The 69,346-nt window shown below is 43.5% G+C and overlaps 4 protein-coding genes across 6 annotated transcripts; all 4 read left to right on the top strand.

Annotated features, from left to right (window-relative positions):
* The first annotated feature begins 1,151 nt into the window (after nt 1–1,151).
* On the top strand, nt 1,152–5,330 carry RPL26L1 (ribosomal protein L26 like 1). Its single transcript, XM_086470764.1, has 4 exons — nt 1,152–1,210; nt 2,237–2,409; nt 3,109–3,249; nt 5,159–5,330. Exons 2-4 carry the CDS (start codon nt 2,242–2,244, stop codon nt 5,285–5,287), a joined length of 438 nt encoding a protein of 145 aa, XP_086326890.1. The 5' UTR covers nt 1,152–1,210; nt 2,237–2,241; the 3' UTR covers nt 5,288–5,330.
* Nucleotides 5,331–6,672: 1,342 nt separating this feature from the next.
* Nucleotides 6,673–19,048, top strand: ATP6V0E1 (ATPase H+ transporting V0 subunit e1). Its single transcript, XM_086470864.1, has 4 exons — nt 6,673–6,824; nt 9,129–9,176; nt 14,487–14,614; nt 17,490–19,048. Exons 1-3 carry the CDS (start codon nt 6,721–6,723, stop codon nt 14,578–14,580), a joined length of 246 nt encoding a protein of 81 aa, XP_086326990.1. The 5' UTR covers nt 6,673–6,720; the 3' UTR covers nt 14,581–14,614; nt 17,490–19,048.
* Nucleotides 19,049–20,789: 1,741 nt separating this feature from the next.
* Nucleotides 20,790–47,645, top strand: CREBRF (CREB3 regulatory factor). 2 transcript variants are annotated; one of them, XM_086470865.1, is made up of 10 exons: nt 20,790–20,826; nt 29,919–30,100; nt 31,076–31,201; nt 32,071–33,154; nt 33,677–33,778; nt 37,437–37,631; nt 40,253–40,442; nt 40,876–40,949; nt 41,332–41,454; nt 41,675–47,645. In XM_086470865.1, exons 2-10 carry the CDS (start codon nt 30,092–30,094, stop codon nt 41,788–41,790), a joined length of 2,019 nt encoding a protein of 672 aa, XP_086326991.1. In that variant the 5' UTR covers nt 20,790–20,826; nt 29,919–30,091; the 3' UTR covers nt 41,791–47,645. The 2 variants fall into 2 exon arrangements, with proteins under 2 accessions (XP_086326991.1, XP_086326992.1); XM_086470866.1 differs by lacking the exon at nt 33,677–33,778.
* A 952-nt stretch (nt 47,646–48,597) lies between these two features.
* Nucleotides 48,598–53,749, top strand: BNIP1 (BCL2 interacting protein 1). 2 transcript variants are annotated; one of them, XM_086470920.1, is made up of 6 exons: nt 48,598–48,681; nt 48,819–48,911; nt 49,135–49,226; nt 49,697–49,798; nt 50,533–50,651; nt 52,778–53,749. In XM_086470920.1, exons 1-6 carry the CDS (start codon nt 48,598–48,600, stop codon nt 52,972–52,974), a joined length of 687 nt encoding a protein of 228 aa, XP_086327046.1. In that variant the 3' UTR covers nt 52,975–53,749. The 2 variants fall into 2 exon arrangements, with proteins under 2 accessions (XP_086327046.1, XP_086327047.1); XM_086470921.1 differs by lacking the exon at nt 49,697–49,798.
* Nucleotides 53,750–69,346: the final 15,597 nt, after the last annotated feature.

Here is a 69,346-nt window from a genome sequence, read left to right on the forward strand (position 1 = left end):
ACTGGTTTTGAACAGTACCCAGTGTCCTAACCTCCCTTTTTTTAATGAGAGGTGAGTGGGCTGTGCTTGGAAGTTGCTGGGTTTGGCTTTAGTCACTGTGCCACTTGGTATATAAAATAATCCGGTTTTTGTTTCCCCCCTCCTTTAATTTCCTTTTAGCCTTGCTTCACTAAGTATTTAGAAACAAGTGTCTGAGGCAATTACTAAAGATTAAATAGTAAAGGGTTACAACACAGTGAATAGGGGCACTATATATCTGCACCATATTAAGAAACCAATTCCTTTTAAGTTCTGGTATTGTGTGCTTACGTTGATGTCTGGTGCACAACATCTTCATGAGGGAAGAGATCGTACCCACTTCCAAAGAACCTCAAGTACAGACTGGAACTCAGATTTCCAGAAGTGACAGGATGGTGCTGAAGGTTCCTTACTCTGCGTAAAAGATGAGCAAACGCACTGGGAAAGGCGTTTGTCCAACTCTGAGCCCGCTGCAACTCAACAGCCTGGAAACTTTTCCAGCCTGCCTTTATGAACCAAAACCCAATCAAGTGCCTGATTCTCACCCAATTGATTGGTTTGTCTCTACGAGCAACACTTTCTGCCATAGGTATTTTTCCCTGAGAATAAATTAGCCTGTGTCCGGAAAAGATGTAGTAGCACCAAATCTACCTGAAATGCAGGTAAGTTAGTTTATGGAGGCAGGTATGGGGGTGACGGTACACACAGGCCCAGGAGCAGGGTCTGGGCTGAGGAACTTAAAGTTGGTAGAAGCCCCAGGAAACGTCTCCCTTTTGACTGAGCGACGTGGCCTTTCTGAGCTGGGCTGGAGAGGAGGAAGCCAGTTGGGGGTTTCTCTGTGTTCATCCACGTTCGGGGGGCAGCTGGATTTGGAGAGAAGTAGCTGCCTCTAAATAGCTCTGGCTTCGGGCATGGTGAAGGGAAGGGGTGCGGGAACAGACTCGGGAACAGACTCGGGAACGATGTCCGAGTGGCTGCCAGGGGGCTGATACCCGATGGGTGCCGGGGGGGTGGTGCCCGGTGGGTACCAGGCGCGCCCCCGCCCCGATGCACCTGTGGCCGCCGGCCGCCAGGGGGCGCGGGTGGCCGCAGCTCATCGCGCAAGATCTCGCGAGATCCCGGTGGCCGCTTGGGGAAGCGGAAGCACGTCCAGCTCCTCTTTCCGGGCGACCGTCGCGGCGGCAGCACCGGGGTAAGGGAGGCACGGCCGGGCCTGTCGCCATCCGCCGCCATCCTGCGCGGGACGGACCCGCGGCGGGACCTGTTGGGGCAAGCGGGAGGGGGGCGGGAAGGGGCTCGCTCGCCTCGGGCCCTGCTGGCGCCGCCGCTCTCGGAGCGCTGAGGCGGCGCGGTCTAGGCCCTGTTCGCGCGGGAGGGGCCTGGTTGCTGCCTGGGGAGGGGCCCGGGGCTGGCTCGGGCAGAGGCGGCGGGTAAGCTGGTGCGGGAGCCCGGGCCGAGAGTGTGGCTGCAGCGGTGTCTGGCGGGGCAGGCCTGCCCCAGAGCTGCGCTCGGCTGTGCGGGACTCCGGAGAGAGCTCGGGCTCCTTTGGTCTGTTCTTTGGTGATGGATCACTGGGTTAACGCGGCTCAGGCAGCCTGCGGTGTGCTGACTTGCACCGTGACCCGACTTGCCATACAGCCCCGGCCGGCATGCACAGGGGGTGCAAGTGCGTGGTGCCTGGAAGTTGAGTTGAGTGACAGCATCGTTTAATGGACCTTTGTCAGTCGGGTTGAATGGTGCCGTGACACAGCTGCAGTGAGGCTGTTAAGATTTAGGGAAGGCCAGAGGTATCTTGAGTTTATGAATCTGTTACATGTTCCTGAGTCAGGTGTTGTGCTTCGCTGGAGGGGCCGGAGCAGCATGAGCTTCCTGTTCTGTGAGTCCAGAACACGCGTTCGCTCTGTAAAGGGAAGCGGCGTGCGCTGCAGTGCAAGACTAGGACAGGTCAGCCAGGTGTCCTGACCTCTAAGAGCGGTGAGCTTTGGGTTGGAAAGATTGGTCTGATGCACACGTGTAGCAGATCTGTCAATTGTAGGGTCATTGTCAGTCAGGGAAGAGGCTCAAACCTTATTTGAAGTCCAGTTTGTAAAAGAACAGGGGGTGGGATTAAAAATAGTTAAAATTACTTTTTTATGCCCTAGCTTACTTTGTGTGGGTAGATGATAGGGAGCAGGGTGTGTGAGTTACAAGCATCTCTCAAATTATTGTTTTTCTTAAGCCAAAATGAAGTTCAATCCGTTTGTGACCTCGGACCGCAGCAAGAACCGCAAACGACACTTCAATGCGCCTTCTCACATCCGAAGAAAAATAATGTCCTCCCCGCTCTCCAAGGAGCTGCGGCAGAAATACAACGTTCGCTCGATGCCCATTCGAAAGGATGATGAAGTCCAGGTAGCTGCGCTGTCACACGTGAACTTCTGTTGGTGTTTTGGTTTTCCTGTGTAGCCTGTGCGAAGGGGAAGGACCAGACAGGTTGAGATGGATGCTGGAGCTTTGCCGTGAGTTTTGCAGAAGTAATACAAGTTAGTGTAGTCGTAGGCTGGGCGTGCTGAGGGTTTCTGGGGGTCATATGAGTGAGAAGAAAAATACAGGGAGCACGGGCGTGCTGGCAGCTTCGCTGCACTTCAGTTATAGGCATTGATTATCGTGCTGGGTTAAAGTCTTCTCACAGCAAAGCACAAGACAAAGGATTGTTTCTTTTCTTTTTTGTAGACTGTTTGCTACCTGTGATGCTTGTAGGATCAGTTTAGAAATTAATCCAAATGGCTTTGTTTGATTTAAAATGCAACAAGAGGGAAAATGGTTGAAGTTGACCATTATCCCTTTGATCGGAAAGATAAAAAGTTCCTTCATTAGGGTTTACTGCAGCGAAAATGAGGGAGAAGTATGGTTCTGATCTCTTGTATTTCCCATTTTAGTGATTGCTGAAATTGTCCAGTAATTGATATCTCTGTAGCACGTGTATATAAAGAGCAGAGTTGGGATTTCAACCTGTACAGGTCCAGTTTTTTGTTGGAATAATTAGGTAATGTTTCTTAAGGTGAGGTGGTTGTTCAAGTATGGTTTGGTGCTGCTTGTGTTCATGTTTAGGTTGTCCGGGGCCACTACAAGGGGCAGCAGATCGGCAAGGTGGTCCAGGTGTACAGAAAAAAGTACGTCATCTACATCGAACGTGTTCAGCGTGAGAAGGCAAACGGCACAACTGTCCACGTGGGGATCCATCCCAGCAAGGTACGGTGCGGGAAGTGAGACCCAGAATGCACAAGGAGATCTTGTTGGCAGATGAAGACGCTGCTGCTGGCATGAGCAGAACTTTTTGCACATGGAATAATGGGTTGGAATACTGCATCACTGGGGGGTGATAAAGGAAATGTTACGGTGTCATGGTAGGAGAGATATAACAGTTGAACCTAAGAACTCCTTGGTGTTTCTAGGGCTTATTTGGTGGAGAAGCTGCTGGAGAACTTAGTCTTGCTAAAATACTCTTTTTGAAGAGCTTGGTGTTTTTCAAGCACAAACCAGATCGTTTAGAACAAGCCTTCATCTTCGTTGCATGGCGTTTGCACTGGTGAAGGAGGCGTTAGAGGTGTTTAGATAGATGCTCAGAGTCACGATTTGTTCTTGCGGGCTGTTGTGAACTAAGTTCTTCTGAGTCTGGTTTTAGCCTGAAGTGATTTACAGTGGTTAGAGTTCATAAAAACCAGGCAAAGCCTGTTTAGGTCATAATACAGAAACATTTCAAACTAAACAGAACAACTAGCCGAAACCTGGTTTGAAGCAGATGAAGTTAGTCTGCTTCAGCCTTGCTGTGTGGGCACACGCTGAAGTGTTGGTGGAAGAAATCCAGTTGTGACAGGTTTTCTGGTCTAAATGGTTGGTGTGTTCAGCAGAGGGAGAGCAGAATCATTCCAAAACAACATCATGACTTGTGTGCAGTAATAACATTCGATGGACAAGGTGACATTGCATTGGCGCCAGCGTACGTGCCACTTGTGTGGTAAATAGCAGCGAAAGAAACTGCATTTTGTGCTGGTCCTTTATTTCTGGACAGGTTTTCCCTCATGGGGAATCAGCCCTTGATCAAGCTTTACATAAAGGTTCTGGTTATTAACAGAAAGGAACGGAGCAGCGTTCTGTTTGTTGCAGACTTGCAGCAGGGTGGATGAACAGTTTCTGCCTCTCCTAGGTAGGAATTAATTACAATTAAGAGAGGCCTAAATGCACAGTGGAACTGAGGAGGAGTGTGCAGCCCTGCTGCGGCCTGTGTGGTTTTTCTAGGATTTGATTGTCAGTTGTGTTTTTCAAGTACTCCTTTCAGTAATACCAACGCATTTAGATGCAGATTCTATGATCGTTATTATTATATATCATAGATTGAGGATTTATTTCTTTGATGGGTTGAGGGGGCACAGCAGCACTGAAAGCTGCTTAGGAGCTGAAAGTCGGAGCTTCAGTTTGCTGCTGCTTTGTTAGAAATCTCCTTAAAGCTGAGGCAGAAAATGGTCTGTAACTTGCCTTTGGTGTGTCCGCGTTCGCAGCACTGGATAATTGCCCAGGTGCTTCGCAGCTGTTGGATAGCAGGTGTGTTCTTCAGAGTGTGTGTGTGAGCCGGGCGGTACCACGGCGGCGTGATAACGGCCAGCGGCAGCGGTGGTTTTCCAGCATTCTGAAATGCAGGAAACGTGGAGAAATTAAAATAATGATCCATTACATGCCATGGTGGTGGGAAGAAGGCTCAGCTGTATGCTGCCTTTTAGGTGGATGTAGTATCTATCGTGTTTGAGCAGCGTAATGGAAATCTGATTTGCCTCCAAGTAATTATTTTATTATGTAGATGATAGAAATCCGGCTGCTCTTCAGTTCGTGCAGGTGTTGTGGCTGCGCATGGGAAAAACCATCCATACGTTCCGATGCCTGAACATACCCCAAAAAATTAACATAGCTCAGTGTTCTGAAACGCAGAAGGCAATTCAGTGCCTCTGGTCTACTCGAACCAAATCAGGTAGTCTGTGGAAATGAAACGTGGGCGATGGGGCGCAGTCTGCCAGTGGGGATCTTCCTGCGCTGCGCTCTTCCCGCGGCTCTGTCGGGTTGCTGTGGGTCAGCACTGCAGAGACTAAATTCTTTGTCCTTTCTCCAGGTGGTGATCACTAGGCTAAAACTGGACAAAGATCGCAAAAAGATCCTGGAGCGTAAAGCCAAATCCCGCCAGGTTGGCAAGGAGAAGGGCAAATACAAGGAAGAAACAATCGAAAAGATGCAAGAATAGGTGGTTTTCTATTTGATGCCATTAAAGAACTGCTAAAACTAAACCCATCGTTGTGTCTTCTCCTTTGGAAGGTTATGGTACGGTGCGTCTGGTTAGTGTTTGAATATTAATTCTCCTGTTGGCTGTGTAAAAAATACTTCCACTAAATAAAAAAGCTTTTTATACCTTTTTTTTTTTTACTTTTAAGAAAACTAAAGGCTTTTTCCCCACAAAGCAATGTTTCAGCCAACGTTGGAGAGGAGCACATTCCTGAAAATGTGCACCTGAAGACCATTGTACTTCTGCCTCTTCCACTGACCTTCAGCACCTGCTTAGAGGTGTTCATGGTTTTAAACAAAGACGGTGCACAGAACCGCATTTACTATTTTACCAGACATTTGAAATAAGCTATTTCTGGCCGTGAATCTCTTTCGGTAATTTTTTTTCCTCCAACTGCCTTATGGATTTGGCAGTGAAGGGTGACAGGGTAGAAGTTCATGGGGCGTGTGGCGGCCGCGCTCGGGGCCTGACGCCTGGGGGTCTCGCGCTGACGCTGGAGCGTGGGGACGGGGCTTTACCCCACCGGCGTGGTGCGGTGGGGCTGTCTGGTTCGAGCAGAGCGGGAGAGGAGGCAGCCTCGCTTCTGCTCCTGCTGGCGCTTCGGGTGGGCTGTCCTGCCCGAGGAAGTGAGGGTTTTAGCGTGTTAGACCCAGAGGACTGAGCTGCTGCAGCGGGTTGAAACCAGCCCCGCAGCCAGGGCAGTTTGCTGCTTGGCGGGTGCCCTCTGGGTGCTGACGGAGAGGGGGAGAAATTGAGCTCCTGCCCGAGCTGCTCAGAACCGCGGGAAACGGGCGCTGCTGAAGCCATTTGCGGGCGCTGACGTGAGGCCGCTCTGAACGTCTCGGCTTTCACGTAGGTTCCGAGGTTTTACCCTGCCCCGTTCCTGCGGGCGCACGTAACGAGGGTTTTCCGCCCCCCGAGCCAAGGTACCGAGAAGGTCCTTGGGCTTCGCTTTCGCCATTTTCCGCTGCTGAGCCGGTGCGCGAGCACGGCACGCGCTCCCGCGGGAGCCGCCTCCATCGTCTCGCGTTTTGATGACCTCAGAGCCAGCCCTGCCCCCGGAAGGAGCTCCGCCCCGGTCCCGAACGCTTGGTTCTGCTCCCCGGTTTTACTCAGCGACGCCGGGCCCGGTCAGTGGGACGGGAGGCGGCCCCGGACCGGCCCCGGGTCTCCCGCCGGCCCTGCGGCGCGGGGGGCGGGGCCAAGCGCTCCCCTCCGTCGTGCTGCCAGGTGCGCCACCGCCCGCCGGGCTCTGGTGACGTATCGAGCGCTGATTGGCGGACGCGGCGGGGCGGGGCGCTGCGGCCGGCCGTGAGGCAGGGGAGGGGCGGGGAGGTGCCGTGCCGTGTCCGACCGAGCCGCTTCCCTCCGCCGCCGCCCCCGCTAGCCCGGCCATGGCGTACGGTGGCCTGGCGGTGCCCTTCATCGTCATGAGCGTTTTCTGGGGGGTGGTCGGCGGCGTCCTGCCGTGGCTCGTACCTAAGGGGCCCAACCGCGGGTGAGTGACCGAGGGGCGGTGGGAGGCCGGGGCCGCTCTGAGGGGGCGGCGGGCCCCTTCCCCTCCCTTCCCCTCCTTCCCTTCGCTTCCCCTTAGGCGTGGGGAGGGGGGGCAGTGTGAGAAGGCCCCTGGCCCGGCACCCCGAGGCGGCGGCCTGGCGGTGGTGCGCCGTGCCCTTGCGGGCCTGCCGGGCAGCAGCGAGCGGCCTTGCGGCTCCGGCTCTCTGGAGTTGCCCTTTCCCCCACCGTCGAGGCCCGGCGGTCGCCGCAGTGCACTGCAGCGCCGTATGTGCCGTGCCCGCCGGCCCGCCAGGCCCGGGGCCGCCGCCTCCTGCCGCAGTAGTCCTGCGGGCTCCTCGTCGCCGTACTGGCGCAGCGCGGCGGGCGGGCGGGCCCAGGGCCCGGGCGCCTGTGCCAGCCGAGACCCGGCCAATGGCGGGAGGCCGGAGTAAGCGCCCGTGAGGCGTCCTGAGCGCGGGGCCGGAGCCAGGAGCGGTGTCTCCGTGCCTTAATAACCCGTCACGGGTTTGTTTCCTCCTCAAGCTCTATAAACGTCTACATACACAGCGTTCTGTGGCAAGGAGGGCTGTTAAGTTGGATGGCGTTTGAGCAATAACTTCCTTTTCCTTTTGTTACTTGATCTTTCCTAACTTACTCCATCATCTTCTAGTTTCACGCTGGATGAGACTGAAAAAAATTGCTGTAGTAGATCTCTGTTCTGTGCTTAAACGTATGCTAGTGGCCTTGTACCTGTGGTGGCCTGAGGACATACGTGGGCATCTAAGCAGAGACACTTTTCCTGCGGCGACTGTAGCTGCTCAGATTAAAAAGTAGACGAGGTTTTGTCTTTTTTTTTTTTTTTTTTTTTCCCTAGGAGATAATGACTTCTTAATCTCTCTTCCTCTCTGACATCCCCTCTACTCCACAGGTACCAACTGTCTTTTCTCTTGGTTGTATATGTGAACTTGGAGGAATCTTTCTCGAGTTCTGTTTGTCTCTCATATTTACTGCCTCAATTTCAAACTGAAGTGTATTTTATGCATGAAAATTTGCCTGTCTTCAGAAAGACCTTGGAAATAGATCTTTCAGGCATGTCCTTAAAGTATTTGGGAAGTGTGTGGGTCACCATGTTTTTCTCTCATTATTCCAAATGTGATTGTTTAATAGATATGAATAGAGCATTGCTGTGTCCTGATTCTATAGCATGTCTATAGTAACCTTGTGTAGTCTGTTAACTCCTCATCTTCTTAAAAAAATGAAACAACAAAAGCCTCTACCCAAGGCCTGTTTCTGAATAGGATTGTTCATTTTCTAACTAAAGAAGTCAGTGCAAACTCTAACTGAACTAAGAATCAGCATTGTGTAGGTTGTCCCGATGACTCTGCGACTCCCTGGAAAGGAGAGGTTCCTGAACTTGATTGAGGCTATGTTAGCATTTTTTGAAAGTTGACAAGATGAATGTGCATTGATAGATGAAAAATATTGAACGTTATCCATGTAACAAAAGAGTTGGGAGTTCATTAGTGTGAGTTTTTGTTACTCAGTGTGTGTGGGGGAATTACTTTTTACAAGTTTAAAAAAAAAAAAAAAGGGAGGGGGAACAACTTCACTTTACTGCTAAGTTCCATGATCTGCATAGATCACTCACTGTTAGAAAAATCTCATTTCCTTCCATTTCAAATTCATATGTGTGTATAGCTGCAGTTTTCCATTTTTGATTTCAAGAGCTGCTTGGTTCATGCTTCTTTTCAGCTTAACTATGGTTTCTATCACAGATTTCTTTCAGCAAGAAAGGAAAATCTTATCCTACAGATAATTTCAAGTGGCTTTGAAATTTTATTTTGTATTCAGTTTGCAAAACCCTCATTCATTGTATGAAACTAAAAGATATATTTTGATACTGAAATTTTCTCTAAGTGGAATTTTGCAGATGGAGAAAATGTTTACAGTTAGTATAGAACAGCCAGCTTCAGTAGTTTACTAACTTGCTGGTAGAAATGACTGTGAAATGGAGCAAGGACTCTGCGTAAGATTTTGCTCCTCTTCAGAGTGATTTTTGTTAAATACAGCCGTATACCTCTGTTTGCCAGAGCTGTGTCAGCTCTTTTGCAGAGCCTTAGCTGTGCCTCTGCAACTTACTCGGCTGGAAGAAGTTAGAACACTCATGTTGAGTCACCTTCCATATGATCAAAGTTGAACTCGTTCTTGTTTGCTGGGTTGTTGGTTTTGTTGTTTTTTCCAGTGTATCTTGTGGTCAGTCATAACATGACACCTAATCAGCTGCTTCTCTCCTTCCTTTTTGCAGTGTTATCAACACAATGCTGGTGACATGTGCTGTTTGCTGCTACCTGTTGTAAGTATAAATAATGTCTTACCTCTTAATCGAGGCACAGTTCTGATATGATCAAAAGCTCCTTTTTTCTATCTTCAAGACATTTAGGAAGAAGCTTTTCAAATGTGTCACAGAGATTTAGACACATGGTATTCTTTGGCAGCTCTTAGCATTCTTAGTTCTAAAGACCTGCAACCTGTTGGTGGATACTGAATTAGAACAAACCTGACTTCCTCTTGTCTTCTGACACATCACTGTTGAATAGGCTCTGTGTTGACTTGATGTTACTCCTTTTCAATTCACTGGCTTATTCACTCACAAGTATAATGGCAGTTTGTCAATTCTAGAATTTTTCTGATTCACAGTAGAGCAATGACTTTTTGCATTTTTCTGTTATACTCTTACATTTATTTTGAAGGTGATACTAATTTAAACCTACTGATGAGTTTTGCTTTACTTGGTTTGGTTGAATATAGTCTCAATCTTGTAGAGGAGTAGGTGGAAAACCTCATATGTGGAGTTTTTTGATATATGACAAATAATTTTTGTGACAAACTTGTGACGCTTAGATATATTAAGACTGTTTCTTTTGAAATGCACAGTGTATTTTAAGGCTGCCTTTGTTCTGTAAGAGAATTAGTAGAAATACCAAAATGACTTGTCGAGGAACTCCTCATGCCATGTTTGGTTTCTTATTTTTTATCAAGAGCTAAACCAGCTGTAGCTGGAGTCTGCAAGAGAAAGCATGGTTATTGTTTTCTCTGTCTCTCATTTTTTTCCCGTTTATCTTCTTTTTTTAAAAAAAAAGAGAAAAAATACTGTAAAGATGGATCTTGTCAAAGAAAGTGCTATGCAGAAGTAACTTTGAAAGGTGTTTGGGAAGAATTTGTTATGGAGAGTAAATCAGTAAAAGTCTGGTTAGATCTTTAGGGTTAACTGGTAATAAGATCACTGTTCAGAATTCCACTTGAACATGAGTTGTATTTGTACTTTCCTGAAGTATTTAGGCATTATTTATGCTACTCTAAGGAGCTTAACATGAATATTGAGTGAAACACATCTATAATCTCAAGAATCATTCTTAAGAACTGGCAGCCAAAGCCATATTATTGGTGTCGGCATGTTCCAGGAGGGGCCTGTTTGGTTCCATGTTGGGTTGGCCTGTGGCACAGGCTTATGCAGGATTGATCAAGTTTAATAACGTGATGTTCAGGTTTTATTCAGGTAAGGCCTATTTTTTTTTTGTTTTAGTCGGAGTATTCAACATGTGAAGTCTTAAGAAATCATTGTGGATAATTGTAAAAGTACAGCAAACTTGGTGCTGTGTTTTGTATCTATGACAGTTACTTAAATTAAAGTTTTGCTGAGCAGATGTAGAAACATAAGAAGAGCTTTGTAGTGCCACAACTTGAATTTGGGATTGAAATTTGGGAATTGCAGTACTATGAAGACCTCCTTGCCTGCACATAAAGTATGTAGCAGCCCAGTCTCATGATAGGTCCCAAATGTTTAGCTAAGAAGGCAACTAGATGCTCATTTTTACAAGGTTACAGTAAGTTGGGGGGGGTAGTGTTCTGGGTTTTCTTCTGTTTTGTTTTTTTTTTTTAAGTTTAAAGCTCTCACTTAAGTTCTTCCTACTGTGTATTTTGACAGAAGTAATGTCCTACTCTTCTAAAATCCTTGAAGTTTAGTGTTTGTTTTCTTTATTGTTTGAAGAAGGACAGTTTCCTTGAAGTTAAGGCTACATGGCATCTGCAGAATCCTCCACATTATGATGTGGAATGTATTTGTGGTAGAATTTTTTAACTTTGACTGAATGTGGTGAACTTTTCAATTGTACAGGGGTATTTCGCTTGTAAGTTTAGTGATTTTTTTTTTATTATTATTATTTTACTTTATTTTTGGTACTGAGACAGACCTATTATAAATGTAGTGTCATTGATGTGATTTATAGTCTGTTCTTGCGTGTCCAGTGAGGGTGGGTCTTTCGTAATTCTTGTGGGCTCTAGCTTGTTTTCTGTATTACCTTTGGTTTTCTCCGATTACACCTTGAAAAAAGATAAGCAGGAAAATCTTACTGTGCTTTAAACCATCAGTAATTATACCCAACCACCTAAGTTACATATATAGTGTCTGCTTGCCAGAATACAACAAAAAGCAGATTTTTCTCCTCATGTTCCAAGATACAACTTGCCTCATCACACAGTCTTTTTTTTAATAATCATCCCCCCCCGAATTCTGTGTAGAATCATAGAGTAGCCGTGGTTGGAAAGGACTTCAAAAGATCGTCTGGTCCAACCTTTCTTTCCTCTGTTTTATTCAAACATACGTAAGTTTGTTCTTGCCATATCATTTTTTTTTTTTTGCGGGAGGCATTGAAAACATTTCAGACCTTAATTTTAGTGACTAAAGAGACTAATTTTTCATACCAGTCTTGAAGGAAGCGCGAAGGAATGCTTTCTGAGGATTCTTTGTTGGATGTGTTAGGGTTAAAATAACTTGTGTTGTGCCAGGTGTGGTCTTCTGTGTTTTTGTATCCTTAGTAAGTGGCTGGTGCTGTTACCTACTTCTTTTTAGAGTAGTTTAGAACTCTGTTAGACCTAGTTTCATACTCTTGAGTTACCTTTCCAGTTGAAAATAGGGAAAAACAATTTCCTGTCTTCATTAAACACCACTTGAGTGACAAATTGATTTTCACCAGACTGAATTTGTGCTAACCAAATTTGAAGTGAGTTGCATGTCAACTTAAAGCTGTTTCTTCTGTGTTTAGATGTAGCAGTGATCGTTTTGAATAACCATATTGATCACATGGTGTTAATTTGGTTGTTCTATGGAAAATTTTTGCATGGGTGTGTAACTTGTGAACAGAAATTGCATTCTCCCTCAAAAGGCTGCTGAGTACACAAGCATCAGGAACCTGATAAAATACAAGGCAAAGTATATATGCTGCAGAAGTTATATGTTACCATGTTGTAAAGTACTGTCAATGTTTAAATCTATTTGTTTACAAAGCAGTTCTGAAACTGTACCATGATACTCTACTAACAGAGAACAGGGTCCTTGAAAAATGGTATTATTTGCTACTGATTCTAAAATGTGGTTGCTCAAATTGACATTTAAACAAGAGATAGCAGGACCTTAATTTGTAATATGCAGCATAGACAGATGGCAGTTATGGTAGAAAGACCTTTTAAAAAAATCTTTCTGTAGAACATAAGGGACTTTAATTTCCTTGTCTGAGCTGGGCAATTAACACTAACTGTTGTAAGTGGTATCTGGTAGAATTTGAGGACCCGTGGGTGGCTCGAATGCCGTACCTGATTTTAGCAGCTCTAGAACATTACATGTTGGATACAGAGGCTTGCTTTGTTTTACTTTAATGCAGTGTTTTGTTTTGCTTTGTCATGATAAGTTACTGTATAAAGCAGTGTCGCTTAAGCAAAATGTGGGGAAAGCTTCTTCATGACTTATCTTGAATGCATGGGAGTCCTAGAGTTCAGTGCCTAACTACTGCTTTAAATGACTAGGCCCTAGCAGAGCGGGGAGGAGGAATATACTGTTGACCTGTAATGCCACTATGGCTCGGGGCTTGGGTATCCCGCATGGTCCCAACAAATAGCTTTTGAAAACTGCACAGTGCTTGCCTAAAGCATGGTTATACTGCTGGGACACGTCAATATTTTGAATGTGCTTCCAGCTCATTTAATTCACAGCCATGCTGGGTCTCAACTCAGGAAGCATAGAGAGGTGAGATGTTTGTGCATAGAGTTCCTTCCTTCTGTACAGTGAGAAAGAGAATAATGTGCTTTAACAGACTTTTAGTGTTCCTACCCTCCTCCCACTTCTGTTAGTTCAGGATGCTAAAGGCAGATGGTGCAGTGCTCTGGCACCCCTTCTAGCTGTCTTTTGTATCTGAAAATTAATGCTTGCAAAATAAATTCCATGGTATTTTTAAGAGCTGTTTTTCCCTTAAGTAAATTTAACATAGTGATTAACATGGTTTCAAAATAAGTTCTTGTCATCGCTTCGGATAGCGAAGTAGAAACATGTCAACCTAAAGGTTATTGGCTCTTCTTGGTGATGTCTTGTTGATGTTTTAATTCCTTTGTAGATCCTGCTATGTATTTCCAGGCTTGCATGACTGATAGACTGCTGCAGGCTCAGTTTGCCTTTTTAACTAGAGTCCTACTTTGTGCAAAAGGGTGAAAGAGGCATTGAAAATAAATATTTGTAAATTTTAGGAGGATTGATGTGTTTTCTTTAAGTCTGGCCCACATCTTTTGCCGCTGGCTGTTCTAGCCATTTTACAGCAGACCTGCACTTCGTTGGCTGGTCAAAGCATCAAGGTTTGTGTGGAATTTTCCATGACTGCCTAAGCACTCTGATACATTTGTGGCAGCTCCCATTACAAAGCTGCTCTGCTTTTTCTCCTCCTTACAAAGCATTCTAGAAATAGCAGACAGATGAGCCAGTGTGTTCACTAAGTGTGTGTATGTAGTTAGTATTTAACACAGATTTAAAACCATGGAAGCATCCATCGCTTTTTCTAAATCTTGTAATATTTACAAAGCAAATATATCTTTTTAACAGTGGAATATTTATTTCTGTTTAGCTTTCCTGGATATTTTCCACAAACTACATTCCTCTTGTTCTTGCTTCTGGCTATGGCTTCTGCAGTGTTAGTTTGTGAACTGCTCTGATGACAAGGCTGCTGTCGCTGCTGATCTGGGGTTTGTTGTCATTGATTTTGCTGTCGTCGTATTTTTTAATTTCGTGTGTTCCTTTAGCATTATACCCTTTTGTTTCAGGTCCCTGTTTCTTGCCCTCTGTGCCAAGTTTAAATTCACTTTTGCTCAATCTCTGATGAAAAATATACTATGTCTGCAAGGGTAGGTTGTCATACACTGAACATAAGAGCAAATCAGAGAAAGTATGTTTCTCAGGCCTTTGTTTTAAAGGCACCGAGGAAAGGTGTCTCTCTCTTACCTTTCTATCTTCTGACCCCACAAATACCTGAGTTTCATATGCCTCAAAACACTTTCCTGTTAAAGGAAAAGTGTGAGAGAAATGCTGTCAGGTGGTTTTGTGTTGCTTTAAATTGAATGGGACAATTTATTGCTTCAGCTGGGGAATGATTTCGTACCAGATAATCATTGCTGGTATCTGGTCTTGTGTATGAGTTTGAGTAAAAATTTGATTTGATACTAGACCTTCCTGCAAATAGTCTTTTCTTCTGTGATAGTACTTGTGCTTCGGACAAGCCTTTCCATTATCATAAGCTTTGTAATTTGGCTGATGTTCTCTCTTTTGGGTTGGGGGGTTGTCTTGCAGTTGGCTGATTGCGATTCTGGCTCAACTCAACCCGCTCTTTGGGCCGCAGTTAAGCAATGAAACAATCTGGTATCTTAAATATGACTGGCCTTAAGGATATCTGTCCTCTGCTGCAATTTATTAACTAGGTGAGTATGATCAGATTTATTAGTATATTTGGTATGTTAAAGCTTCAGGAGAAACTGAATAGAAGCGTGAGCAGTGTGTTTAGAATTGCTGGCTGTTTTGCAGGAGAAATCTGTCTTTCTATAGGCTGCAACAAAACATATTTTGGATGTTAATCTTGACTGGATACCGTGAAAAGCTTGGACTGAATTCTTGTACAGGTATTTTTGTCCACTATCATGTTATGTGGTGCTGCGTTCAGTAAGCTGAGATCTGTAAGGAGAGCAGTACTTTTCTTCTTCCTACCAAAAAGTAGTTAGGCTGGGGTGCCTTTTAGCAGCTAGCATAAATGGATTTCCTAATCTTAAGAATTGTTAAACCTCTCTTCAAGCGTATTATCATTTTGTCCAAGACTTGTCCTCAGTTCCAAGGCAATATAGAGTTGCCCTCGTTCATCTGGGAAGTCAGAGTGAGAACTGCAGTTAGAACAGTTCTTTATCTGCTGTCAATGTATAGCACTAACACTGATCTTACAGATGAGTGTTGTGGGTTTTTTAATGATAGCCTCTGTGCAACTTCAATCATAGATGAGCCTGGTGGTTGCTATCTGGGTAGTGCTATTGGAATGCTGTTGTTGCAGTTATTGGGCATGCTTTCTGACATGACCAGTAAAAATACAAAGTCTTGTACTGAAAGTACCATGATAACTTCAGGTTTCTCTAGAACAGCAGCATTTGAAGTTGAAGGTTCAAGTGAAGGATAGCTGTAGAAGGAAGTACTCATGATGGTAGTTTTTGTGCTGGCAACTGAATGATTAGATACACTTAACTTTTTACCTGTGGGATTTTTTTTGTCCTTTTAGGTTTAGCTGCCTACCCTCTTGCTGTTATGACTTTAGCTTCTGTTTACAGAAGTCCAATAGCAGCAGACAGATGACAGTTGATGCTACAGCTCAGTTAAATGCTGTCTGTAAAGCATCCTGAACATTTACCCTGAAGCAAAGCTCCACTGCTTCAAAGTAGGCTTCATCTGAACTGTGGTGTTCTCAGACTGTGGCATTTATATATATCTGTAGCTTCTCTTTTAAGCAGCAAGCAGAAGCTAAAGGTAGATTTGGCCCTGCTTCAAGTAGAGGCCTGTAATTAGCTAAGTCAGTCAAGCTGAATTTCCTAGGTGCATTGTCACTGCTCATGTGTTAACACATAATTAGTTAGCTAAAACAGAGACCAGTGTATTCTAGTAGTGAGCATACAGATCCCTGAATCCTGTAGGATAGTTCAGTTGCCTGGGATCTGAAATTGAAACGTAGTTTTCTGGACAAGTGGATGCCTTGGATATAAAAATTTGGCTTCCTTCTGATTCATAAATGGTCTGTGTGTTGCAACCAGCAAGGCCAAACTGGATGTGAGATACAACTCTTGGACTCAAGGTGCCTGCTAAAAGAGTTGGGGCTTTCCCCCTCCCTTTCAGTGAAGGACTTTCCAGAGAACTGGAGGTAGACTTGTACTAAGGGAGGGAGGGACCTGATGCATTCTAGGATGGCCAGAAAGTTGATGTGAGGCACTGTCATTTTTAAATTTACTGATGGAGAATTTGAGACCTATATAAGTGCGTGCTTGTTGTGTTACATGAAGCAGTTTGTTTCAACCTTTGATATATGTGATTTCATTGGCTTAATTTTGGAATAAAATTACGGTTCTTGTCTTTATGAAAAAGGATGCTTTAAAAAAAGTAAAAGCATATAATAATCTTCAAATATCATAGGTAAATAGTATGTTCGTTCTTGCTAGAAATGTGCTATTAGAGGACATACTGTTCTCCACAATCTTGTTTGAATTACTGTTGTAGTGTTGAGTGAGCTGAGTGTCAAGGAGGTGGCTACCTTGATCAGGCTGCGGTGTCCTGTCTTTTGCTGTTGTGTGCCTCTGCACTCGGAGCTTCCTGTTCAGTTTCTCACTAGACAGGAGCTGTGAATTAGTTTCTGTCTGAAAGAGTTGGGATATATCTCTGACACTGCACAGAATTCTATAAATATAGGTACTGTTTCTTGTTTCACCAGTTACTTTTGGCTTTTGAGATGTGCTTTTCCAGCACTCAAGGTGTGTCTACTATACTTTCTTCTGCCTCCCATTTCTCTCGGTTGAGGTTTGGATGGATTAGAACGGACAACGTGAAGAGTTAAAGAGAATGAAATGCTAACTACCAGAGTGGAGAGGTCTTATTTAAAAATGAGGATCGTTTAAGGAAACCCATTTTACTTGACCAATGCAGCAGGCTGAAAATGCACGCAGAAGGCTACTGCGTTCTAATGAGGGGCTTCTACAGATGCTGACTTGATCTATGCCAAACTACAGAAGTTTGGTCTTTCTGTCAGTGTCCCTCAAATTCAAGTGATGATGATGTATCAGATGACTTGTCTGTATAATCGAGTTAATGGCTTGGATGGCAGTACGTAAGGATGTGCAACCTGTAGCTGTGGTGAAGATGGGCTGTAGCCTCTTTTAAGCAGTGTGATCTAACGCCGCCTCTTCTCCATAGGTTTGTCAATTCACAGTCGGTGTTCTCAGACCAGGAACTTCCTTCATGCAAGTGCAAGAAGGGCTGTCATCCAGATGACTGGGTGCTGTTACAGCATTGAAAACTTTCTAGTGAATAGTTGTTCTAGCAGCTTACAATGTAACTGAAACTACTTGCAGGAGCTTCAGAAATGAAACTGCTAAGAAAGGAAGAAAGTGGAAACTATTCTTGAAGCTCCATATAGACGAGTTATCTACAGTTCCTGACAATATCTCAGTGCATTTGTGGAATGGAAATAGTTGTGGTTAACAACCGGGTGGGTCTTCAATTAGTAAATTGTCTCCATGGAAAGGAATAATTAAGTTGCCTCTTGCTTTGCAGGTAAAGAAGAGATTTCCTTCAGATGAAAAACTCCACTGACCCAAAGATGCCCTTAACGTAGTTGGTTGGATACCAAGCCTGCATTAATGCCTTAACCTTTCTAATGTGCTTCAAATGGCTTGTTCAAAGCCCTATATTTTTTCCTAATATACCATTTAACAGTGTGCCTAATGCGATTTATACTCCTCTTCAGTACTGTAAATTTTTGTCTGTTAACTTCAGGTGTGATGAAAATTTCTGAAGTTTTTATAGGTCATATGGTCAGCTCTCCTGTTCGTTTTATTCACTCTGTAGGGACTCTGTATATATCTGACAGGTCTTAGGTTGTCTCTTGCTGTGCTGTTCAACACTGTTCTGTTTGACTGCTCTTGAAAAAAATGCGTGCAATGAAACTGTATGAGGAGAAACAGTGGTGCCTCTTGTTGATGGCATTTATTTTTTAAAAGGAGTTGTATTCTTGGGAAATTTGGCCTTAAATTTCTCATGCCTGGAAATAAAACTAATCCTCTGCTTTATACAAAATGCTGTTGTGCCATGTTTAACTGTTACAATGTGCTTTTCTGTGGTTTTAATTGGACAATAGCTGGCCAGAGTTGAGCTGAGGAAACTAGATGGTGTGGATAAACTGTAATAAAGTCATATAGTGTGATGAGGTGAGTGTGCTTGCTTCCTGTATCAAGACCTCGTGGATAGTTCTAAAATAGGATTAAGTTTGCCATCTAAACTTGCTGAAAGGTCTGCGGGAAGAAGTTGATGCTTAGCTTGAGAGCCTCTTCCATGAACTTCCCATTGTCTGATGTTAGGGGGACTCAGCAGCAGGGATAACATGACTAGTTTGAAGGAAGCGTACATAGTAATTTTGATAGGAGCTTGAGTTACTCCCTGGCCTTCTTGTGGAGGATACATACAGTAACAAGCACTGAGAATTGAACAGAAAACGTAACAATAGTTTTATACTGACTTGACACTTGCCCGTGGAATTGCAGAGCTGATGAAGCACGTGACAATTGTAGGCCGAAGATGAAAGAGCACTGAGGCTCCTTGCTGTCACCTGAGTCTGGGGTTGGGAATGAATCTAGTAAGCCATTTGCTAAGGAATAGCTTCAAAGGATATAAGTACTGCTGCATGCATAGGAGTCTTCATGTATGCTTTCTTACCTGCTTATGTCATGTCCAGATAAGTCACAATTATTCCTTACTATGTTTTATTGTGCAAGGCCGTAATGGAGCAGTTCATTTTTCTCCTTTTTCTTTTTGGATAGCCCTGTTAACTTGTTCAGTGGGACAGTACTCGTTACTGTACAGGAATTTCCAAGATCCTGATGAAATGCTGTAATTTGCGGTCATCGAAACCTGGACAGCATGAATTGCAAAAGAAACAAGAATGTGTCCGCCATTACAAATAGGCATAGCGACTGTTGGGACTGGAATAGCGAATTTTTTTCAAGTTACGTGCTACTGAGAGCTGTATTTTAACGTGAGAAGTTGTACACCGCAAAGCTATATGGTCTGTGGCAAATAATTCCTAAGAAAGTTGCAACCCTGGTAATTTTACGAAAGCTTAGGTTGTTGTTTGTTCTGTTGGTGGTTTTTTTTTTTTTTAAAGGGTGTGTGGAGCATAAGATGTTGACATCGTATGGGGAGTGAAGGAGAAATGCTTCAAGTGTTCACAACTTTGGAAATGTTACAGTTTTTTAAAATATATTGATCTGCCTGTCATTTACCTTGAAGTGAGACATCAACAAAGAAGACATCCAGTGAGAAACTGTATTAGTATATCAGCATTATCACTTTCTGTTACAAGCTTTTTATTTCAGGTTCTAAGCTATCGCTCATTGTAGAAGATACAGGAGAAGTAAAATGGCGTTCACGTGGCGTGTGTCACTGTTGGTGAATTTAATGCGCAGAGCTATTCAAAGCCTGGACCAACAAGCCTTAGTTCAATTTCTGTTTAGGTGCTTTCCAGATAAAGAAATCCCCTTTATCTGGGTGGTTAATACTGTCTCTGAAACAGATGCCAGGTTGAAGAAGTTTCAAAAATAATGTTTTGTTTCTGTTCTGCTGAATGTTGTGTGACCTACTGTCTGCATCGTGATTGTGGAATGGTCTGCTCCATGTGTGCCAGGAATTAATACTGCTTCAGATAATTTCTTTTTTTGCATGACTGCAGGAAATTAGACCAGACAGATTCAGTCACTGGTGTTTAACAAACAATGCAGGTATCAAGCCTTTAACAGTTTCCTCTTGGTTTTGTGGCAACAGAAAACTAAATGGTAAAGTGTATGTGAAGGAAGCTTATGGGTGCTTGAAATGGGCAGAAAGCCTGGGTCTGCAGGAAACAGTCCAATATCTGTACCTGTATTTTGGGGGAAGGTAAAAAGTGAGAAAGATTAAAGAAACTGACTCCATAGTCAAGTCTTGAAGACTTCAAGTCATAAACATTGGCAACATGTAGAACAAGGGTTTAGGTTGGGGTCATTTCAAATGCTTTTAACCTCTTTTGTTCATATTGTTTAGGAAATTCAAGTATCTGTGCCCCTCACAGGAAATTGTTTTGAAGAGTTTATGAAAGCTTACTTTTCCTCTACTGGAAATCATGGAAGAATTTTACTCATGCAAAGGTCTCTAAGTTAGTTGTTAGAGGTGGGTGGCTGGTCCCTTCTTTCCAGAATCATGTTACGAATTATGTTTTCTTCTTTGTGTTGTCAGGCATGATGGGTTTTAGGTACAGCAGAAAGAAGTTTTGTTACCCCAGAGGGGTGAAATGCAAACAGGAGGCTAAACAGTAGGAAAAAATAATCTTTACATGGAGTAAGATAACGGCTGGGTCTGGTCTTGTCTCAGTAATTTCTCCAGTTGTGTCTTAACCGGTGGAGGCCAGTGCCCCTCCCTCTGAAAGGGGCTGGGCGTAGCTGTAGACAGCAGCGAAAACAGCAGGCTGCCGGTGGCGGAGGAGTGGCTGGACGCCGTAAGTACGTGCCCGGGGCCGCGGCGGAGCCTCCCCCCGCCGCTGCGGGCAGGAGCAGCCCCGGGCGCTGCCTTGTGCCGCGCCCGCCGCCCTCCCTTAAATACCCCTCTTTGCCATCACGTGACGGGGGAGGCCCCGCCGGGGCGGCGCCCCATTGGCCGGCAGGGCTGCGGCCGGCGATTGGCTGGCGCTGCCTTCCCCCCCCCCGCCCCAACCTTCCCGCCCGCCCTCCCCACGTGAGGGGGGCGAGTCACGCGATTTCCGGGAACCCGTCAGGAAGGGACATAAACAAAACAAACCCCGAAGCCGCATGGAGGGTCCGGGCCGGAGCGCGCGGGGCGGCGCCCCCTGCTGAGCCTCGGCCGCCCGGTGAGTGCGGGCTGCGGGGGGGGGCCGCGGCCGCGAGGTGCGCCCCGGGAAGGCGGGAGGGCAGCGCGAGGGGCTGAGGGGCGCCCCGGGGCCGCCCGCGGGGCCGCGGCTGCCGGCGCGCTGGAGGGGCGGTGGCGGGCGGAGGGCTTCCCGGCGGGGAGGAGGCGGTGTTCGCCTGTGCGCGCCGGACAGGGGGCTGCGGGGCGCGGGAAGGGGTGTGTCTGCCCGGCTGCTGGGCGCCGGGGAGAAGAGGACGGGGATGGTGCCCAGCGGAGCGGTGGGAGCCCGCCGCCCCCTCCGCTCCCCTCGCTCCGCCGGGGGGGTGTGGCTGCCGGTGCTGCGGGCGAGCAGCTGTGCGTGCGGGGGGGGGGGGGGGGGGTGTCCGGCTCCCAGAGCTGAGGTTTCGGGCCCGGTGGCTAGAGGGGGGCGGGCAGCACCGATGTGGCTTGAGGGCGCGGTGAGAGGGGCTGCGGAGGGACGCGGCAGGCTGCGCAGGGGACGGAACGCGGGCTTAGCAGCGAGTTGTCAAGAGCGGCCGGTGCCTTTACAAGGAAAGCGAGTCTCGCAGCGAGCGCCGGGGAGACGAAAGCGTCGTTCTGCTGGGGGAGACCGGTCGTGCTGGTTGTGCGGCTGGAGGGACTGCTCGGCTGCCCGAGAAGGCGGCTGCCGCTCCGGGGCTCGTGTGCAGAAAGGCTCGGTAGTTCCTGCGCTCTGTTGCTTGTCACGCTCGTAGTCGGCTCCTCCGCTTTCGACCTGTTTGAATGCTCGGGACGGCCAGGGGTTGATCCATGGGTGTGTGGGGTTTCTCTGCCTGGGGCGTGCTGGTGTCCAGGGGGGCGGCTGTAGTCCGGCCGCGGGGCCGAAGGAAGCGGAGACGGGTCCCGGGCCGGTGTGCGAGTGGCGGGGCAGGGTGACGAGAGGGACTCTCCCCGCTCTGGCACGGCATTTTATGTAACTGACTGGGACGAGGGGGCACGGAGGTTCGGGGGGTGAAGGGTGAGCGGCAGCCCCGTTCGCTTGGGAAGGGGCTTCCCCCGGGCAGCGAGGGATGCGCCCGGGGGAGGCCGCGGGGGCCGCAGGGCGGGGGCTGCCTCCCGCGGGGCAGGGGAGCCCTCCGCGCTCTTCCCGCCACGCCGGGGCCGCGGGAAGGCCAGCGCGGGATCCCAGTGCCCCGCGGGCCGACGGGTGCGGCTCGGCTGCTCTCGGGGCGGCCTGGGGGGCCCGGGGCCGCGGCCGGTCCCCTCCGGAGCGGCGGAAGGGGGTTTGTTTACATGTCGCTTCACCCTAGCTTGAAAGGGCCGCTGGGCGGGTGAGCGGCGTGGGCGGCGACGAATGGCAGCGCGCGTGGCTGAGGAGCGAGCCAGTGAGAGGGCTGGGAGGGCGGGGCGGGGTGGTGGCGGCCGGGCTAGGCTGCGCTCCGCGCTGCCTGGCGGGGCGGCCATGTTGGCTGGGAGGTGTGTTAGTGGGTCAGGGGCGGGGGCGCGGTGTGGGCCGGGGCCGCTGGGTCCGGGTGAGAGCTGACCTGCCGAGAGCTTCCCTGCCGCTGCCCGCGGGAGGGACGGGGGCTGGAGCGGCGCCGCTGGCTGAGGAGGGCGCCCGCGGCCCCGTCCCTCCGGAGCGCTTTGCCTCAGGGCGTCTCTGGCTCCTGGGGGTCGGGCCACCGGGGTCCGCAGGCGCGGCCCAGACCGGCCGGCAGCCGGGGCGCAGGCCGGGGGGCCGGGGGCGTGGGTAGGCGGTGCCCGTACAGCGGTGGTCGCGTTCCCCGCCTCGGAGGGGAGGACGGGGCGCGTTCCCGCCTCCTGCTGTGAGCCCGTTCCCACAGACTTGACTTATGAAATATCGATAACTTCCCCGGGCCGCCGCAGGAGCTGCCTCCGGGTGTGTGTCTGGCTTTCGGCATCTCCCCACATGGGTCTTCGCCACCTCTCCGGGTCTGGATTAGGTTCACGCAGGCTTTGAGGCGGGGGCAGGTTGCCGAAAGCCCCTCGTGTCACCAAGGACCGAAGCCTGACCTTTGTTTCCCCTCCGTCCTGAAGGTCCACAGCCTGGGCTTTATTTTGTGTAGTGATGCCCGCGGTATCGCTGGCATGCCCTAATCTCATCCTGTGAGCTGGCAGTGGTTTAACACAACCGTGCAGCGTGGCGAGGCCAGCCCACGGTGCTTCTCAGGGCATCGTCTGCTATAACTGATCAGATATCAAAGATAATTGAATGACCAGAATTCACTGTGTCACGCTCCAGTGTGAAACACGGGCTCTTCTTCAGGCTTCTCTATGCAACAGGCTGAACGGTTTCAATCATTCAGCTGTGCCAGCTGAAATGTTAACTTCTCATTTAAAGTGAGCGTAATCTTTATGTTGTTGCCATTTGAGGGTAACTTGTGGAAATCATGCAATGCATAACCTGCAAAGCAGAATCAGATTCTGATATTGTCTTCCAAACGCTTTAAAATGTTTTTGAAATGATGATAAAAAGGCCTTTGTCCTAAGGTGGCTTAACCAAGTGCTTTTAAGTATCCTTGTGGGGAGGGTTAATTATTATTGTTACACATATGTTTTTGTAGTAAGAGTTATAGAGGGGTGGGCACAGGTGCCTTAGAAACTTGGTCAATTTTTATTGGTGGCAACTTAAATGAGAATTTCTATGAGAAATATATTGGGTGATTGCTTTAGCAGGAAAGGTTTCCTGTAGAAATGTCAATGCTCAGTGATGGTACTTCTTAGAGGTGTGAATAATAACTCACAGACCTCATACAGTGCTTCGTAGCTAGTAGTTTACCTGAGCAAAGAAAGAATTGTTCTGCCATTGAACAGCCTTGCCATGTTTTCTTTAAATATTGAGTGTGGCAAAGAGCTTTTTGAAGGACAAAGGCTTGACGAACCTTTGGTGTTAGCAGGAGTTAATTGGGAATAAATAGACACTTCTGTCCGACTAATAGACTGATAGCGTATAGATAAGGGAGCTCACTGATTTAGGTTCACATGACTTGCATGTCCATGCTGTGTGGTTTGTGAAGCCTAATTAAATGGTGTTTTAAAATAAAAGTTTGATAAGGATATTTGGCACTTCATAAGAAGCGCTTCAAAGTTGGTGCTGGCTTGAAAGTCTAGCCAAAAGTTTTCTGAAAATCATAGATTTTAAGGTTTAGACATCGCTATAATAATTTCCCTCATTATTATATATATTAAAAATCCTCCTTCTGTTTTTTGAACCCTTATGTTGTGGGGGTTTTTTTACTTTTTTGACTGTTTTGACTGATGCATTTTTCTGATTTGTTGCTGGCTTTGAAGTATGCTGTACTGACAACTCATTTCAAACAAAGGTATAACAAAACATAATTGTACAGAATGAAGAGTAGACTAGATTGTACCATTCCCTTCATCATGAGAGGCGGGTTTTTTTCTGGGAACTGTAGAATTAATTTTTTCTTGCCCTGAAAGACTTTGCCCTGTCAGGGGAAAAAAAACAAAAAAAAAACCAAAAAAAAACAAAAAACCCACCCAAAAAAACCCCAACCAAACAAACAAACTCCACCAAACAACAAGAACACCAGCCATCATGTAGGAATGTGGAATATTGCTGAAGATTGTAAGCTAAATTTGTTGTTTAAGTTTTGCTTTTGTTTTCTGTCTCTGCTTTGGATGCAGTTTGCTTCAGGGGAAATCTCTGGCTCAAAAAAAAAAAAATTGAATGTTAATCTTGCTGCTAATTCTCTTGTGCAAACAACTCTCCTAACTCTACAGTGGTATTTTAATAAAGGTTTATGCAATTAATATTTTAAATATAACTTAAAAAAAATAATTGAAGTGTGTTTATATAGTTCTAATAAGTTTAACATGCTACACATCCTACTCTTGGCACTAAAATAATAAAATCTCAGTCTGTGTTCCAGAATGTACAGAAAAGCTAGCACTTCTACTAGGAATATATTATTCTAGGCATAGTTGTTAGAAAATACACAGATGCAATACATTGCTTGCTGGTTTTTTTTTAAAAAAAAAGGTCACTTTTTTCCTCCTGCCTCTTATGTGATGATCAGTTATTGACATTTGCCTGTTTGCTTACACAGTTGTGCTGAAGTGGAATACCCCTCCAGAGTTGGGTAGCTGGCTTTGACGTGTAGGGGCATGAATTCAAACAAGGAATAGTGCTGTATTCTCTTTGGTAATTCGTCAGCTCTTTTGCCTGAGATGTTGCTTGTGTGATTGGAGACCAGAGCTTCTGTTTAGTGGTATCACTTCCACATCTTCAACTCTGCTGTGGGCAAGTAGGATTAGAAAAATAATATTGGGGGGAAGGGGCAGTCAGCAGAGTAAAAGGAACAGAGACAGTGAAATAGCAGTTTCCATCTCCCGAAGGGAAGAGACTTAAAAGATGTGAAACAATCTTTGTATCTTTAGTTCTTTCAAATCGCATCTTCTCCATCCAATTTAGGATCTGGCTTAGTTTAAGCAGATGTTGTTTGCTCTCCAGGTTAGAGAAAGCAACGGTCATAATGTCTTAGATGCTTTTGTTGGCATTTTAATAGAGGTACGTCACTGAGGAGGTAGACTTGGCTTCTTCAGATGAGCAGGTGAATGAGGCTATGGTGAGTGGGTGGAAGCAGAGGAAGACCTTTTACAAAACTGTCTTTGCTTACCTGCTGTGAATAAATGAAAACCACAAAAGAAAACTTAGGTGTCTTTGTAGTGTGGGAGAAAAGTAAAAGAATTTTTTGAAGTCTGACTAATAATTGAAGAATTATAGAAAGAAGAAAAAAACAAAACAAGAAGAACATTACACTTGAAACAAAACTAAGAAAAATACCTTCTGTGCTTGAAGACCACGCTGAGCAGAGTGTGTTCTGTAATGGGAAACAAATTGGCGCAAACTATGGAAGGAAGAAAGTTTTGAGAAGCGTAGGAGAACTTCTTGCATCTCTAACGGCAGTACTTCATAAAATGTCCAGATACAGCAAACGCTGCATAGTACATAATGGTTCTTTTAAAATAGGTGGCATAGTTTTTGTGCGTTCTCCGAAATGCAAAGTTCAGCATTTTGAATGTCTTGGTCTGAGTTTGTACGTTTAATACTGATCTGCATCAAAAATGTAACTTAGACTGTATGATACAGTTGCCATCATGAAAAGTGTGACTGTTCGTGGAATGTATTTATAACAGGCGTTTAGCTGCTGTGATAATAAGCACTGTACAGTCAACAAAATGGTATAGCGGCGCTCTGTGTGCTTTTCAAATTGTACAAGATACACATCTGAATTGAGACAGAAATAGCAACTTTAGTTATAGCTACAGTACAAATGATTCATACAGGTGACTGAGGAAGACTTCCAGAGTTGTCAAGCTGAAAGCTGGCACTTCAGGTTTTTCTCTTGTAGGGGCTTCTCGGGAAATAATGTTTTGTTGCAGAAGGGTGTTTTACTAGTCTAGGGAAGGGGCATGTGCATGGTCACTGCCATGTGTCTCCTTAATGCTTCATGTTTTGAGTTTAGGTCCTGCTATCTGCCAATTTAAATGTACTGCTGCATCAGTAATGTCATGTAATAGGCCTGCCATTAGATTGAATGAAGTTCAGTCTTCCCCAGGTGTCTTGGGACCACTATTAAACTATTCTAAATGTGCCTTTTCAAAAAGTAAATATAAATGCAGAGGATTTTTATTAGGATTTGTTGTTAGGTTAATGAATTATTAACTATACAAGAGGTTTTGGTTGCATATTGACAACCAATGGAGATTTTAACCAATGTATATATGCATGCCTCCATCAATACCCTAAATTCTTAAAAGTTAGATGAACGTAGCGGTTCCTGAGATGTCTTGCCCTTCCTCATGCCCAAGTGAATGAGAGCAAGCCCTCTCCCAGGAGCGGGGGTGCAGCTCTGCACTGATGTGACTCAAGAATCTGCAGACACAAAACCAACTCAGGGGCTGGTTCCTTAATCACCTTAACCTGATTTAACTGCAGGCTGCTGCCAGAAGCAGTGGTGGCACCCTGCCTGCTGCTCGGGCTCTGTATTCCACCTGCGGGCAGTTGCTGTGAAGCGGCTACAGGATTTCACCTCTGTATCTCTGCGTTTGGAAAGGGCTGTTGTAAGGCAGTAATGAAGATTGTCCTGAAGTAGAAATTCCTGCTATATTTATCTTCAGTAATTCTTACATTACTGTTCTTGAGCTCTGCCACAGATCTTTCAGTTCATTCAAATCTGTATTCGTTATAGATGACGTAACAACTGTACTATTCTGTTCTAACTCAGGCTTGGGCTGAGAGTATCAGTAATGATAAATTCTGTAAAAACGGGACTTCAGCTGCAGTCTACAAAGTTACTTTCCTTCACAACGAGTCAGATTTTACATCTGTGCTTCCATAGGTGTCATTGGCTTTTACTATACATCTTTATTTACCACTTCATGAAAAAATACTGGTAGTTAAGGGTGAACACCAGGAGTCTTTTAATGAAGATCATGAAGATTCTGGGAAATTTAGCCAGCAGTTGGAAGTAGGTCTGCTTTGTTGGGAGTGTGAAGCGTGCCTAGATTGTGCTGCTCCCAAGGCAGTGTCTGTCTTTTTATGGCCTCACCATGTTTCCCCCGTCCATAGAGTTACCAAGAAAAATCTTATGTTGTAGAATACTTGAATAGATCCTAATGGGATCAAGTCACATTTAAATATTAATATTATAAAATGTCAGGAATGAAATATAAAGATAATTACGGGAACAATCAGATTAGCTGATATACTGCTTTGACCCAGGAGGACATACACTGTGATTCTTAAATGATGCTGTAAGTTTATAGCTAAAACATCACTCCAGTCTTTGAAATGGTAAAAGTATTTTGAACGTTTAATGTCTGTTTTTTGAAGATTTGTAAATGATCCAGAAGCTCCCTGGTCCTGACACTTGGAAGTGTTGGTCAGTTGTTACTGGAATAGTGTCAGTACAGATTAAGTTTCACCCCCCTTTTCTAGTTGTGTATGAAATACAGTGGAACGGCTTGTGGTACGTGTTCTAACAAAAACCATAACAAAGAATAACTGGTAAAGAAGCAGCAAAAGTCTCCTTTCCTTCCCCTTTACATCATGCAGTGGCAGAACTCTGACAGTCTCCCATGCGAATGCAGATGGTGGTGTTCTGGTGTTGACGTCAAAGTGTTAATCTGATGTTCTGTTGAAAAAGACATCAATCTCTCCCACTCTGTATGGAAAGAAAGAAAGAAAGATACTACTTAAGTATAGATTGGTATTAAATATCCTTCTCGTCTCTTTGTTTGCGCATGAGAACATGGTTTACGTGTTTTAAAGAACAGACCCTTTCTTCTAGATCAGGCCAGGTTCAAAAGTGACTTCATCATTCATGCCACTTCTAACAGCGTAAGAAGGACTAGTTCTGCTGCGGTGAAGGGAAACAGGAGTTCTCGGGGCACATTGCCCTGGGACACAAACTTAACTTTAAATGCCACTTTAAGGTAAGTAAAAAGAGTTCCCCAGAAGTTTTAGAGCAGAAAGAAAATTTTCTAGGAAGGAACTGGCTCTTATTTGACACAGAGCCCTACGAGGAACGGCTTGCTTTGGCGGTGGTAGCGAGGTTTTACTGAGAACTTGTTTGTATCCAGACTTGTAATTGTAGTTCTTTATGTTCTAGCTGCTATTTGAAAAGCAGTATGTCTTGATAAGTAAAGACTTTCTTGCATGACGTCTGTCTTTACCACAGTCTGATGGTGTATATGTTGAATATAACAAAATAGCGGAGATAACTGTCTGAAAGTAGGAATAATCACGGGGATGCTGTGATGTGCTGGTAGGAGGAGGGTTCTGAGTGTAGATAGGCTGTAGGAGAACACTTTTCCTTTACTATTTGTTTTTCAAAACGAGAGAATAAACATAGCCTGAGCAGATTGCACTGAAGTCTGACTTAGGGGCAATGCTGAGTGAAGAACTGTGCTCAAAGAAATAAATATATTTTAACTGATAATGTTGAAAAACGGTACAAGTATGATGGTTCAGTTTTTTGTTATGCTCCTCTAATGCTGCTTTTTTGTTAAAGAGATTTTTTATGTAAGGGTGGGGATCTTGCAGGCAATCAAGACAGTAAGAAAGCAGCATCCTTGAAGACTATGCCAGTTGCATTAGATACTAAGGTTTGGTGCCGCGGATGATTTTTTTAATTATTGTTTTTGAGATTACATTTTTCTTTTTTACTTTCTGTTACTTATTTTCTGAGGTTTTTGTCATGCTTTTAGTTACTGATATAGTTACTGATGTCTGTGCTAAGGAGTTTGCTTTTCTACAGTTCAGTTTTTTCCTTACGTTATTAAAAAATGCAGGATATGAAGCTTGGAAAAGTCTTTAGATGTACGTATGAAGTAGCAGTGGGTCTATAGAAACTACTAAACTGGTAAAATTACTAATAGATAAATTGGACCAATTTCAACATGTGCCTTACTTGAAATTAATAGAGAAGATATTTTGTTAGGCATCTCTGAATTTGGCACAATTTTTAATGTGTTCTGTTGGGGTAGTCTATCTCTTCCAAGACTTCCTCTGCTGCTGGGCAGTGAGCATGCTTGCTGTAATCCCTCTGCCACTAGATGTTGCTATATGAGTGATATAATCTTATCTGATGCTGGATGGATTAATCTATTAAGAAAAGGAGGAGATACCGCTGAATCAGTATTACTGCCTATTCTGAAATCAGTTTTTTGAGGTATTTGCCTGAGATGTTTTAGAATTCATTTGCTCTGTTGTATTAGTCATAAGGGTTGTTTGTGTCTCGTATACCCAGCAGTAGGCTACTCATTATTTCCAATTAGCAGACTTTTCTTTTCATATGTCTATAGGGCTCGTGGTCTCAGTAGCGAGGGAAAAAGGCAACAAAATGTAACTCAGCCAAAAAGGTTTTTGCAGGAACTCTGTTCTGTAGCATCTGTGGCTTTTCATTTGATGCAAGATGGCAGGGGAAGAAAATTGCTAGGTGTTCCAGCATGAGGAATAATCACTTTTCAGGGGAAATTTTTGTCTTCACTTCAGCTGTTTTTTAAGCTCTACCTTTTTGGTGGAGGATTACTTACCTCCTTGCGCTTTTGCTGTGTTTATTCTAGACAGAAGTCTGCAAACAGAAGAGCTCCATCAGGGTGAACTGAAGTTATCCTAAGGAAAAATTTCATTGCATGGATTGTGTAAACTCGCTGAGACAGAAGTAAAGCTGGAAAGGAATCTACAAGTGAATAAAACAAGAAGTTTGGAATTGGATTTGGGGAATCTGGGCTTGGAAATGCCTCAGGTAAGTCTGTTAGGATTTTATTTGCTACTGTAAATAATTTTGCTTCCTTATTTAAAAAAAAAGTTTAAGAGCAAATTTGACTGACATTAGTAGGGAGAATTTGTAAGAGATTAAATGGTGTATATTTTTTAGTGTCCCAGTAGTGTCTGTGGTGGAAACTATGTTGCTGCTCTTGGTACTGTTACTTGTTCACACAGCAAGATTTCAGCAAAATTGTCTTGATGAGGGTGGACGACTGGAGAGCAGGCTTTTGTTACTGCAGTGATTCACATATCAGCACACTGAATGACTTTCAGCAGTACACTGTTTCTCCCTTCCCAACCCTCAGGGCGAGTGTGTCTAGAAGAGAAATAGAGGTCTGGAATTAAATGTAGCAGAAAGCCTTGCTGCCCATTCCCTGCATGCCCAGTCATCCTGTGTGATGTTTTTTTGCAAAGTTCCACTTTGTTCTCAAGAGATATAACGCTCTTGGTGTAGTTGTAATCAATTTTGCTTTTGTTACAACCTCAGGTGGAAGTTTGATTTCTAATGGTTCTAAAAACAGTCAACACTGCTTTCATACAGAATGGTTTGTGTTAGGGTGAAGGCCCTGCAAGCGTGTAGTGCCTGTTGATACTCACAGATCTTGCCAGTACTCACTCTCCTCTTCTACAAATGCTAACATATCCCTAAACTTGGCAAACACATGAGAATTGCAAACCAACAAAAAAGAATGAATGAGCAATGCTCTTGCAGCTATATGATGAATACAAATGTGTCCTTTGATTGAAGAGCTGCATGTTGTTAGGTGCTCTTAAAGCATTCTCTCGCTCTGAGAAATGACATGCATATCTGTGTAGGTAAAAGCCTTCCAGATGCAAGTGTACCAGAAGTTCAGAGACTTGGATGAAATGGCAATACTCTTTATGTTTTGTTGAAGAAAAGAATATGCTGTTGTATAGCGTGCTTCAAATGTCAGTATCATTTTTGTTGTAGCCCAGTGTGAGTGGAATGGACCCTCCTTTTGGGGATGCCTTTCGGAGCCATGTGTTTTCAGAGCAGACTCTGATGAGCACGGATCTCTTGGCAAGCAGTTCAGATCCAGACTTCATGTATGAACTGGTAGGTCATCTTTCTGTGTGTGTACATAACTTCCTCTCCTTGACTAATACCCCGAGTTCATGTAGTAATAAAGGGGTATTTGTTCAAGAATGCTAGAAGATTATTCATTACTGCTAGCTACTGATTAGGGAAGAGCCTAACTGCTTGTCCAGGAAATGTGATGCTTCCTCAAGAGACGCTTGTTGAAGCTGGCTATGAGGAGAGGCTTGATACACAAGTCTCAAATAGAGCTGTGTTGACATGTAATGGTGCTTGAGACTCTTCCTTACAATCTTTTCTGTAAGAGCAGCTGTATGCTACTTCACCCAAGCTGTGAATGCAGGGGAAGCAAAATAAAAGTTGACTCATGAGCTGCTTATATTAGCATTCTTTTTTTTTCTTTTTTTTTTTTTTTTTCCTGCATCAAAGGAGAAAAGTAGCTCACAGTCGTTAATTGATCGTATTAGAATGAGGTTTTCCAGGGACTGGTAGGCTTGAGCATATTCTGTTAAGCACACAACAAAGATTGACCTAGGTTAATAGAAACTAGAACAGCTTGCCTCTGATGTCTTTTGTATTTTAAATACGTGAATATTGGTATTAGTCTAGTTCCTGATGACCAGATGAACTTGCCATAGCAGAAAAAGAATCCAGTGGCATTTGACTTGTATCTTTAGCAATCTCCTCTGAAGGATCTGCTGCTGAAGCACAGAAGCTGTACTTCATTCTGACCCTCAAAAGAAGCTTTTAGTTGGAAGCTGAGGTATCTTCATATGTTATCACTGTCTTACACGTCACTGGAACTAAGCTCACCATACTAGATTAAGTAGAGGATAGAGATGATTGATACTTTTTTGGCATTAATTTTTAACTTGTCCTATTATGCACAGGACAGAGAAATGGACTATCAGCAAAGTTCCAGAGACAACTTACTTTCAATGGAGGACTGCAAAGACCTTGAGAACTTGGAGTCTTTTACGGACATCCTGGACAAAGAAGCTGCTCTCACCTCAAAGTGGGAGCAGTGGGACACCTACTGTGAAGACTTAACTAAGTACACTAAATTAACCAGCTGTGACATCTGGGGAACAAAAGAGGTGGATTACTTGGGCCTTGACGACTTTTCAAGCCCGTACCAAGATGAAGAGGTGATAAGCAAAACACCGACACTGGCTCAGCTTAATAGTGAGGACTCCCAACCTGTTTCTGATTCACTCTATTACCCTGATTTGCTCTTTAGTGTAAAACAAAACCCTTTAAATTCTTTGTTACCTGGCAAAAAAATTGCAACCAGAGCAGCAGCCCCAGTCTGTTCCTCCAAGAACGTTCAGGCTGAGGCACCTTTGTCGGACTGTGTTCAGAAGGCAAGCAAACCTGCGACTCAGCCTGCTTCCAGTACACAAATCATGGTGAAGACCAATGTGTACAACAATGAAAAGGTGAACATTCATGTTGAATGTAAAGACTATGTTAAAAAGGCAAAAGTAAAGATCAGTCCTTTACCACAGAGCAGACCAGTGTTGAGCCAGACACATGCTGATGCAGCAAAGGAAAACACCTGCTATTGTGGTGCTGTAGCAAAAAGACAAGAAAGAAAAGGAATAGAGTCCCCACTTAGTCACAGTACGCCTCCTGTTCTGCCTTTTAAAGAGACTCAAGAACTGCTCCTCAGTCCACCCCAGGAAACCCCAGGGCTTATTGTGGGGGAGAGCAGTCTTTCTGCCAGCACGTCTGTGTCGGATTCTTCACAGAAGAAAGAAGAGCACAACTATTCTCTTTTTGTAACAGACAGTTTGGGTGAACAGTCAGCCAAAGGAGACCCTGAGGAAGATGAGGATGATGAGGACGATATTGAAGATGAGGACCATGATGAAGGATTCGGCAGTGAGCACGAGCTGTCTGAAAACGATGATGAGGAAGAAGATTATGAGGATGATAAAGACGATGACATCAGCGATACTTTCTCAGAACCAGGTACCAGCAATGTTGGGCTTTGTTAACATGGAAGTTAACGAATTTGTCTGCCAAGTGGGAAAGAATGCTTTTGAATGCTTTATAGTTACAGATGAACAACTCTGATCTTAAATGATAAACTTTTGTCCCAGGTTTTCTAAGTGCTTTGCAAAATGTGATTAATGGAAACTATGCAAGGTGTCTATTGCCCTGTTTTGAGAAAAACTGCATGAACTGTGGTCATGCAACAAAAATAGTAACAGAGAATCAGGAAACAGCTTGTAGCCTAAGGTTGTAGAGCAACTACCTGCAATTGTCGTCTTCTTTTTTTGTGATGATGGGTTGTGCAGAGCTTTCTAGTGCTTCATTAGGTTGCTGCTTTCAATCTGTCCAGAGTTGTATCTCTTGCTAGCTGGTATGAAATCATAGCCTGAGTGAAATAGTTTCGTAATTACTTAGGTCCTACTGTAGGTACAGTTTTCCAAAGAATCCAAAGAATGTCTAACACTGAAACTAATAGAACCATTTCTTGGTGGTTTTCAGCAGTAACACTTAGTGGGTCTTCAAAGGATACTGAATTCCTCTCTTCTGCATGTAGAAATGGAGCCTTAACAACAGAAATAAGAACTAACCTTCACCTAGAAGGTAACAAAGCGGTAACGTTGTGTAAAAAATAAAATCCAAAGGGAAAGGGACAGGACTGTTACCAACTGTTAGTTTCATTGTAGAAAGTATTATTCGCATTTTGTAAATGCTTTGTAGTAGAGTATAAGAATTAAGGTATTCAGGCATTTGGCAAAATGTAACTTGGGGGGGGGGGGGGAAAGCAGCTGAAATCTTGCCTTTTTAAAAACAGCAGCTTGCCTAGAGCTTGTCAGTATTTGTCATAATGAGCTCTCAGATTAAATTATTTTCTAAGTAGATTTCCTGAGTTGGCATTAAACTTGTTAAGTATTATGGCCTTTATGTTACTTTTACATGTACATAATATGTTTTTATTAGCATTTTAAAACCTCTTCCTCCCTTCTTCTGAATTGAACTCCCTCTACTTTCTGGGTCTTTGAGTAGCTGTTCCAGCTCTGTAATGATTGCTGTACTACACAGCGCTTTGCAGCCCACGGAGGCATGTTACACAGAAAGCCTGGTAACCTTGAAAAAGAGATGATGTATTAAAATGCTGGGATTTCAGTTGGTGGAATTACATTGACTATTTGCCGTTTGTTCAGATTTTACTGACAAGCAGTCGCTCTTGCCTTCTAAATACGAGTACGTCGTGCAGTACAGTAATGAGGAGCTTGGCTTATACAAACTGGCTAGAACTTCTAAGTGAATTAAGCCATTCACCTCGAGAATGGTGATACTAAAAGTTTTACCATAGGTTTTGATTATATTAGAAGATAATGTCTCCAGTTACTTTAATTATGTCATTCTTGTACTTTGTGTTGCTTTTTTATCATTGGAGTAAAGGTAGATACTATGGATAAAGTTTCTAAAAAAAGGCATGGCACAGGAAGATTTAACCTTCAGTTGATAAATTTAAAGATGTAATTTACTGCAAGGACAAAAACTTATTATGTTATTGCTGACCCTCTGATGTATTTTATACACAGTTTGCTTTTATTTATTCTACTTCATGTATGTTTTTGGAGTGTGTGAAACACTTTCTTAAAGTGTTAGTGTTGTCTGAGGAAATACTTAGATGTAGTGAACATCAGGAACTTAAAGACATAACTTAAAAATGTGACTGGCTGTTGGCCAAGTTTGGGCAACGTTTTTATTATCACCATGATACAGATTTAGCAATTTTGTTCACCTGTAAAGGTAAATGGGAATTACCAGCCCAGGCCTTTTCTAGCACTTAAACTTTTTTTTTGCCATTACTAGTACGTTTTACCTAGCTCATTTAATAGAAATATTTGTAAATGACTGCTTCTCCCATCAAGTAGTCAAGAGATTCTAGAAATAGGAGATGCAACAAGTGATTCAGTTTTCAGTAGCACAGGAGAAGAAATAGCTGAAAGAGAAAAGTGCTTGTAGAGACACAGGTATTATTTAAGGAAGTTGCATTGCATCTATTCTGAGCACCTGGACCATCAGCTGGGGGAAAGACTCAGAAACGGTTTGACAGACATCAGCATCATTAAATGATAAAGAGAAGGGCTTTCCTGGTTCTGTTTTGGTGGGGCTATTTTTGCTTTTAATCTGGTGGGATGCAGAAGTCATGTCTATCCTGTTCTGTTTTACTGAATTTAACCGTGGTGAGTTTAAACCTAAAACCTCGGTCAGGAATGTCAACAAAGATTTTTAGGAGGGACTCACAAAGGGCTTGAAAAGTAGGTATAAGAACCATTTCGGATTTCTTAGAAGTCCGCCAAAGAAAATGAGACTGCTATATGGTGTTTGCTAAGAGGAGAATTCAAGGAAGATGAACACTGCAGAAAAGCTCAACAGATTGTTGCACTCCTCTATGTTACGGACTGGGTTAGGACCCTGTGCACTAGATTATTCTATGTAGCTTTAAAGTGATCGCAGGGCAGTGTTAGAGCTGCGAGGCAGGATGCATTAAGTCAATATAATTCAAGCTGCTAACTTAATTATAGTTCAAAAAAGCAAACAGGAAGTCTTGATTTTAACCTTATTGTACATTTGTATGCGTCAGCTCTTAGAGATTTGTTTTCATTGGTTGGCTTAATTCTGTGTTATCATGAAGATGGGCTGAATTTATACATATCTATATAAAGAGTTACACAGCTTGACATGTTTTTTCAAGGGGAAGGTAAGTGAGTTTTTGGAGAGTATTTTGATACTTAGATCAAACAGCATTTGGGTAAAATGTAAGTACAAATAAAAATATTTATGGTATTTGAAACGAATGTAAATTGTCATAATCATTTTCGCTATACCAAAAAAATGTTTTATCAAGCATGTTTCATTGTTTGGTTTGCCTTTAAAATACTGTCTTTTAAAAAAAACTAGAGAATCAAAGTAAATGAATTGATCAAATGATTAGAAACAGGACTTTAGAACTGATTTCATCCTTCTGTGCACCTTTTATTCATACTTTGTATTCTGAGGTGAGAGTCGGACCAAAACAAGAAAGTTTGTTTTTCCTCTTTCAAATGGTTTTTCAAGTGCAAACAGACTAATTGAATGGACTGTTTTAAAAAGAAGAAAGTGTTCTTTGTGCTGCTGTTAAAGGATGAAGCAGAGCTCAAGCATATGGGGTCAAGGCTTGTTAAGCTTACAGTCCGTTCAGTGGTTGGCTTTTCTTTAAGCTTCATCAGTGTAGGTGATATTTTGAAATGCATTCTTTTTTAAGTAAACTGCTATGTAGCATTTTAGTACAAAAGGCGATGCAGAGGTTTGGGTTTTTTCAACCTTAGTGTAGGTTGTCTTTATTTTCTAAAGCATACGCAGGATTTTAAAAACTCTGGTTTGTGTTTACATAGTTATGGTATAAATATTTATGCAATGTGGATAATGGCATTGGAGTTTCCATGTACTTCATGAACAGTTCATCGTATCAAGTGCATCATAATATACCTCTAAAATACTGTGTAGCTTTACTGTGGGTCATTCTCTTTATCCCACTAAAGAGGTGAGGAAGAGATTGAACAGCTTGTGTCCAGATCCCTTCAATTTAGATGGTCATTTCTTCTGGACTTTAGGTCACTGTCCTGATAAGAGAGTCCCCTTCCTCTAGTCTGATAGAGATGGATGGTTTGATTTATTTCCCAAAGGTATTAAGACTCAAGGAAGAGCAGGAGTTGGACTCGGTGATCCTAATGGATCCCTTCCAACTTAGAATATTCTATGATGGAGCAATTTTGCTTTCTTTATTAGTTTTCTGCTAATCCATCTTTATTATCTGCTTCTCTTTCCATGCTTTTTGCTTAGAGATTAATTAAAATGTGGAAGTGAGTTAGGATTTTGTTCCTGCAAATTCATGGAGAAAATTATAAGGGTGGAAGAACATTCCAGCTGCTGTTGTCTGTACTCTGCAGTGGTGGGATTGTGGGGGAGAAGAGCAGTAGAGCTTGAGGGGTCAGAGAACATAAAGGGGCTTTCAATGCATAAATAACTTCTCTCTTTTCAACTAATGAAGCACCATCACTGGCTCAATGTCTGTCCCTGGATTTAAGGCAAGTACTCAGTAGTAGTTGACACTGAAAACCAAGTCTATTAGATAATGTAAAACAGGCCTTGTCTGTGGTTTTGCTCTTAACTTGAATGCTGAGTCCACAGTTAAAGGGCTAGAAACAATTTTGTAACATTGTGTAAACAATGCAATGCATCCTTTTAGGGTATGAAAATGATTCTGTGGAGGATTTAAAAGAAATGACTGCAATATCTTCTCGGAAAAGAGGCAAGCGAAGATACTTCTGGGAGTACAGCGAGCAACTAACACCATCACAACAAGAAAGAATGCTGAGGCCATCTGAGTGGAATCGAGATACGTTACCAAGTAACATGTATCAGAAGAATGGTCTCCATCATGGTAAGAATAGAGTCCTAGGTACCAGGGAGTGTCTTTCATTCTGACACCTTCAGTAGCCAAACTCCCATACTTGCAAGTGCTGAGAAGTTGTGTTTTGGCCATGAAAATAAATCATTAAAACACTGTAAGTCTGTTGCTTAATTAGCAGAGGTCTGCGCAGTGTCCAAGGAAAGCACAGGGAACATACAGTAGTAATTTTCAGCGTGGTTTCTTCTGAGGAAGGTGGATGAATTGAGAATTGTAACTTCCAAGGGCTTTCAGTGGAAACCCCAAGAGTTTGAAATTTTCTCAGTGTGATACTGCAAACATATTGGATGGGTCACTTGACTGATGTTTGCTCCTCGTAGCTGTAGTTTCAGTCTTGCTTGTGTTAGAAGTAAGCTGGAAGTGATCCGAGATGCAAAGTTTGGGTTAACTGCAGTATGAACTAAAGGATAAGCAATAAGGCGTTAACTGTTTCTTTTTGCTCCTCCCTCTTGTTTTTTGTACCTATGTGAATGCAGCACAGTGAAGCAGTTACTCTTCTGTGAATAAAGTGTTTCTTTAAAACACCCTCTTAGAAACTTGACCAATTAGTCTAATAACTGTGTTTTATTCCTGTGACTTTTTGATGAGCAATTTGCTGTACCGCACACACGATTAACATCACCACTCTTAAGAGTAATGTTTGTTTTTTCTCACAGAACCTCTTTGGTAGGCTGCTCCATTTGATTGTGGCTTTGAAGGAGAAAAAAAAAACCAGCTTCCCTGATGTAATGTTAACGGTCCCTTACAGTTGAAAATTACTATCTTTACCGTTGCAGTTTACCTTCTGTTAAACTAAAACATTTTGTTGTTGTTGTTACTTGTAGATTTATTCAGGGGAGAAAACTTTTTTTTTTTAATTTCCTTAGCTTTTATATGCTTATGTATCTTGTAGTGAAATCCTAGTACCTATAGTCCCTATCACTGTTTCTTCTTATGAAGGCTTATATCTATACTTGTTACTAACCAACAAATAACCAAACATGCCTTGAGGACTCAGTGCCACCAGACACTTGGAGGAGCTAGTGACCTTTAAATCAGGTGCATATGCAAGGGATTTGTGGGATCAAACAGTACTTAACATGCAGAACCTACAGAATATAACACATGCAGGATTTTTTGTTTTCACATACAGACATGTACCAAGGTCATCTACTACCTCAGATCACACTAAATTATCAGCTCCCTAATAAATATTTCTGGAGCAGGTTTTGTTAGTTTTATTAACATTTTCATGCAAGTGTTTGTAATAACCAGCATTTTTAATAGAAATCTAGAAAAATATACATAGTAGTGGCAGAGAATCTTAAGGAATAAAGATTTTGTCTTGAATATGTGTATTTCCTTAGGAAAACCAGGCCTATGAGTCTATGATTCTATGATTAAATAGCTTCAAATACATATGAGAGAGGTTAACTAGCCTTTATGTGGATCATTTAAGCTCCCTATCACTGAAGTTCATTTCAGTACCAGGCCTTGACATTCCTCCTTAATACAGAACTTTAGCAATAAGATTGTAAGTCCCTGCAGAAAAGGACTTGGGGGTGCTGGTGGGTGAAATACTGCACATGACCCAGCAATGTGCACTCACAGCCCAGAAAGGCAATTGCATCCTGGGCTGCATCAAAAGCAGCGTGGCCAGCAGGTTGAGAGAGGGGATTCTGTCCCTCTGCTCTGCTCTGGTGAGACACCCCCTGCAGGGCTACATCCAGCTCCGGGGCCCCCAGCACAAGAAAGACATGGACCTGCTCGAGCCGGTCCAGAGGAGGGAGCACCTTCACTGTGAGGACGGGCTGAGAGAGTTGGGGTTGTTCAGCCTGGAGAAGAGAAGGCTCCGGGGAGACCTTGCAGCGGCCTTCCAGTGCTGAAAGGGGGCTGCAGGAGAGGTGGGGAGGGACTCTTGATCAGGGAGGGTAGTGATAGGATGAGGGGTAACAATTTCAAACTGAAAGAGGGGAGATTTAGATTAGATATTGGGAAGAAGTTCTTCACTGTGAGGGTGGTGAGGCACTGGCACAGGCTGCCCAGAGCAGCTGTGGCTGCCCCCTCCCTGGCAGTGCTCAAGGCCAGGCTGGATGGGGCTGGGAGCAACCTGGTCTGGTGGAAGGTGCCCCTGCCCATGGCAGGGGGGTTGGAACTAGATGGTCTTCAGCATCCCTTCCAACCCAAACTATTCTGTGATTCTGTGATTCTATGATTATTTAGGAATTTAATCAACTTGAGTGTGCAAGAGGATATATTGTCTGAATACGTGAGTTAGCAGGTTACAACTGGGACAAAACATTTGTGTTTGAGCTTGGGACATACACTTTTCAGCACAGTTGTGTGTATTCTGTCTATCACATCCAGTAGCCTGCCCAGCAGTATTTGCTCTTATCTGATCTGGATATAATATGAATTGTACAAAGCAGTTTGTCTGGAAATGCTCTTTCTATTGTGAAAGGCCATAGGGATCACATGATTCCAGCCCATTCTCTTATAATGAACAAAGGAACTTAAACTGCACCCAAAAAAATACATATTTAAGAATGTTTTTTCGCTGGTTTGTGTATCTATCGTGTCACTTCCCAAACCAATTTTCTGCATATTTAAAACAGGAAAATATGCAGCAAAGAAGTCGCGGAGGACTGATGTAGAAGACCTGACTCCCAACCCCAGGAAACTTCTGCAGATTGGTAATGAGCTGAGGAAGCTGAATAAGGTGATCAGTGACCTGACCCCAGTCAGTGAACTTCCCTTAACTGCTAGACCGAGGTCAAGAAAAGAAAAGAACAAGCTGGCTTCCAGGTATATATTAGATAATGCTATGTGGATGAGTACATTTGGATTACTACAACTGTACAGTTAAGATCTACCTAATTTTTGTCTCAAGAGATCTTGCTTCATCATGGCAGTTCCTGCAATGGGCTAATTACCAGTTTATTAGAAAGCAGGGCAACTAGTACTTTGGAGATGTAGTTTGCCTGTTCGGTCGATAAAGATGTATTTCCACTTAGCTGCAGGGCAAGTGACTCATGCAGTGATAAAATCTACAAGTGTGAAGCATAAGCAAGTACAGGTAGCAGCGTACTTTCAGTGAAGGTGAGGGAGTAGATAGATGATTTTGGACATCAGAGCTCTGGGACTATTGGCTAATAAGTTCGTGTGGCAAACAAACAGATGCTCTTGGGATTCTGGAATTTTTGTTAGTGTTCTAATTCTTCCCCTCTTCTTGCTATAGGGCTTGTAGACTAAAAAAGAAAGCCCAGTATGAAGCCAATAAAGTAAAACTCTGGGGTCTCAACACGGAATATGGTAAATACAACTCTTCACATCTTAATTTTTCTTTTGTTCAGACAGGTCTGTGTTTTGTGCCATCATGTAACCTGGGTCATACCTGGCAGTTTGTAGAGTAAACAGTTTTGTTGGTATAAACACAGTCCACTCCATAAAGTGTGTGTAGATTGGGTTACCGGCAGTGTTGAACTACTTTACAGATGTGAATTATGTAAATGTATGCATGTAATGTAAATATTTTTGCCGATGTGTTTACAGATATAAACTATTACATCTTAATTTTACAGTAAGTGTGATGTGACACCTTTGACACTTACAGATAACAGTGTGTGGACAACTGTGGATCTCTCTTGCTCCGGGGGAACGTGCTGTAAATCTAATCCAGGTTTTTTCTTTGCAGATAATTTACTGTTTGTGATCAACTCCATTAAACAAGAAATAGTTAACAGGGTACAGGTGCCTAAAGATGATAGAGGAGTCAACATGGAACAGAAGCTGAACGTACTTATTAAAGACACTCTTGGTAAGCAGTAAACTTAATGTATTTGCATGCACGTGAAGAGACGTGATAGATTGCAAACCATTTCTGGAATAGATAAGAAGTGGTTCCTCACTTCGGTTGTCTGTGCCTTTTGGTTGGCTACTAACCAAAGTGTTCATTGGCTTTGTATTACTTATAGCAATGTACAAGTACGTGCAATGAATAGCACCTTACAGCACGTTTTGTTACCCTCCCTTCTCAGGACTACCTGTAGCTGGCCAGACATCAGAATTCGTGAATCAAGTTTTGGAGAAGACTGCAGAAGGAGACCCCACCGGTGGCCTTGTAGGGCTACGAATACCAATGTCAAAAGTTTAAGACATGGCTTCAGCTGTTCTCATCGGTCAGATTCTACCTGTGTTGTCAAGTACTTTATTGTAAATTGCATTCTGGTCTGCATGTCAGTTTAGCATTATGTAAACACTTACAATTAGGTTCCATTGTTTTTAAATAACAATGTAGTAAAACAAATCAAAGCATGATACAAAATGCTTAACAGCATTTTTGGACCATAAACCGGATAGTTTCAAAGCTGCTTTAAGCTTAAATACAGAGATGAGGATTCTTTTTAAAATTATGTTATCTAGGACCAGAATATATCACTTTTGTTTTAGAAGCAAAACCATGTTTTTGCTAGTAAAAATTTTTAGTGTATGCCAGACATTGTGACAGGTTTATGCTCCAAGTAAAATAAGAGGAAGCATTTTTTTGGTAAAGCTGTCAATTTAGGGAGTTCTTTGTTCTTTTCTTTTTTTTAAAAAAAGAAAAATGGATTTTCTTTTGTTCTTAAAAACTAGTAAGCTTTTTTGCAACCATTAACTTGTACATAGCACACGTGGCATTAGAGCTAGTGTGCCATATAAGACTTTAATTTTCTGAGCTTAATATAGTATTTAAATGTCTGTGCAAGCAAGAGAAAAAAAGTATATTCTTTGTGCCTTGTATTTTGGGGGGAGAGCTATCAGTATAAGCTGGTAAAGTTTTGTATGAAGAAAACCCTGAGGGGAAAAACCGAGATGTATAGATGGTAAGATTATAGGTTTTAATGTATTTGTTCCAGCTTTTAAAATTTTTGAATGTATATAGGAATATGTTGAAAATGTAGATATATGCCACAGAGTCTATGTATTGTATAAAAGATGGCTCTAGAAAACTCAATTTCGGTACTTTGGCCGGAAGAAAACAAATACTTGCACATTAATGCGATTGTTTATTTTTGTACCAAAGACAAATGCAACTGATATGGCGAACTGCCAGTCTAAGTAAAGTTTTGCACAGCTTATATGATACTGTACTGAATGTAAAAACAAATGAAAAAAAAGAAAAAAATTAAAGGTCAGGGTTAGGGATCTTACTGAACTGTGAATTTTTTTGTTTGGGTCCAATTATCTACAGAAGGAGCATTCATACATAACAATATTATTTTGCTGTTCTTGTAGTTCGCTTCCATGGTAGATAAGTTGGTGGCCGTCTCGGAGTCTTTAAATCTTTTTTTTTTCTGCACTTACTGTAGGAGATTTTAATATATTTGGATTTTAGTAAGCTATTGGTAAAATAGTTTTCAACTTTGAGAATTTAAAAAAAATATATTTAGCTTGTTGTAGTATACTTCCACCAAACAACCAAAATAAAATTATTTTTATTGTAATGTGTATATATGTAAAGAGAAAAAAGAGCTACAAATATCTAATTCCTTAGTTGCCACTTTTCCAGTTGATGTATTATTATGCATGTGATGTTTCCAAGGATCAACACAGGCTTCAAACAAAACAAAACAAAACAATTTATAGACTTTTATATTTTTGTACAGGTATTTCAAAACTAGCTTCTTCAAACTTATATGTGACTTATTCTTGTTAATTCAATAGTTTCTATGATTGAGGAATATTAACACACAGTTCTTATTTGCTCTTCTGCTAATAAGAGTTGGCTTTGTAGTCAGTGTTAACGTACAGATTAAAAGCTTTAGCCTTTGATGAGAAAGTCCTTTATCTCAAGGCAAGATCATTCTCTGGTTTCATGGACCCCCCTCCTTTTTCCTCCTTGTTCTTTCTCTCCCTATTTAAAGATGACAAAACACTGTTTACTGAAAATAGAAAAACCAAATATTTTCAAATGTAGCTGCTGAAAAAAAAAAATGCAAAAGTCCATGAAGGCTTTCTCCCCACTCCCTTTGGGGAATTTCTCCACTTCATTTCTAGTTTGTCTAAGTTTGTTTGTACTGTGATTCCTTTTTGTTTATAAGTGGATTATTTTTATATCCAAGCTTGTACTATAAAAAAAGGTCTGAATCAGTAATAGTGCAGTAAGAGTGGCCGATGAAGGTGGCAGTCCTGCCACGTACTTGTGAGTGTGCACACAGCTTACTTTGTACCTGCATATTTTGGTAGACTCAAAAGGGGGGAGGAGGCCAAAATACCACTACTGAGCTGTACAGAAGGTCTTTCCTACAAGAGACCGAGCAAATACCCAGGGCAATTTAGGCAAAACTTTGTAAATCCACTTAAGACTTGCAAAATCTGAGTGGAATGTGGGTGGTTTTGTTTCAGGTGGTTTTGTTGGAGGTGGTGGTGTTAGGGTGAGGTGAGAGTTGGCTGCTGCTTTACACAGTGGGTCGGGTGTATTCCCGTTGTACTTACTGCCAGCATTGCAGTTACTCCGGCGATGCACACGGCCCATAAAACCCCGACAAAGAATGTCTCTTGTGAAGTTAAGGCCGTGTCTGTACCAAAATTTGAACACTGTCGTTCCTTTCTGATGAATGGTGTTAACGCACTGCTCAGATCCGAGAGGTCCTTATGCTATACCCAAAGCGTGTAGACAAGGCAGCATTTCTAAACATTGAGAGCAGTTTTGCAATTGGATAAAAACTTCTGTGACAAATTAAACTGACAAGGTATTAAAAAGCCCCTTTTTTGCTGCTCAGAGATACTGGGCAGGTATAACTTTATAGCTTTTTGTGTCTGAAAACCAGAATATGATTTTGGTCTAGCATTTCAAAGTAGACTTTGAATCTTTAGTGAATTCCATACCCTTGCATTTCAGTGTTTTCTATGTATTATTTTAAGTTAAAGCTTTTAAATAGTTGAGCTTTTTAATGTTGACACTTTATTTTGTAACTATTTATATGTATGTATATCTTAGAAAAGCACTTTGTTTAAAAAAAAAAAAGAAAAAAAAAGAAACTGTGTTTTATATGATTCCTGCCACTTGCTGCTAACTCTGGGCTGGTCAGAATGCTGCAGCGATACTTGATATAAATAAAACCTGGCAGTAAAATGTAGAGTAAAGATAAGACCTTTTGCTGGTTTAACTTTATCATAAAGGTGACATAGGCAAGCTGTGCAGCTTTACATTTTAACCAGGGGACTCTGTGGCATTTAAACCGTCTAGAAATGGTTGTACTTTAATGCCAGTAACAATCTGCTTCCTCTAGTGTCATTAAAATATATACATTTAGTGTATACTTATCACAAAAAAAAAAATCTTATAAGGGTATAAAAACCAACAAATGTACATGTTCTGTTTTTTGGCAATTGTAGCATGCATTTTTGGATGATCTTTAGAGAAGACCATTTTCTAAAGATTTTCAGTGTTCATACATGGTTTGTGGATCTTGATGAAGTCCTGGATTTTTTTTTGTTTGTTTTTGAGTGTAGGCATTGTGAATATTCACTTTTAATCCTATATCCAAAAACAATTATACATTTTTGATTTAATACAAACAAAAGCTCTTCCTTTTTCTGATACACTGGATTCTCTAGAATTTGTTTCCACATTAAAAGCATGCTGTCATAACTGCTCTTGTTGACATCTTGTCAGTCTGAACTTAGGTGCCACACTTTGAATTGATGGACTGCTTGTTCTGCTGTACCATGTATGATTCTCGTCCTTTCCTTCTTCCTTCATGACAGATGATGATGTGGCTTTATATTGTGCCTTACTTGTACATCTAGAACTAAATGGTTTTCATTCCCTCTGAACTCTTCAAACCTAACCCTTCTGAAATTGAATCAGAACTGATAAAAGCGTCCTGAAGAAAGTCTGGATAGATCTGATTTCAGTTTCTCTCAATAGTAGTCCTTTGTATTTATATGGAAGACCAGTTTTTGAATGGCCTTGCAAAACGTGGGGGTGCTCCTGAAGGGTGTGTTTTAGCCCTAAACCCCTTTTGCTAACGCTTCCTTTTATGGTTTATTGAACACATTTACTGATACTTGGTGAGTACTTTTTTTTGGATGAGAGAGACTTACTACTAAAGCTATGTTTACGTGTGGGTGGGCTGGATTTTCTTATCATACCAGTTGAAACATTGTGATTTAATGAAGTTGCATTGCTGTAAAGCTGATAAGAGTCAGGCTCAGCTGTGTTCAGTTCCTAATTCTTTATAGATAGACTTTTTTTCCATACTAAGAGGGCCAGGAAAAAGTTTTGGTGGTTTTTTTTTTTAAAAAAAAAAAAAAAACACCAAGCAACCAACAACAAAAAAATGGATGAAGGGTCTTCTAACTAACTAAAAGCAACCAGACACTTCTGAAATAGTGATGTCAGTTTTGATTTTTTTAAAAAGATCCCCCCCTAATATTTATCTGAAATTTGCCTTCTTTAACGGAACAATTAGCTTACAAAATACAAAGACTGGATGTGCTTTTCTTTTCCATTAATCATTTAAACATAGCTATTTTTTTTAAAGCTCTAAAAGGCTTTATCAGGAGAATTTCAAAGGGTTGTATACCAGATGCCTTCAGCAGAAATAGCAAATGCAATCCGTGCTAGTCTTCCTGAAATTCTGTTGAGGCACAACCCAGTTATGTACGGTGAATGTTAGGATCTGTATTTGGCCCCGAGACCTGAATTTCAAGAATGCATCTAATCATGATTTTATTTTAAGTTGGAGGCTTCAGTTGGAATCATCCAGTTAAGTGTGCTGCTAGATGTGGTCTTGGCTTATTGACACAGCCTTGCACACAGCTGAGGTTTATTTTGTTTACCCCAGGGATCGTGTGAAGTACATTTCAAGCAGTTACTGCTTCAGTGACTGATTCTTCTTGTAACTGTATTAAGGGCATTAGTATGTTGAGAAAACACCACTCTTTAATATCTCCCAATATAAATTGGGATTCTTAAATGTCATTAATGAAAAATGACACTTGTAGGTTATATCTTCTTTGCAGTATACAAAAATGTCTCTATCTTTCTACGATTTACATTTCGCAGTATGCCATGTTTTTCCCCCAGTGCTTCTAGCATGATAAGAAGGTGTGTGTGCGCACTGAATTACAATCCTCAGCCTCTTAGACATTCATGAACTTCCACAAGAGCAAATACTGACTATGCATTTATTGTCTTTCTAATGAGCTGTGGAGCTAAAAGTGGAGCCAGAGCTATTTTAAGCGACACTCTTGGGTGTGTTTTCCATTTAAAAAAAAAAAAAAAAAAAAAGAAACCCAAACTTTTTTTAGATAACAACCATGTTCGGAGTTTTTCTTGAGTTAAGAATATTTTGTAGTTGGGAATCTGTGCAAGTCAAATTTGGGTGAGTTAACTAGCTATGTAAGAAAAATTTCTGGATTGGATTTGGTATGGCAAAAGCACACTTTGCCCTATCAAAATTTTCTGATTAAGAAACTGAACCTAGTAGTAGCACTTCATTTTATTAATCTTTCTTATAATGATGGATATTCATACATTCTGATTTGGATCATCTATCCTCCCAGAATATTATGTCCAAGTAAAACTTACTGCAGTATTTGTGGTTGGGTGAACTCTTAAGGCTGATGGCACGTGCAGATGTAGGTGGTTGACAGGCAAAAAAAAAAAAAAAGCATTTTAGCAAAACATGGCCTCCTGTTCTGCCTATGCTTGGGGTGATGATTGTAATGCTGTCCTTGATATTCTATAATCAACTTCCAACTGGAGCTCAGAAAAACTTACTGAAAGTCTTGTCTCTGTTAGAAAATAAATTTACCTTGTTAAAAGCATGATCTGTTAAGAGTTGCAATGTTTAATGTTGGTTAATAGTTGTGCAGTTTTTATTTTTTTGAAAAGAGGCACAATTAAACTATTGACTTTGTTTACTCTGTCACCCTTGATCCCTAGCACTTCTATTCAGATACAAATTCATCAATGTATGCAACATCCTTTGTAATTTAAAATAAAAATTGTGGAGGAAATATCGTCTCGAGTCATTGTATGTGTGGAGTGATAGTGAATAGCATGTGCTCTCTTGAAGTAAATGCCCTCGCTCTCCTACTATTGTCAGCAACTTTCCTTTGGAGGGGATCATAGCTAGGTAAGGAAATACCTTGTTTTCCCCGCCCTGGTCAGCGCTCATACTAACTGCCTTGCAAGGCAGCTGGGACAGTATGGTGGGTCCATCAGGAGAACCTGACCTACAACCCACCGCCTTTCTGCAATGGCCATGGAAAAGGTCTCCAACACCTGCTAGCTTTGTCCACACCTGGTTTGCCGCACAGCACGGTCTGAGGGCAGGAGGGGGAAGACTGGTACCAGGGGAGGAGTTTGTGGAAAGACCAAAAGGGCCAGTGCGTGGCCTCCCCTTTCCTCCTTTCAGGGGTATGGGAGGTACCTCATGTTGTTCCCCCAGCCTCCTCCCAGTGACGCCGGCCCTCCTCCTTGCTGCTGAGGGTCAAGGACCCTAGACCTGTCCAGCCAGAACCCTTGGGGGGTCTGCTGGGTATAAAACTGCAGCTCCTAAGGCCAGTGCGGCCCTGATGTTACTACCCTGCTCCCGCGTGTCACGGTAGGTGCTGCTTTGGCCCCTTTTTTTAGCTCAGGAGGGCTAAGGGACACATCTTAGCCCTGGTTGGCTGATAAACTGCCTCTTCGTGCTTTCACACGGTACATGAAGGAACGTTCACTACCCCAAGGACTATAAAATCCATTACACTGGTAGCATTAAGGGAACACGATACGCGCTGTTCGGCACAGGACCGCCGCTGTCGAGCAGAACAGCCTCTTGCCGCTCAGCACCCCGGACCCCCTCCGCTGGGCCGCGGAGCGGGCGGGAGCAGGCCCGGGGCGGCCGCCGCCTGTCCTCTCCTCAGTGCCCGCAGGGGGCGCCCGCGGGCCGGGCTGCGGGGCCTCGGCCTCCCTTCTCCCAAGATGGCGGCGGCCGCCGGCGTGCCGGTGCGGGTCTGCCACCAGGAGATCGTCCGGTTCGACCTGGAGATCAAGGCGGCCGTGCAGGTACCGCCGCCCGCCCCCGCGGCGGGTCCCCCCTGCCAGGCCTGCGGGGCGGCCGCCGCCTTGCGCGATGAGTCCCGGCCGGCCTGGGCCGGGCGATGCCCGCCGCGGGCCGCGCTGACCGGGTCGTTGTCTTCCAGGACATCCGGGACTGCCCGGGGCCGCTCAGCGCCCTCACGGAGCTCAACGCCGCCGTGAAGGAGAAGTTCCGCCACCTCCGCGGCCGCATCCAGGTGGGGCTCCCGGCCGGGGGCCGCTGGGGTGACCGGCCTTTGCTCCAGGCCCGCTCCGTGCGGCCTGCCCTGGGGCGGCTGGCGGGCGGTGGGGAGTCCCGGCTGTAGGGAGTTAGTTTATCGGATCAGTCTGCTGTTAATTTACTCCCTGGCCTGGGGTGGGGTGTGCGAGTGGTGGCAGGAGTTGTTGATCAGATTTTCGTGTTTCTGCTTTCCGCCAAAGGAGCTCGAACAGATGGCGAAGGAGCAAGATAAAGAGTCGGAGAAACAAGCCTTACTGCGGGAAGTGGAAAACCATAAGAAACAAATGCTCAGGTGGGTTGGGCAGCCGGTGCTGTTTACAGATCCCCTGTAACCAGGGATAATAGACTTCTGTACAGCATCTTTCAGATCCCACTTGGCAAACACTGTCACTGGCTTGGTGCTGTTTTGCCTGAGACCAAGAAATGATACAGGAGGGAAAGGGTAGGGCTCCCTTCTGCTTTCCTCCCCTGCCCTGACTTCCTAACCATGGTCTGTCCCTTTGAGCAGTTGGGCATGTAAGCAGGTGGCTTGAGAGTCTGTCATTTGACAGCTGGCACAGTTTTCTTCTTCTCTTGCTCCATAAATGATAAACTTAGGGGAAGAAATGACAGGACAGTATGTTGTTATTCTGTGGTATAATATAGAGAAGGTCCATGCACGTTTCTGGGGTGCTTATTTACAGTGGTGATTGTTTTGTGAAAGTTGTTTTCACTTGCAAGGTGTTACCGTCACATTACAATGTTGCACTCTTGTGTTTTCAGCAATCAGGCAGCTTGGAGAAAGGCAAATCTAGCTTGCAAAATTGCTATCGACAATGCTGAGAAAGATCAACTGCTGCAGGGAAGAGACTCGTTAAGGCAAAGGTATTAGACCGTCCCACTGTACAGTCTGAGATTTGAACAGTGTATGCTGTATTCATTAGTTCTAAATGGAAGTGACATAATGGTTTGAAGTTACTTGGTTGTATCTGGAACATAGCTTTTCTTTTATTAATGCATTTATTTTTGGTGGGGATTTAAACTGTTAAGGTTTCTGATAATTTCAGTTTTTCTTGGTGTTGGCATGTGTAAGCGGAAAAGGGGATAAATTAGCTTTCATAGTTTTTCTGAACAACTTTTACATTAATTCCAGTCAGAGTAATAAACAAGTAATGGATCAATATGCAGGCTGTTTTCATGTGCAAAACTGGATGTAAGCTTATATAATTTCTGTATGGAAAAGTTGATGTGTTTAGTATCGTGAAGCAACAAATGGGATGCCCAGCATTATAGAGTGGTGGTTTGTATCAGTGCTTCCATACCAGCTCATGAAGTTGTACAGCCATGGATGAGTAAGTGGTGAAATACGGGCTGCCATGAGCAGTTGTTTTGGCTCATGACATGAATGTTATTAATGTTTTGTGATTTACTTTTTTTATTGTTTAGTGAAGATAATCTGAATTTCTCATGCAGTAAAAACTAGTTATGTCTTTTGTACATTGACAGAGGTGTTTGGGGCCAAATTCTGTTCTAAGCTCCCTGGCAGCAGTGTTTTCCCCGCAGTGCCCAAAGATGTAATTTTATCCCTTCCTGTTTTACTTTTTCCCTTTCTTTTTCAGGAAGACTACAAAGGAAAGTCTGGCAGAGAGTGCAAGTAACATCACGGAGAGTCTGATGGGCATTAGCAGGATGATGTCACAGCAAGTCCAGCAGAGTGAGGAGACCGTGCAAACCCTAGGTACAGCTGTTGTTTGGGTGTTTGGGTATGGACGGGATGATTGAAGCACCTTTCACCAGCTCTGTTAGGATGGGGAGACACAAATTGATGTGGTGTGGGGCATAGTGGAAACCTGCTTTGCTGTAGGAGAGCGTACTAGGATCGTAATTAAAGGACTGTCCAGCAGAACTCCTCTAACATAATGTCATTTTGGACATAAACAGAAAATAATGCTGTACGTTGTGTGGAGCTATTAGTTGGAGTTTCTGTTTCATGATTATGAAAAGGAAAAGAGGGCAGGATGAGGAGCTTTTGTTTTGGTTTCACATAAAAGCAATTGTAAAAGCAATGTGAGTTCACAGGGTGCTAAAAGCGTGTTTGGTTTTGCTCTGTGCTACTGTCCTGGCACGCATTTGGTCATAGCAGAGAAAACAAAAGTGTAGATACAAGTCCATACGCAGAGGAAGCTTAGTATGTTTCAGAGGTATGAAAACAGAGGAAGACTATTTTCACCCAGTCTCCAGCTGGGATGACTAAGAGATGAAGAGATCAAGTGACTTGAACCCGAGGTCACTTGCTCTGTCAGCAGTGCATCAGGGACTGTGAAACCAAGATTTCACCCAGTTCTTTGGCTTAGACTCCTAGGACAATAAATCAAGTGACCTGTCAGAACTGGTGATTCATGAAGCATTTAGAAGTTGGATCTGTGTTGCCTGGGCCTCTTACTAGCTGTGCTTTTGGGCAGAAGAGAGAACAGTTTAAAGACGAGGATAAATAGCACAACTTTTGCCCTCCTTGTTTTCTGCCCCCATCTGAGGATGGCAGCGGGTTGCGGTTTGTTCATGCAAAAGTAGCATGTTTCTTCTCCCATTAAAAAGACAGTTTGGCAGACACTTTTTCACTCTGTTTCTGACTGAACAGCACTTGGAGTTCATCAAGGGAAAAACTACCAAAGGTCATTTACAAAACCCAGCTGCAAATTCTGAATCAGTAGTTAGAATTTCCTTTTTTCTGAGCAAGTCCTTTCCTAGTATGCAGTGAATATATGCGGCTGGGAAGCAGGGAAGCTCTGCTTTGCCATTAACAATGGGAAAGGAGTTTTCTGTTTTCACTTGGATCAAAATGCCTCTTTAAGATGGGATGTAATTGTTTGCAAAATATTACAGACGTATTCCTGCTATGCTTGTTTTTGTGAACCAGGCAACATGCTTGGAGTTCGGCCTTTCTTTAATCGGTTCAGTACAGAGTGATACACCAGCATTGACTGTCGTACGGGGTGTGCGTGCTGTAGTACAACAGAAAGGGGACTCCTGGGCTCTTGCTTTCATTTAGTGATTTGAGAGGAGGAAGGCTGAGCAGTTTGGGGCGTGCGTTTGTTTGTTTTCTTACAGGGAAAGACAAGTTGAAAGGGACCGATGTTCCGTCTTGTTGTTTTGGCACATTCTCAAATTCTGTCTTTAGTTGAGACCAATCAACACACTTTTCCTGTAGTTGATTTTTCTCCTTTTTTATCAGAAAAAAAACCCAAAATAATTATGTTTGTTAAAAATAACTATTAAAAACTGTTTAAATTGTTTGAGCTGAATAATTAAGGATCTCTTACTGCTGCTGCATGTTGCGTTTTCACTTTCTGCAACCCCATCTGAATCACAGTGATTTACTGCTTGGGCTTGGGGGAACAGTTTCAGTTGTGCAATTAATATATTCAAATAGCAACCAGTCGTGTTGCTGCTAGAGCTCATGCTGATGGTGATCTCCTCTCATAAATTGGTGCTTCTGGCACCATTCTTATTTCAGTGTGCTTCCAGCGAGCTCTTGGGTAGCACCGACTTATAAAAAGTATGGACTAGATTTGATCTGGTAACCTCAAAATGGGAAGTTCAGGAACAGCATGTAGTGCCTTTAAGCCGTTCAGTACTCTTATTTTGCTTTGCATTTTTCCTCAGCACATCAGGACTATTGGGTTGTGAAAGCTTCTGCAAGAACACAGTCTGCCTTTGTCTGCCCATAAGTCAGTCTGACCCAGAAGGATCTCATGGGCACTATCTGTATTGCTAAATATTGCATGCTTATATCCTTTGTCATGTATTTTTGAAGCGCAACCAACTGATTGTTTGTTTCCCCCCCCCCCCCCCCCTTAATTTCAGCCAATTCTTCACGAACCATCCTGGAAGCAAATGAAGAATTTAAGTCCATGTCTGGGACAATTCAGTTGGGGCGAAAGCTGATAACAAAGTACAATCGCAGGGAACTGACGGACAAGCTGCTAATCTTTCTCGCCCTTGCCTTATTCCTGGCCACGGTGCTCTATATTTTGAAAAAAAGACTCTTTCCGTTTTTGTAAAATTCCAAAGCTAAACTGAACTATTATGAAAGACCAGAAAGAGATAACGTAATAATGGTAAGGCTTTTAAATGAAGTAATAAAGGGATATTGCAATAGCTGAAAGAACGTTAGAGGAGGCACGACCTTATACTGTCCTCATGGAGCGTGCAACCTGCTTAAGAGCTTAAATGAGCCCAAGTCGGGAAGAAGCAGGTAGATCAATGTGTGGAAAGAAGAAACACCAGTTCGCCTGTAGGTTTGGGGAACCAGACAAACACTTGAGGAACTAGGCACTCAAAAGTGCCAGTCTTAACTTTCAACCTCTCTTCGTTTTGCCTTGAAATTAACTTTTGTCCTTGGCTTGGACTGGAAGCTGCTTTGACGCCTGTGTGTAAGGTGCTGAGAGTACGAGGAAGGATGGAAAAGAGGAACTCACATACATTCCATTAATAAACTATTTATTGTATCCATATAAACTGAGTTTTGTTCAGAAACAAAGTCTAGTGGATTGAAAGAGCCTGAATAACTTCCAGTGTAAAAGTTCTGTTTCATACTTAACAGCAGTGGTTGCTTATGGATTGTTTTTTCTGGGAGCATAGCACACATGCAGTCTGGCTCTGTTCCTCTGGCCTTGGGAGAGCTCTGACCAAAGCAAAAATGGGAACCCCCTTTGTTACTATTAATTCAAGCAATATACTTGAGAATTGCATTGTCAATCTGTTGAAATCAAAAGCCTTTTTCCTCCTTTTCTTTACAAAATCCCACTTCATACTTTATATTCGCAAAATACTGCCAAGTCGTTTGAAAAATTTTCTTGCTTATATAGTTCATCTTTTCTCAGTTAGTAAAATCTTTTACAATCATGACCTTCCCTATCTCTTGTGCTTTAGTAATGGGAATTGATTTGCTTTAATAACAGAAAGCCTGCCCCACTCCATGTAGTACCTTGGAAGTACCAAAAACTGTACTGCAATGTTCTTAAAACCGATATTGCCTTCCCCTCTAGAAATTGTTTCCTTACTTATTCAGAGCTGACTGGTAAAGTTGACATTCTGTTTAGGAAATTGTCACGGAGTGGTTAAATACTGCCTTAATTTAGTAGTTAGAAGTAAACTTTTTTAGAAGGCAGTACTACATATGTCCTGAGAAATACAACATCAGGCAAACTGCACTATATAGATTTATGTGAAATTTGGGTCGAGGTTACCTTTGTAGTTAGTTCTCAATTGTACTTTTGGAGAGAAGAGGTGACCAGTCAATCCGCTTGTCATTGTAACATTCATTTACTGGGTCTTACCAGTAGTCACGAGTTACCCTTTTGCTGGCAGCTGCTACAAGCTTGGTTCAGTACAGAAATGGCAGCAGGTTGTAGCAACCCAAACCAGAGTACAGGACAGTTGGAGTGGTGATTGTGTGGCTGTGTGCATAAACAAGAAGTGTTGGGATTTGTAATAGAGTTCAAAATCAAGGGATCTGCCTGAGGAGTTGGTACCTGAGCCTTTCTGGGGCAGTAACTGGGGTTTTGGAAACCTCTGCACTAGGACTGGGACATCCCGCAGAGGGCACTCCTGCGTGGGAGTCGAGAGCATTTTCCTGCCCTGGAATACACAGAGTAGACCGCTTGGATGTGGCTTTTTCCCTATCGTTTATTCATTGTGTTTCAGTGCAGCTTTTCCTAACAGCCTTTCCTGAGATACAGACTTGCACAAACATTGAAGTAAGTTGACAATGTTCATGTTCTGGTTTTGAATAAGAGAAATCACTTGGCTTTAAAAAGTTGCACAAAGTCAACGCATGTGTGCTCCTTAATAATAATAAAAGCCTTGCTTTGGAAGAAGCCTGATGAGCAGACTGCTAACCGAGGAGAGCATCGTGTAGGCTGCAAGTTGGGGCTGCAGCGGAGCAGGTTTCATCCAGCTCAGCGATGCTGCCTGTTGCATTTCACACGCCTCATCTCTAATGTCAGGCTCCTGCCTTCTCTGGAGTCCGCTCCTCCCTGCGCCCCTCTGCACAGATGTGTGCAAACATGCAAAGGGTGATAAAAGTCTGTCCCCTAGTCTTGGAAAATAGGGCTTTAAATACAGATATTTAAGACATGAAGATTATTTAGATTATAGATATATTTCAAATTAATTGCTGTGCAGCAGTTCCCATTTTCCAAACCAGCAGTGCAGTGCCGTTTTATGCAGCTTCAGAGCAGTCAATAAAACCCTTTTTATGGACTACGTACTGCTCCTAGGCCAGGTGTAGCAGTGGGGCTTTACTATTTTTAGCCAGCTTGAAACAGCCTCGTCTCCCTGAATCAGTACCTGCAGGTGGTCAAACACTAGCTGCAGCAGTATTTCCTCCCTCGGGCGGATGCAACTTAAAAATAGGTTGTTGCTAATCTCCGAGATACCGGGACGCTAAGCAGAGGAGAGAGCTCTGCTGTAAGCAGTGATGCAGCACGACTGTCTGCAGGAAGTTTCGCTGGGTTTATCTTTGCGACGTGCTCCTGTCAGAACGTAGATCAGACTTAAAAAAGCAGCAGCTTTCTCACAGTGCTGAGAATTTCAGTGGAGTTTGTTTTAAAGGGGTGATCTTTTGGGATAGGGACTGTAATGTAGCAGTTTGGGGTCTGTTGCTGAATGTCCTGGTTTTTGCTCTGTTCTCACCTTGTTACTGAAATTTTAGCTTTCAGACCTTGACCTGCTGGAACACTCTGAGAGCAAAAAATAACTTAAGGACCTTCTTTATGACATTTGTTTTCTGTTGCATCTGGATTTCATTAAAAAAAATAAATCTAGTCCTTTTGTAAACATACCTACCTGCTCTGTATAAACTGACTGACAATTTACAGTCCCTACAGACAAGGGAAATAAGTGAAAAAAAGATCAAGGACAACTGGACCTTTTGGGAGAGGGGAAGAGCAAAATCCTCCCCAGGATGCAATGAGCTGATCTGCAGCACTTGGTACTGGAACCATTTCCTCCTTAGGCAGCCAGAAAACATCCAGGCTCTTGATGGGCCACAGACCTGAAAAGAAATAATTAGTGGAGACAGTGAGATAAATGTTATTTCCTCTTTGGGGGAAGAAGGGTGATTTTGTGAAGCACCATCTCTAACATGCGGTGCCTCAGCAGGCAGCCTGGCTTGGTGACTGGGTGCTGGAGCAGAGACCCAGCTGGTGGTCGGTGCCTTGGATCCCTCCTGGGCATGGTGGGATGCCCCAATCGGCCCATACAGCCCACAGCTGGGCAGCGCTCAGTGGTGCTCACACACCCTCCCTCCAGGCTGCAGCATGGTGTCTGGCTTGCTCCTCACCTACGGACCTTGTTCCTGGCTTCAAGGTAGGTCTCTGTATCTGATCTTTGGAATACGCGAGTGAGAGCAATACTGCGGGAAGATGAGGTGCTCGTGCCTGGCTTTTTGTTGTCTGACACTCATGGTGTTTACCCAGGGAGCGTGGAAAGTTGGGCCTGTGCAGTTCTTACTTGTCTACAGGAGGATTTGTGTTTGCATTTTCTGCCTTTTGGGCAGCCTGCTGGTCTCTGTGTCTACTGCTGAATATGAAGATGGGGTTTGAGTCACGCAGGGTGGTATGTGTCTCGGGGTCTTGCTTTTGCCAGGTTGTGTTGTGAATGGTAAAAACTGGCATCACACCAATTCATTTGGAAGGGAGTAGTGTTTTCTTAGGTGCTTCACCCTTCAAGTTTGCCCTGCAAGTGCAGCAGACCCATCAGGGATGGTGAGAAGAGGATGGCTTCTGCTGCCTTTGCACTTTTGGGCTTGGGTGTGTCTTGGGGGCTAAAGGTTGGAGCCCTCCTGAGGCCAGGACTGGAGAAGCAGAAGATGTTTGGGGAGCTCTAGAGGAAGAAAGAAAGGGGGATCTGGAGAAGTGTTCAGGGCTGTGCCAGAGAGTTCATACCCAGGAAAGCAAACAGGAGCGCTACTGGACCATTCCTCCCCGCCAGGCAGCGGATATCAGATGTGGTCACTGGAGGTGATAGTGGGATTCACTGGCACAAAACAGTTGCAGTGAAAATCTTTTTCCTTTGAAGAATTAATACTTGTTTAAAACAAAGAGTAAGGAACTACTCTGAGCTTAAAAAGGACCTGAAATCTCTTTGCCCTGGAGTTTAGGGGCTGAGACAAGCAGCTGGTAGCAGTCAAGCAGCTGTGGGTTAATGTACTCCTGCTCATCAGCTGAGTGGTGGTTAACTACCTGGGTCCTCCCGGCATAGGGGGCTGAAGCCACTTAAAGGACTGTGGGTGTTTTGCTGTGCAGCTGGAGCCACTTAGGCACGAGGATGGGGCAGTTCTGATGCCTTAGCAGATTTAGATGTTCAGAGCTTGCTGGTTTGTGAGAGTCTGTGTCAGGTCCTGCCTATGGAGTCCAGCCTACTGAGATCAGTCTGTTTTTTCTGAACACCTGTGGAAAGGGGGAAAATGCCTGGAAGTTGACCCTCAGCACTGTCAGGAGCCAGGCAGTGCTGTCGGGTGTTTAGCTGTGTTGCCAGCGTGTGGTTAGTGCAGATGCAGATGTAGATGTGATCCTGGTTTCCATTCCTATGTGTCCACCGTGGAAAGACCATGGGCAGGAGCAGGCGCCTGCTGGGTACCTCTGTTGCTGTAGCTGGGGTTGTGGGCATCTCCCCAGTACATCCCTGAAGTGTGCAGCATGAAGGTCACTTGCAAAGCATTTAGTTAACATGTGTTTTCAAGTCACCTTTTAGTAATTACAATAAAACATGGACCTGAGGGAAAGAATTGGAAATAGTTTTAAAATACGGCATAACTGTGCTGAAAAGACTGAATTGATTTGACTTACAACTATTTTGTTATTGTTTATAGTTTTAACAAATACAGAAATATTACAGGATAACTCTCTGTGGGAAAATAAATTGAGTGCAATGTTATTTGGTTTTTTCCCCCTCTAAGAATTGAGGGGAAATTAGGTCTCTATTTGAAGTTCTGCTTTTCAAATGCTTTCCACATAACTGGCTTTACCGAAATGGAAGGGTGAATTCATAGCTTGGAAGTTTCTAAAAATGTCTCTGCCAAATGTGCGTGGCTGCTATCGCATGCCAAGTGGTCCAGAGCAAGCCAGGCAAGTCAGGCTGGAATCTTCTGGGGCTGAGAATATCCAGGGGGCATGTGCATACTTGTCTGCAAATAGGTGGGGCTCCCCTTTGGAAGGGGGGAGGGTCAGCTTACCATTGCTTTGCCTCCCTATTTCTAATGGTGCAGCTCCACCAGAAGAGAAATCTTCAGCGAATATTTTAGCAAGATTTGCTGTCTTTGTGATTGTATATTGCTGCAAAGTGCACCAAGCCACTCATGTAATTGGTGCCTGAGTGCTTGCTGTGTTTCTGTCCCTTAAAGGTGAGATAAGTGTTCTCCAGCTAGGCAGCAGGTGCTGCGTACCGCAACCGATGCGCTCAGTGCTGCCAGCATGGAGTGGCAGCCGCAGTTGGGCCAGTCCTGATGCTCTGTGGTGTAAATGCCAAGTATCCCCCAATGAGTGTTTTCTAATTGCTGAAAGATTGATGCAGTTCTTTCTCTGAGGGTTGTTGGTGAGAACGGGAACCTTGCTTCGAAACTTAGCGCTTTTAATAGGGCTGGAAGTTTTCTCTGCTGTTGTTCAGATTTCCCTGGTTATCCGTGTTTCTTAGAGTCGCAGAGCAGTTGAGGTTGGCAGGGACCTCTGGAGGTCGTCTGGTCCAACCCCCTGCTCGAGCCGGGCCACCTAGAGCTGTTGCCCAGGACTGTGTCCAGATGTCTTTTGAATATCTCCGAGGATGGAGACTCCACAACTTCCCTGGGCAGCCTGCTCCAGTGCTCGGTCACCCTCACAATGAAAACATGTTTCCTGATGTTCAGAGGGAATCTTCTCTGTTTTAGTTTGTGTCTGTTGCCTCTGGTCCTGTCACTGGGCACCTCTGGAAAGAGCCTGGCTCCTTCCTCTAGGCACCCTCCATTCGGGTATTTAATAGATGGATAAGATCCTGTTCCCCTTGACAAGAAGCCTTTTCTTCTCTGGGCTGAACAGAATGGGGATTCAGTCCTTATTTGTACTTTTAAGTATGGTACTTTTAGATTAGTTGAGAAATTATTTCAACTTAAAAGAGTTAGAAAGAGCTTGTATTCATACTTTAAATTTTAGTACAACGTTTGGTTCTCTCTTCTAGTGCAGCAGTTGATGATATCATTGAATATTTCTCAATCATGTACACCTTAAGGCATGCTTGTTAGGGAATAATGGATTCCATTGATGATGATGATGTAATCTTTCCAAGATTTGATGGCTGCAGGATTTGTCACTTATCTATAAAGAAGCAAGAAGGTTAACTGAACCTAAAATGTTCACAGATGGAGAAGTCAGTCTTCTCTTTCTTTGCTGTGTACTGCATTGTTCAAAGCTTGATAGGGGAAAAAAAATTAAAATACCAGTGCCTCCTGAAAACAAAACTCGAACCACATAATTTAAATTAATGTTGTATGAGTAGTATAACTAGGTACTGTGGTATCTGGAGCAGTATCATCTCTGTCTTTCCAGTTTCTTAGTGTACTGTCAATGTCCATGCTCACATCAAATATTGACTGGTTAAACACTTCCCAAGCTGCTGGTCAAGCAGAGGTGACCCATTCTTGAAAACTGATGTTCTCCTTGTTGCAGGCTGTGCTGGGATCTTTGACTCGTGGGCTGATTGCAGCTGGGAGTCACATAACCAGTTATTACTCCATCTGCTGTCTCTGCATCAACCCCATTGTGCTGTCAGGGTTTCAGCTGTATAAAATGCATCCAGGGGCTCTTCCATCATCCTACCGCTATCTAAAGCTGGTTGTGGATCGGCTTGGTGCAGGTGTCTGTCCCTGCAGCTGGGTGTGCATTTGCTCAGACTGTTACACTGAATAAACTAAACTTTTAATTATTATCTGCTTGCTTATATAAAATGGTACAAACAGGGTCTGGGCTGCTCTGTGCTACAAGGCAAATGACAGTCCCACTGAGCTGAGGCTTTAGTTTTCTCACATGAACGTGCAACGGAAGAGTTTGTGCCAATTTCTTCGGGTGATGCATTGACAGAGATGCTCTAGAGGTGCCGGTGCCCTGTAACTGTGCCTTGAAGATTTGATCCCCTTCCACATAAAGAGAGAGCTACAGTCTGAGGAAGGGAGAGGGAATGGCGTTGGAACTACATGATTTTTAAGGTCCCTTCCAGCCCAAACTATTCTATAAATCTGTCTGTGCTCTTCATTGACTTAACTGGGTTGAGGGCCTGGCCCTTTGTGTAGTGTACACTGAGATCTCCACTCAAGTTAGCAGAGACACAGCACGTGTGGTTAATAATAGAGTCCTTTACTGTCTATAATTATTCACACTTCTGCAAAGTCACTGGAAAATGTTACCTTGTTGTGTCTGCGTGTCTCTGTAAATGCACTTCGTTAAGGGCAGCGAAGCTAGCACTAGTTTCCCAGGCTAAAGTCCCTCCTCTGGGCTATGGGCTGGGGCTGCTGGTCCCACCACCGTGAGAAATATGTGGAATAAACTCCAAGCTTCTGGCACCACGTGATCATGAAAAGCATCAAATTCTACACAAGCAGATACGTGTGGTCTTCTCGGCACCAAACGCACGCATTAAATGTGAACCCCATGGAATGCTTCATTAAAATGCAGCTTTAAATTTTTTTTTTTGCCTCTGTTTTGGGGGTTGCTTCTAATATCATGATTTTAAGCTTATCATGTAAGAGTTGAGTGTCTAAATCATAACCTTGGAGCATTTGTGATTGCCAATTTCTCTTTGCCTAGTCGCCTCCTCACCCACTGGCAATTCCCCCTTGCTCCACGTGGGCAGGAAGGGCCCAGCCTGGCCTTCCTGGGCTTGCGTGGTGTTGAGGAAAATGGCAGGGTTCCAGCGTGGACCTTGGGGACCTCTGTAAAGCGAGAGCTGCGGTAATCATGGCCGTGTGTCTGCCTCAGTGGTGTCTTGGGTGCTAAAATGCTGGATGAATCATGAGGCTCGTGCAGCCATGCAAGGTCATTAAAAACAATTTGGTAGGAGTTGTGAGAGGCAAATCTGCTGAAGGTCTCTCCCTGGGGTGCTGTGACATCTTGCCGTACCTTAGACCACCGCAGTCTCTCACTTCCACTTGGGCTTCCTTTTATTTTTAACCTCGCAACGCGAGACCCATCAGATGCTATCGCTCCTGACCTTTGTCTCCTGCTGCAACATCAGAGCTGACGCGCGTATCCCACTTATCTCCCGCTTTCAGAGGCTGCCAGGCAGGGTCGCGGGCTGCGCCACGGCACTGCGGAGCGCGTTGCCCAGCGGTTGGTGTCGGTGGCTGCATGAAAGGAAAATGCCACTCGGCTGCTCTGAGCCTGGCCTGGTGATAATGCTGCATGTGTCCCTCTGGTCCCGCGATAAGCGCCCAAAAGGGCAGGCAGGGAGAACGTCTCCTCGGGGATCAGCGCACACCAAGCCCTATAGATAGAACCACATATATATAGAACAACATGAAAGCTTTTTGCTTTCTTCTTTTCAACAGCATGATGGCTAAGTATCGCATCCAGGGACGCTTTTGGACCTGACCCTTCCAGGGGTCTGGTCTCATTGTACCCACAAGTTCTTTGTTTTGCATCATCCTAACAGTAATGGAGATTTGAAACCGAAATCCACGCGGGCTACAAAGTGTTATTTCGTGGTTCCAATAAATGCACAAACACTGGGGAGGGGTGGGTCGGGTCGGTTTCCCTTTATCTTCAAAATGGACAGCGGGACAAAATTCTTCTGTTTGGGTTATTGGCTTTTCATAGGTGTCACCCAACTACCAAACAGTTATTGCTGATGGGAGATAACTCTGTCAGTGGCATCTAGGTGCTGACATTATGGCTAGCTAGCCTGAAATGAAGATAAGATTTTTCTATATTGAGTAAGTCTATTGATCCAGTTGGCCTCCTGTCCTGTGTCTGATAATAGCAAGTATTTGATGATTCCAAGAGAAGCGAGCTTTCCCCTGTTCCATATTTTGTTATATATTATGTGTATATATATAAACCCCGATCTGTTATGTGTATATCAATGCTGTATATTTTGGACTAAACAATGGAGAATTCCTTTCAAGACGGTTTCTTAAAAGCATGCTGCTTTTGCTCCTTTTCATTTGGATATAAAATTGCAAATGCTGCTTAGGATCATAATGTTATTCCCATTTGTTTAAATGTCAGAGATGATACTTGAAAATAGCTGAAGCAAAAATGTAAGTAGCTCAGTGCCAGTGACTCCCGGCTTTCACTGTCTGCCTGCTTATTCAAAACCAACCAGCCAAAAAAAAAGGAGAGAAAAAACAAAATAAAACAAGCAAACAAAGAGAAAACGCCCTCAATTCTCTTTATATTCAGATTTGTTTAAAATAGTTTTGTCTTTGCACCAGTATCTTTGCTAATTGCAGACTTTGATGCAAACTTAGTTCCTGATCTTTCGCAGACCTAATGATAAATAACTTTGCGGAAAACGTAGGGTAATATTCATGCTGAAAGATGCAAGTGGGAATTTACATTCTCATTATTGCAAGTTAATTAATTTCTATAAAAATGTGGGTGGATGTTTAGGTTTGGAGATCTCAACAAGAGCTTCCAATCTTACCACCTTGTCAAAAAGACGTTACATTATGTGTCTGTTAGAGGATTCCAGAAAGATTGCGAGCTTTGGGAGAGAAACTGTCAGTTAGGCAAACATAATGCCTGGAACGACAAGCAGTAAATCTAGAATACTCCTCTCCAAAAGAAAAAACTTTTATGTTCAGTACTAAGTTCTAGATGAAGACTTTGCTTCTGCCTCTGCAAGAGGGGAGTGTCAGCAGAGCTATTTTTGTGGATTAAAGCCAAAAGATGTTAGCAGTCCTTTCTGCACTCACCCACAAAGCCTAGGGCACTGGATTCAGTGTCGTTGTAGTAATAACCACACGTGTATTGTTAATTAACGTATCTGAATCTTGTTCCTGTGAGGTACCTTGTCCGTGACCCCACAGGAGAAAAAGTTCCCCCAGGTGAACAGAGCCGCGGGTCCCTCGCACAGTCTGGGCACAGCCCGGGGGCCCTGCAGCTTCGCCAGTAACGTGTTCGTCAGCCCCAGACGCTGCTGGTGACAAATGACATTTTCTTTGCCTGTGTACACTGGGGCGTAAGATGTGACGTTTACATTAAAGATCAATTATTTTTAACTGAAGAATGATAGCCCTGAGTCTGAATTATCTCGGGGCTTAATTCACATCAGTTAAACCTTTTCAAAGGCTTATTAAAATTCCTTAAGTGTGTCCAACTTATCAGCAGTTGAGTGTCAATGGCATTATACAAATGTTGCTATTGGAAATAACTGTTAAGTATTGTTTGACTGTATTATTCTCGTATATATATATTACGCCTGTGACTATTAATACTACTTAGTACTTACATGACTCCTTTCATCTGGTGATCATAAGGCTTTGCCCAGGGAAGCAAGTACCATTCTCCCCTTTCTAAATATGGGAAAATTGTCATGTCCAGCAACTGTGTCTCGTATTTGGGTTTAATATCTTCCACTGAATCCTGCAAGGCTTGGCTCTGGGTCTGCCCTGTTGGTTTTTGACAGGACTTCGTTTATTTGTGCTGCTGTAGCACCTAAGTCTTGCACCCTGGCAGCTGGGCAGTGCTGTCTTCTGGGTGGGCAAACACAGCAGCAGCGCAGCTCCTTCGCTGATGCTGGAAAATGGATAGGTCAATCTATAGATCAATATAGAGAGATAGATGCGAGGCAGGGAGGAGGTGATGCTGAGCTGTGCAGAAAACAATGACAGTGGTTGCTGAACTGTTGTGGAGCAAAGGAGAGTTTGAGAGGACCGAGGAAGGGATTTTTTGAGGGGAGAAGGCTTTGCGGCTCTTTCTGATGAATGTCCCCATGCTGGCAGGAAATCTGGGGAAGTCTGATCGCAGGGTCTGGCATTAACATCTTGATGTAAGAGAGGATAAAAAGGGGAGGGTCTGTGAAGGGCCATGAATGCCACTAGGTCCGTACTCCTGTGCTAATCCCTGGCAATGGTGAGGGAGGAAAGATCCTGGTTGTCGAATAAAGGTGCTGCTTGTCCTGGCATCCGATACAGCTGCAGGAGATTGGGATGGGGTTGTTGCTGCACATGGGTGTGTGAATATCCAGTTGGAAATGCTTGGGATTAGTTCGCAAGTGTTCTTATGCATTTTTTTTCCTCATTTTTTTCCCCCTGCAGTGTAAATATGTAGTTCCCACCTGTCTCGGGCAGTGGTGGAGGCTTAGATTTTATACACACTTGTATTTATGTCACATTGAGGTTCTGTATGGAGAAATGCGTTTTGGTGAGCTGATCGTTTATTCCAGAAACCACTAGGTAGCACTGTGAAATAAAGTTCTGCCCAGCCCCGCACCATTTCACCCCTTCCCTACCCAGCTGGCCTCAGCAGAACAAAGACAATGAGAATTCCAGCATGTTTGGGCTCAGTACGGGTAAAGGTAGCAAGGGTGGTTTTAAAACGTTCTCCAGTGTTGGGTCCACTGTCAAGCGTGGGAGAAACCAGCCGTGATACAAACATCGCTACATATGCTCGCAGAAGTTTTGGGCACTACTCAGCAAAACGCTCCAGCGTGTACCTTCCCTAGGCAGCCTAGGGTGCTGATGGAGTGGACTGGAGGCTCACGCAGATGAAAGCCCCAGTTTGGAAGCACAAATAAGTGTTGGGTTTTTTTTTATTCTGCTTATAGTTGACTGTTAGCACCAAAACTCTGCAACACAAACACAATACTACAAACATGTCTAAAATTAATCTTTGTGCTTTGATGGTCACAGCTGCATGTGATAGCCAAGAAGTACTGTACTCGGATTTATTGCACATTATTCTCATAATAAGCATTTTGCTCTCATAAAAAGTCTCTTTATTGGAATATGATTTTCTAATTTTTATAGAGAAAATATGAACAGACTCATATTAGTTTTCAGTTTGATACTCAAAATAATTTTTTATTCAACTCTGAGTTTCTTCTGTCTTGACAGGACTTATTAGTTCCTATGAGATCCATTCTATTTCTAATTTTCATTTGACTGTACCACAAAGGAAAATGCATTGTCTTGATTTAATATGTTACGGTTATTCTTCCAAAGGAATGGAGTCACGTAAAAGTTGCGGTTTGATTATTAACTTATTTTTATTAAAATTACTTTAGTTAGATCAGAGAAATACTTTGGATTATTAATCCCTAAATTACTCAAAAAAACGAAATTGGCAAGTCATCTATTTTAACCTTTGAGCTTCAACAAGTTAGTAAGTTAACTTTCTGCACTTTAACTTGATTCCATATAGTCAACTGTATAATAGCCGAACTGTAGAGCAGCTTATGCATGTTTATATTTAAATGCCCGACAGCTAACTGTAATGTGTGTGACTGCAACAGCACCATATCACTGCTTTTTAAAATTAGACCTCACTCTGGCTGCCGGAGGGAGAGGAGACATGATAAAGGGATTGAGCATCACGCTCTGCAGTAGCTGCTGGGCTTAAATGCTCGAGTTACAGAAACCACGAGCCGCCGCCGCTGCTGGAAAGGTCCGTGTGGTTCCTGGCTTCAGGGATCACAGTGTGCACGCTGGTCGTTGTCGAACGCTTTGGACAACTTTAGCGTCAGCGTTGGCTGAGGAGATGGAAATTAGGACAAGGAGATTCTTTTTTACATATCTGCTATGGCTGTACCTGATGTAACGGTTTTTCTGTCAGCAAAATCAGGCAGTTGGACTAGATGATCATTGTAGGTCCCTTCCAACTGAAGTATTCTAGAATAATTAAGTTCACAAAAGCATTTTTTGAGTTGGACATAATTCACAACTGTCAGGGAAATGCATGGAAAGTGGAAAGTGCTGACTAAAAAGGACAAAGTACTAAAGGCTGTCTCTCCTCTCCTGCAAGGCAAAGATGCCCCAATTTAAGCTGAAACAAATGTCCTTATTTTGCCCTGACAAAGGCCTGAATTGCTTGAGGTTTTCACCTTTTTATACGTTTGACCACCCTGGCTTACAGCAAAATAACATTGTGGCATCACCTGTTGTGCTAACGTTGTCTGTTAACACTTGCTGGGCAGTTGCTTTACCTTATCTGGTTGCTTCTGCAACATCTGCAAGCAAGTTATGTGGTATTTTCATCCCCCTGAGGATTTATGGTGACCTCTCGGGGACCTTAATCGTTGGATCAATACGCTTCTGACACCTGTAGATCAACATAAACTTGACCCTTGGTCTTGACAAATCTATCACCACAATGCCCTTTTTTTCAAGCATCCCCATCGTGGGGAGCAGAGGGGGTTTGGGCTGGACAGAAACAGTGATGGTGGCCGGGCTGTCTCAAGGTCAAAAGTCAAAATGATAAAGGAAACGCCCACCTGTGGTACCCGGGCGGAGCGCTGGGATAATGGGGGAGCAGCTGGGGGAAAGGTCCCTGCAGGCTGTTGGGGTACAGCCAGGCCCTAGCAGGACCAGTGACTCGCCGAGATGCTGGCCCTGCAGTGATCCCGAGTGTGGGGGAAGCGGTCAGTAAAGCACCGTGTTCGGTGAAAGCTCTGTTCCCCTCCTCGGGGACTTCCGATAAGGCAAGATCTGCTGCTTTAAAAAGCTGCTGGTTGCACTTATCCTATCTTTAGCTCAGGTCATCAGAAAGCGTTTTCTCTTTTGAAAAGTCAGTTCCTCTCTGTGCAAAGCCTTTCACGCACTCACCCCCCACCCCATCCATTTTTCCATCCAAGCTCTCTGAAGCAGGGATTTCTGTCCGTGTCTTTGGAGCCTGCCTGTGTTCAGTGGGCGACAGAGAACCCTTGTTCCTCACCTGATCTCTCTGCCTCTGTAACGCGACGTGAGGTTAAATGACCGTCTTGAGATTCTGCATCAAATGAGTGTCAGAGTTACAATTGAAAAAGGGTCTTCCCAATTCCAAGATCTCACCAACTCTGAGTTTACTGAAAAAAGCGAAGCGACAAGCAGTGCACACTGCAGCAATAACAAGCATAGGTAGAGAGCACTCTGCAGAACAGTAATTACAGCAAGGCTGTGTTTTCACAGTGATTGTTGCCGTTGTTTTTCCCAGAAAGTTTTCCACAAAATATTAGTGACTCAAAAATTCCCAAGTCATCAGTTCTGTTTTTAAGAAAAAATAAAAATACAGAATGAAGCCCTGGGGCCCACATTGTTTTCCTCAACTGATTTTGAACCTCCTCTAAATATTTTTATTTTCCTTCAGAAGGTGGGTGGGATGCTGCTATCTTGGTTGATAAAACAGGAGTGGTCTCAAAGGAAACTTCTAAAAGCATCTGGCTAATGCATTTTGAAGAGAATGATGTTCTTCAACTGGCACACATCAGAATCTGCAAAATTTGTGTGATGTTATTTCACCTAAAAAAAATAATAATAATAAAAAAAAAAACAACACCCCACCACAAAAACAAGATGATGTAAGTGGGAACTAATTGCTTGAATGGCCTCTCCAGTGCCAGACATCGGTACCTCTAAACTTCATTCATGTCATTTACTGTCCCCAAGCATGTCATGTTGACTTCTGGATGAAAGGACTGAGTAGAGCTAATGAGTCTCAATGTCTTGATTTCAGCTGCAGTTGGGAATGGCTGTGTGAATGCAAGGAACCTGCTTGGAAATGAAAGGAATGGCCATCTGGGAGATGGGAGGAGAATGTAGTCAGGACACATGGCTTTCTTCTCTGCAGTTAATCAGGGTCTCTGCCTTTCAGGCCAAATCTTGGAGGGCCAGCTTGGCTTTCCTGGAGAAGAATCTTTAAAACAATTGATTTTGCACTTGTAGTAAGGGTGCGTTTTACTACTGGGAGCAAATAAGTGCCTGACTTTGGTAAAATGCCCTCTCTATTCTGTTTTGGTTACACACTGAGAAGAGCATTCTGTGTCACTAAAACTGAGATCATGGCTTCTCTGTGCTATAAAGGGCCTTGAACTCAAGTTTAGGTCTGATTTACATGACATTTAGGAGCATATTTGTATCCAGCCTTTGCTTTGGAAGCCCACTTGCTCCACCTAAAGGTTTTTAAGGCCAAAAAGGGCAAGTAAGGTGGTCTAGCCTGGTATCTTCTATGATACAGTCCTGGTTATCTTCTGCAATAAAGTGTCTTCCTTCTTATGCCTTCTCTGTTTGAGTAGATAAAATAGCGGTATGGTACCTACTACCCAATATAGCTCTCCTTGCAACAAACTTTATGTAACTCTTGCCGTGACCAAGAAGTTAGCAAGTCAAATGCATCGGAGAAGAAACCTTCTGTATCGTGGTAATGATGTGTGAATGCATTTTCTAAGTGCAAGCAAATGTAGTCAGGGTAAAACTGAAGTTCCTGTACACCGGGGGTCCAAAGCACTGAATTGTCATCTTCTATGGAAAAATAAGGGACGCTCTAGGTGTGTAAAAGGAAAACCCATTCTGTTTTCCCAGTGATTTTTATGGGATTTAAAATAAGATTGGCATCTGAAATGGATTCTTTTATTCAGAAATCTTCACTCCAGCAGGCTCAGCCATCAGTGCAGGAGCTTTGATGTGAAACTTTGGGGTTTCACCTCTAACAGTCCCTGATCTTCTAAGTAATTTGAGTTAAACCCTTATTTTTGGATGCATCATTTCGTCAGTGTGTGAAATGGTGGTACCGGTAGCTTGTAGGGATGGTGGCGCTCAGATAAGTAACACTTGTGCGCGTCGTGCTTTGGAATGCTAATCTGAAAGAACTGAAGAAGTGTGGTTTGTAATTGTTTTCTAATAGGACATAAATAGGTATTTGGTGGCTGTAGCCATCGGGTGTTGTGCATGCCCCACTGATCCCCCAGCACAGGACGGGTTACTGCCGCACAGGTTGATTCCAGTGTGTGTAATCTGGACACACACTGCCAAAAGCCATCCATCATCTCCTGATGTGACCTTGTACCACCTGTCTGTCCCATGCAAGGCCAGCAATTAAAATGTAAGGTAATGAAGACAGCAAGACATGAAAGGGCTTTTCACTAGTTGATCAAAGGGGCAGAGCACAGTGTTTTCACAACCAAAATATAGAGACCAATAGGACTAGAAATGTGGTTAGGAAAGAAAGAAAAGCAAAGAGGATGTTTGGAAATTAATCTACAACCTTCCATGTTGTTCCAGTGTGCTGCACTAGGGCTGAGTCTCTCGTGTGCTCTTACACTTTTTTATGGTGGGGAAAAATATCAAGTATTTCCTTTCATCTCATTCCATGGGAAATAATCTTTGTGTGTATAAAAATTAAATGCTATAGATAATGTTACTGCTAAGGACCGAATAGGGAAATTTGGTTTCCAATTCTAATGTCTCATTGTGCAAGAAATCATGTGGGCTTA

The sequence above is a fragment of the Leptosomus discolor genome, chromosome 10, assembly GCF_034619465.1.
Source record: "Leptosomus discolor isolate bLepDis1 chromosome 10, bLepDis1.hap2, whole genome shotgun sequence".
NCBI classification, from domain to species: Eukaryota; Metazoa; Chordata; class Aves; order Leptosomiformes; family Leptosomidae; genus Leptosomus; species Leptosomus discolor.

Bases quoted from the DNA above. Each gene is read 5' to 3' on its own strand.
- RPL26L1 (XM_086470764.1), top strand. From the start codon at position 2,242: ATGAAGTTCAATCCGTTTGTGACCTCGGACCGCAGCAAGAACCGCAAA. The intron at 2,410-3,108 runs GTAGCTGCGCTG...GTTCATGTTTAG, and splicing joins GAAAGGATGATGAAGTCCAG to GTTGTCCGGGGCCACTACAA. The intron at 3,250-5,158 runs GTACGGTGCGGG...TCCTTTCTCCAG, and splicing joins TGGGGATCCATCCCAGCAAG to GTGGTGATCACTAGGCTAAA.
- ATP6V0E1 (XM_086470864.1), top strand. From the start codon at position 6,721: ATGGCGTACGGTGGCCTGGCGGTGCCCTTCATCGTCATGAGCGTTTTC. The intron at 6,825-9,128 runs GTGAGTGACCGA...TCCTTTTTGCAG, and splicing joins CCTAAGGGGCCCAACCGCGG to TGTTATCAACACAATGCTGG. The intron at 9,177-14,486 runs GTAAGTATAAAT...GTTGTCTTGCAG, and splicing joins GCTGTTTGCTGCTACCTGTT to TTGGCTGATTGCGATTCTGG.
- CREBRF (XM_086470865.1), top strand. The intron at 31,202-32,070 runs GTAGGTCATCTT...TATTATGCACAG, and splicing joins CAGACTTCATGTATGAACTG to GACAGAGAAATGGACTATCA. The intron at 33,779-37,436 runs GTAACAAAGCGG...GCATCCTTTTAG, and splicing joins AACTAACCTTCACCTAGAAG to GGTATGAAAATGATTCTGTG.
- BNIP1 (XM_086470920.1), top strand. From the start codon at position 48,598: ATGGCGGCGGCCGCCGGCGTGCCGGTGCGGGTCTGCCACCAGGAGATC. The intron at 48,912-49,134 runs GTGGGGCTCCCG...TTTCCGCCAAAG, and splicing joins ACCTCCGCGGCCGCATCCAG to GAGCTCGAACAGATGGCGAA. The intron at 49,799-50,532 runs GTATTAGACCGT...TTTCTTTTTCAG, and splicing joins AGAGACTCGTTAAGGCAAAG to GAAGACTACAAAGGAAAGTC.